This window comes from Marmota flaviventris, chromosome 4, assembly GCF_047511675.1.
Source record: "Marmota flaviventris isolate mMarFla1 chromosome 4, mMarFla1.hap1, whole genome shotgun sequence".
NCBI classification, from domain to species: domain Eukaryota; kingdom Metazoa; phylum Chordata; class Mammalia; order Rodentia; family Sciuridae; genus Marmota; species Marmota flaviventris.
Window position 1 is genome coordinate 72,723,703 of NC_092501.1, and position 72,089 is coordinate 72,795,791.

Consider the following 72,089-nt stretch of genomic DNA (forward strand, 5'->3'; position numbering starts at 1 on the left):
TTAAGGGAAAATTCATAAATATGTGTTTTGACCACAGTCTACCAATCCCCTTCCGCATAGGAGACTTCAGCTAATTTGTTGACTTAATTACTCAAGGCACAGGAAGGTTAAACAGAGTGATAATCTGATTTTCTCTGATTGCTGATCTCTGCAGAAAGTGGCTAGTAGGATGCAAAAATAAAGCTAGAACCTCAGGCTATTTTAAATGGAGAGGTGAGGCAATTATCCAGATCGTTCAGGCAAAGTTGACTGTTTACAGTAATCAAATTATCTGGATAAGTACTCAACCTACACTCTGAGTACCGGAACAGCAGCTTTAAACATATCATCTGGCCTAATTAAATTAATTATTCCTTATATTTGTATTTAGTGTGAACTATTTGCACTTAATAGTCAAATTCATAAGGAAAGACCTATTATAATATCCTATAAAAGTATCCTTCCAAAATGATAGGGATGACTAATAACATTTTGTCTAAATAAAGAATGAGTGCTTATTTTTAAATAATTGGAAAGCATGAGACCACAGAAAGAAAGTAATATATAGGGAAAAAAAGATGGACTGCAACTGCATTTAATATGAATGTCTGTATGAAAAGTGAGGTTAGAAGATTTGAAGCTTTTATCCTAAGCTGGCTCAATTTAAAATCTGTTTTGATGATTTCTGATTGTCACAAGTTATTCCCCATCTTGAAATAGAAGTAGGAAAATCGATTAATCCATTTTTCTTGCTTAGGAAAGTAATACTTCCTCATTTTAGAAAATACAGATTTAAGAAAACTAAAGTCATAATTCAGAGAAGACTACTCTGTCACTGTATGTGTTTTCTGGACTTTCATATCATACATGGTGCTAGAAATAAACTTTAAAATCCAAAAAGGTGTGAGTTTTCAAGTATTCAAATCAAAAAGCTGAAATTATATTGTACACATTGTTTTGAAGCTTGACTTTTTCGTGAGACTGTATCTTGGGAATCTTATTTTGTCAATCAGTGTGTAGATGTGGTAACATTTTTTAACTCATTTAAATGAACATTACATAAAGATAAAGTCTATTTTTAGACCATGAAGTTACATCCAGATTTATTATAAATAGCTCAGTGTTAGATATTCTTAAATATTCATTTTTATATACTTGCTTGAGACCCTGGGTTCGATCCCCAGCACCACATAAAAATAAGTAAAATAAAGGTATTGTGTGCAACTACAACTAAAAACTAAAGTATTTAAAAAAAATTCTGGGGCTGGGGATGTGGCTCAATCAGTAGTGTGCTCGCCTGGCATGCGTGCGGCCTGGGTTCGATTCTCAGCACCACATACAAACAAAGATGTTGTGTCCGCCAAAAAACAAAAAATAAATATTAAAACTCTCTCTCTCTCTCTCTCTCTCACTTTAAAAAAAAATTCTGGTTGATGTTTCTTTAAAAAAATCCTCTTGTTTTTACCATTTGATATACAAAAAGTCAAATATTTGCTCTTTGCATTTTTAAAAAATAAATCTTTCCATAAATTATTTTTAATTTCTATTTCTTATCAAGTAAATCACCTATTCAGGTAGTTGCATTTTTTTTTTTTACTTTTGGAGTATTTTTTCATGTTCCTTTAATCATAGTAAAAATATCAAAACTTTGTCTATGGCTATTTTGCCAATAATTTTCTGTTTCTCATTTTCTTAATAATATTCTAATTATATTTTTGTTCAATTTAAGCCCCTCAAATATATGAAATCAAATTTATCAATTTGTTTCTCTGTTGTTCTTCCCTTGCTTGGTCTGTGCTTATAGAGTCTTTCATTTCTGGAATCAGTTATATACATGGCTCTGTTTTATTCCAGTCCAATATTATTATTATTTTAAAATTTAAATCTTGCATGTATGAGGTCCTTGATTCAATTCCCAGCACCACAAACAAATAATAAATAAATAAATTTTTAATGCATTTGGAAGAAAGATCAATCACCAAGAAAATACCATTATACTTATGGTATTTTTATTATATCAGTTGTGCTTTTCTTATCCTGGTTCTTCAAAAGTTGATGATTTGGTACATTAAGAGTGTTTCCCCATGGTACATAGGCCTACCTAAAATAACATGGAAACTGCTTTGAGGAATTCAGGAGTGTTTTGCTCAAAGGATGAAATTCAGAGCACCTATAATAAAGATAAGGCCATAAATGAGTTCATAGAAAGAAAAAAAAAAGTGCAAACAATTAAGAATTAGCAAGACACAGTCATGTATGCCCTGGTCCAGCTAATTGGAAAGCTGAGGAAAGAGGATCACTTGAGCCCAGTTTGGGACAAGCCTAGACAACATGGTAAGACCTCATGTTAAAAAAAAAAAAATAGAAGCAGCATTCTTAGATTAATATGGCATTTTATAAGATACATAGAACAAAGCATTCTAACTTATGAGATAAAACAATTTCAACCTAGATTCCTTACCTGGCCAAACTAGCATTTGAGTGTGAGCACAGAATGAAATATTTGTTTAAATCTTGCATGTATGTGTATGAACAAATATTACATAAAAAGGAACTAAGTAATTTTGCATTTCAGAGAAATTTTCTTGAGAAGGTAACTTGAAATGTTTTGGCAGACTGAATGCATAAAGTATAATATATTTCCAAGAGGCAAAGTTTTTAACTGTGAAGAGCAGTTGATGGGACTGTCCAGGAAGATGGCAACAATGTGAGGTCAGCATTTCAGGTGAGGCAGGTGAAGGGAGATCTGTAGGAATGCAATGTAAGTAAAAGGACTTATCAACTGAATTACAGAAAAATGGAAAAAACAGTATATGACAAAGGCAAATACTGCAAGAAGTTAAATGAAGGAGACTAGAAACTATCCAAAACTTGTTTCAAACAAGAAGCAAACTCCAAAGAAGCATCATTTCAAGCATTTGATGAGATGAGATATAAAAAGAAAAGTTCATTTAACACTAAGGCTAGGAATAGTCTCTTTGATTTGCCCAACAGTTGTGGCAATGAAACATAACATATGAAAATAAAATTATCATTGGGCCCAATATATCATATTATTTACATAGTCTTACTAACATAAATCCTCTGATTTCCAACTTTTAAAGCTTACTTAAAGACTCTATAGAGTTGTCAGGATGAACTAAGTTGTAAACCATTTTGATAACTTACAAATAAAACTAGTTGACCAAAAAGGGAATAAAGAGAGAAAAGATAGAGAAAATGGTAGGGATGCTAATATCCTAATTTTACAGATAACAGAAGATATTCTGAAAAATTAATAGAATATAAATCAGAGATATACATATAATAAAGGTTATAAAAAAGCCAAATGTCATGGCACATGTCTGTAATCTCAGTGGCTCAGGAATCTGAAGCAGGAGGATCTTGAGTTCAAAGCCAGCCTCAGCAACTTAGTGAAGCCCTAAGCAACTCATGGATATCTTGTCTCAAAATAAAATATAAAAAGGGCTGGGGATGTGGCTCAGTGGTTAAGCACCTGGGTTTACTCCCAGTACTTAAAAAAAAAAGTTATAAAGATAACCAATAAAGAAGCTCACAATAAAACAAGTATAAGACATTAATATGACTGCGTAGATAGGGAATGGATACAGTAGGTGAGAAAATATTCATCTTCCATGTCAGAATATTGTCTAAATTAGTTAAAACAGGAAATAGAAGTTCAAGTATATATATATATATATGAAAGTAACAATTATAGAATTAAAAACTAAAATAGATTGCATGCTGTGGGCAAAGGGAGTGACTACTGCTTTTCATTATAAACTTTCTATAGAATTCAATCTATCTGCAGTTCTTCAATAAAACTAAAAATAAGGAAAGAAAAAGTGTCTCAGAAAATTATTGTAGTTATAAAAAATATATCATTAAATATGCAAAAACATTTTTGCATGTAAGATAGCAGACTGGTTATCTAAATAAAGTGAAGGGTGACTGAACCTTAATTGAGGAGTTGAACAGAAGGGTGGCTGCATTCTCTCATTTCTCTCATCAGTGGCTGAGAGTTAATCTTAATTTTAGCTAAGAATTTGGTTGCTAGAAGTAGAACTATTTCCCAGCCTCCTTTAGAGCCCCGTGATTAAGTAAGTAGGTCTGGGTGGTGGCTTGTGAGTGGGGCTGATGTGTGCACTAGTGGGCGTGTGCTCCCACTTCCCCTATTCTCCCTTTCAGCTCCCTGGAAAATGAACCTGTAATCAAACTACAGGAAAAGCAAGATTCAAAAGACAAAGTGTCTTACTCTAAGTCACCAGCAATGAGTAAAGCAGAACTGAAAGGAAAACACAGGTAGTCTGACAAAAATTCTCCACTAAGTACAACATTCAGAATATTATGTTGTGTTCTTTACTCCCTCGGTAATTTAACATTCTAAAACACTAATTTGCTAAAAGTAAATTGGTGAGTTAAAAACATTAACTAAAAATGTTCCTTTATCACTAGACCGTGGTTTATAGACTGAAGCACTCAAGACTATTTTAAAACTATTTAAATTATGATAAAGTCTTTAAAAACACTTTATAAAATCAAATTAACTTTCTAGATTCAGGTAAAAAATTTCTATTCTAAGTATGGTTATACTTACCTTAAATTTACATACACATGCAAAGCAATCTTGAAAGAACAACAAAAAAGACTCACATTTTCCAATTCCAGAGATTTCTACAAACTTATAGTAATCAAGACTGTATGGTACTGGCAAAAGAATAACCATATAAATCAATGGAATGGAATCTAGAGCCCAGAAATAAACCTGTACAGAGTAAAATAATTTTTGATAAGGGTGCCAGGACCATTTAATGGGAAAGGAATGGTGTTATTAACAACAGGTGCTAGGACACCCAAATATCCTCATGCAAAATGATTAAGTTGGATTATTTATTTTTTTAATATTGATTTTTTAGTAATAGATGGACACAGTGTCTTTATTTTACTTTATGTGGTGCTCAGAATCGAACCCAGTGACTCATTCATGCTAGGCAAGCACTCTACCTCTGAGAGACAACCCCAGCCCTTAATTTGGATTCTTAACCTCAAACCGTACTTAAAAATTAATTTAAAATGGAATAAAGACCTAGGTGGAAGAGCTAAAACTATTAAAGTCTTGGAAGAAAACACAGGGGTAAATTTGTCGCGACCCCTTGCCCGCAAGGAAGACGCAACTCAGGAATCTTCTTTCAGCAGTTTATTCAGGCCCTTGATATTTCTTCTTCTCTCTCTCGGATGCCCCTCCCAGCCTTAATAAAGCATCTCAAGCCCCAATGCAAAGCTGCCACGTGGAGCTTTCTCATAGGGTGATAAGGGATTACGTGCCAACTCTCCAAAAAAGGAGTTGTTTATCACAGGCCACAGTGGAAGCCGGCGCCATCTTCTAATGGCGGCCACGGTCTATAGAAACGGCTCACCACAGTTCCCCCTTCTGTTTTATAAAACAATGCAGGCGAAAGTAGAGGTCCTATCCCACTGTGCAGAAGTGGCTGCAATGTATGGTTCAGTCCTAAGGAGGCGCCTTCCCCAGACCTGATCCCATATCAGCCGACGCCTTTTTTCGTAGGGCGGGGCGTGGACGTCAAACCCGCATGCAATAGGACATGCTTTCCTTGAGGTCCGTTGAGGGATCACTCAAGTGCAGTGCCTTGCCTCGCATCCTGCATCGTGACGACGGTGAGAAGTAGGGTAATACAGGTAGCCTGGTAATGATGACAAAATTTAAGTTGGCAACACAATCCCTAAGCCCCAGAGGAAGGTAAAGAGTCTGTAGCCGAGAAGAAAGACCAGTCCTGAAACCCATCTGCGTGCAATGGTAACAAGACCTGCAGAGTGCAAGGGCTATTCAGCACTGAGAAAGCATAGGAAAGAGGGCACGCCAATCCCAGTGCAATGTGAAATTAACTTGGGGTGCAATGGCCATGCCCAGAAAATCACTGTTTAAGATGTGCAAGCCAGATTTGTGGAGAAATGCCATTTTCTAAGGCCGCAAAAGCCTGTACAATCATAGCCTTCTCTTGCGCATGGCGAGCTTTAAGGCGACAGAGAAGCCACAAACAAAGTACAACACCGAAGCAACACATAGCACCAAAAATGCCCACTCCCACCCATTCCTTAAAGAAGGAAAAAGCAGAGGATAGCCAACTGGTGAATTGACCCAAAGTCACTGGATCGACACGGGTACTGTTCAAGACAGCTATCTGGGTTAGTTGAGACTGGATCATGTCTTCCGCTGCCATGGACCAATTTCCGGCCAAATATTCGCCAATGATGCGGGAGGCATTCCTGGAATCATTAAATCTGACAGAGGTTATGCATAAATGTGCACGTTGGTCAACACAACCCAAATGTACTAGGTCAGACAATTCCTCAACTTGAGCTTGAAGCAGATCTATCCTTTGATTAGCAGCCAAAATCCCAGATAAAATATGTTGATTAATTGTATTTTGGGATTCAAGTATGGTGGAAGTTTGTTGAACAACTTGATTAATGGTGGCAGCAGTTTGTACTTGACTGGCCATGGCCACTCCGGCCGTAACCGCTGCAGCAGCAGACACTGCCACAGCTGTCACTATAGCTGCCGTAATTCCAAAATCTCTACGGGTTCTAATCAATTCAACAATAGGAAAGGATTCTGGATCTGCAGTAACCGGGATCGGGACAAAGGTTGGAATTTTCATAATCACTGCCATAGTCCAGGAGCCATTCCAACACTCAGACAAGTAGCAAGTAACATTAGAACAATTAAGCATCCCCTGTGATGTATCATTAGCCAAAAGAAACAGAAACGGAGATTGGAGACAGACTGCTGCGGAGGGTAATGTAGCATTAGATAATTGTGAATTATTTGCAAAAATTTTAAGCCTCCTACCTCGCTCCGAGTCTTGGGTAATGCCAGAAACATTAAACAGCCAACTTTGGACTCCTAATATTTCCCTGGGGAAACACAAGCGCGGACTAGACTAGCCCAATCTGAAGGAGTCATGCAAAATCTAGTAAGTCCCTCCACTTGAGTGAGAGTGAAAGCGGCATCTATGCCATAAGTGCGGACAGATTCTGCTAAGGTTTTAATTATCTTAAAGTCTAAAGGCTCATGATATCTTCCCCTATTATTGTCCTGAAACACCGGGTACGCAAGTCCCATATCTGTATTAACTGTCCTCCAAACTTGCGCATGAAAAGACCTCCCGGAACCTTGGCTCCCCCCCACATACGGGGGTGGGGCAACAGGCATCATATCTTCTTCTAAATTTTCAACCTCCTCCTCCTCAGAATTCTGTTGACCAATATTAGATCCCTCCCCCTTCTTACAGTAGGCATGCGCGCCTTGTGTCTCCTTTTTCTTCTTTTTCATTTTTATCTTATGTAGTTGTTGTAACAATATATCAAGGTCCTCAGAACTCTCTGAGTTGCTTGTGTTCTCAGGCGTTCTGAATTCGGTCAAGTCTGGGTAGAGCCTTCTCCTATTTTTATCTTCAGGCTCTTTTGCCTTCTCACTACTGTTACTTTTGATACTCTCTGCCACTTCACTATGTGATCCTTCAGATTTTTCCTCATGTAGTTGTTGAAGAACGGCCTGACTCTCACTCACAGCTTCTTGGCATTTACCATCTGTAAGGCAACTACGGACCATTTTCCAAAGGGGTATCACCCCACCCTCTAATATGCCCTGCTCAGATGCAAAGTCAAGATCTTTGCCTAATTTATCCCAACTAGGTACAGTAAGGCTGCCCGAAAATGCAAACCACGGTGCAGCGATATCTATCTTCTGTAAAAATCTCTGTAAAGTACTATGTTTCACTTCCAGGCCCTTGGAACGTAACAGGCCATCTAGGGCCAGGAGAAGCGGACTTGAAGATGCGGCACCCATGACACAACAACAAAAGAAGCACAAAAAACAAAAGCGAAAGTAGAAGCAAAAGTACACAGTGCAGCTGCAATAAAATGTAAGGCTCTCTCTGTGTTTACAGAGGAGCTGCCCCGCTTTGGTCGCGGATCCCACTTACTAGGGACTAACCCCGCTTTGGTCGCGCATCCCACTTACCTGGGACTAACCGGTGCACCACCCCTGACTGCTGAAAGTTCTGGTTCCCGGGTCTCGGCACCACTTGTCGCGACCCCTTGCCCGCAAGGAAGACGCAACTCAGGAATCTTCTTTCAGCAGTTTATTCAGGCCCTTGATATTTCTTCTTCTCTCTCTCGGATGCCCCTCCCAGCCTTAATAAAGCATCTCAAGCCCCAATGCAAAGCTGCCACGTGGAGCTTTCTCATAGGGTGATAAGGGATTACGTGCCAACTCTCCAAAAAAGGAGTTGTTTATCACAGGCCACAGTGGAAGCCGGCGCCATCTTCTAATGGCGGCCACGGTCTATAGGAACGGCTCACCACATAAATTTTTTTGCAGTTTAGGATTAGATAATTCTTTATTAGATGAATCACAAAAAGAATATGCAACAACAACAATAAAAATAGATAAATTGGGCAATAACACATCAAGAAAGAGAAAAGACAGCCAAGAGAATGGGGAAAATATTTGCAAACCATATATGTGCTAATGACTACCATTTGAAATCTATAAAGAAACTCTTAAAATTCAATGATGAAAAGAAAATCACCCAATTTAAAGATGAGCAAAGAACTTGAATTGATAGGTTTTCAATGGCCATTAAACACACGAAAAGATGCTCAACATAATTTTTCTAAGAAAAATGCAAATCAAAACTGAGATGTTACTTCACACTCACTAGGATGGCTATAATAAAAAATAATAACAAATGTTGGTGATGATATGTAGAGAATTTGGAACCCTCAGATTACTGATAGGAATGTAAAATGGTGTAGCCACTTTGGAAAATCATATTACTGTTTCCTCAAAAAGTTAAACATGGGATGACCATATAACCCAGCAATTTCACCTCGAGGTATATTCCCCAAAGTGCTGAAAATATATGCTCACACAAAAATATTGTATATTAATGTTTATGGTAAAAGTTTTCAAAATAGCAGAATGTAAAAACAATCCAACAAGTGTTAAGTGGAAACACATAATGCAGTGTATTCATACAATGAATGTTATTTAGTCATTAAGAAGAATGCAGTTCAGAAAATGCTACAATATGGATAAAACCTAAAAACATTGAAAGTGAAACAAGTCAATCACAAAAGGCCCATATATTGTTTGATTTTATTTACATGAAATGTTCAGAATAGGCAAATTCTTAGAGGCAGAAAGAGGAAAAGAATTTATCGAATTGGTGATAGGGGACAGCAGTGAATGGGAGTGACTGCTAAAATGTATATGGGGTTTCATAGGGTGATGACAGTGTCATAGAATTAGTGGTAATGACTACCCAACTTTGTGAATGTACTAAAAATGACTGAATTATAACTTTGAAAGGTGTATTTTATGGTACTTGAATTATGTCTAATAAACATATACTAAACATACACATATCAGGAAAGAGTTGTCATTTATTACTTTGGTGGTCATTTTATTTTTCCAACCATCACAAAGAAGTATTTAGAGAGGATTCCAGTAAATCAAACATTTACAGTTAACTATATTGCATTTGTTCATCTTCATCAGTATTTTTTCCTGGTTGTCCTTCACCTGCTCTTGTTCTTTTCTCTTTTTTTTCTTTTCATTCTAAACTTGAATGCAATTTGAGAATTAAAGGCTTATGTTAGCTTTAACTTCCAGGGGTGTAGACCTGCTGGCACCATTAACAAAAAGGGAGTATTCTAACACTCAAGGAAGATGCTCTTACTTCCCAGGTCCACAAAACGTCAAAGGCAAGCCCTATTATTAGAGCTAGTGAGACCAGATTCAACGTAAGATTAATCACCCAAGCACAGGCAAAAATTTAGCCTCAACTGCACCTACTGTGTGGGTCAGAGAGCTTTTTCAGAACTGGTTAAAGGTTCAAACCTGTAATTTTCCCCTTTTACAATAAACTTTCTTCTAATGTGCAGTAAAAAGAAGAAGTTGTTTGGATGACAATTTCTGTTGTAAGTAAGGTGATTGCCAAAATATAAGGCCAGGGAAATAGCAAGAAAACTTGATGTTGTTCTTCATCAGTACATCATTTTTTGAATTCCTCAACTAGGATAACAAAGGACAACTCTAAATGTTAGTTTTATCCTTTAGATCTTTGTCCTGTTACAACTCTTCTTCTCTCTGTTATCCTCTCTTTTTGTATACACATATCCATTCTTTCTCTCTCTCTCTCTCTCTCTCTCTCTCTCACACACACACACACACACACACAAACACACTGAGCGAGGGAGAGAGAAACTGTGGTATTGCAAGGCAAGGTTTTGGTTTAAAAATATCTTGCCTTTCCTCAAGTCTTTAAAAATATCTGTGATCAACTAAGCAACCAATTACTGTACATCCCAAATGCATGTTTTCACAGCTATTTTTAGGGGCAAAATTCAGTCACTACACATCCTGTCCACTCAAAACAACAGACATCCAGAGAGAGCAGCTAATGAGTAGGTAGCCAAATGACAATGTCTCTTCACTTTAGACTTTGCTTCCAAGGCCCAAGTGGCTGCCTGACCGTCTCCACTCTGGCGTCAAAGAGTCCCCCTGCAGTATGCAGACAATTTAAATTATTACAAGGCAATGTTACAAGTATGAACCCTGGCACAAAATAATTACATTCAATTAGCAGTCCCCAAAGTGATGGTCCAATACTGAGGGCTTTAGATGTTGTCTTTTGTTGACTTATAGAAGCCAGGTAATGAGTGAAACTTCAAAGTGTAAGGGCCTCAATTACTGCTTAATTAGTGGAAACTAGATCAGAAAACACAGCCAAAGAGAAGCACACCAACAATTTTCTTCTGTAGGAATTCAGAAAATATGCTCCATTTCCCAAATAACAAATTGAATAACTCAAAACAAAAATGTTCTGAAGAAACACTCACTAGAATGATGTAGTTATGTTTTCGTTAGAGGTGTTTTAGGGGAGAAATATATTTAATCCAGTGCCTTATCTATACTCCTAGTGATTTATCTTCTTTTAACAAAACTCAACTTTTATTGTTTTAAAATATAACAGATAAATAACTACTGATTCTCCCAATAATTTGCTTCTCTGGGGAATAATCCTTGTCTCAAATATAACCATAAAGATTTTGATCAGTGAAGAATTACAGGGAGGATTTAGCCCTGAGGATTTGCAAAAGCATTGTGTTTTATGATACATATTTATATTATAGATTAAATTATAGATAAATATAAATACATTTATATTCTAGATGTAAATTATTGTGTTTACTGGGGAATGTAGCATTGCCTCTTTGTAGAATAAAAATGGTTGTTTGATAAACAGATTGAGGCAAACAGTTCAATTGGTATTCATTTTTTCTCTCAAAATACATTTCAGGTGTAAAAAATAAAAAATTTTAAAAAACCTAAGAATTAACTGCTTTAAAAATTGCACCAATCTAGACCATACAGGTAAAAAGATGAATTTTATCCATTATAGCATTAAAATTTTAAATTATCTATGACAAAAATTAATAAAAATAAAATGATAAATGGAAAAATAAGAACATACTATTAAATGTAACACAGAACACTAAGTTTTTATTACATAAGTAATAACGACAAATAAATTAAACCATATAGAAGATAAAAAGAAAAAAGTATATAAATAGCAGAAAAAAGTTCATAAATACATAAAATTAATCTCATTTATATTTACAGAAATAAAAATATCTTCCTATTACTCTAATTAATCCTATTACTTTACTCTCACCCTTGTGTCTATGGATTTTATTCTTCAAATTCATGAGACCCAACCCAATACTCCATGCTACAGACTGAGTATTGATGTCACTACCATTTACTTTCCAAAATGTCCCAGTTTAGGTGATGAATTAGACAGCCTTTCTAGGAGTGTGGAAATGAAACAAAGAATTGCAACAGCTATTTCACCAGCATAAAAAAAAGCAGTGCTCCTTCAGTATAGGATAATGGTGGGGAAGAAAAGCAGGAAAAAGCAGAGATGGATATTATACTTTTAATAAATAATTCACCAGTTTCTTAGAATATTTACATTCTAATTAGATAATGTAAGCAGTTTAATCAGCAATGCATTCACTGCCTGCAGAGTTCAAACACTATTCAGTGTTTCATATCTAAAGATTTTGGAGGCATAGAATCATAGTGCAATTTATTAAATGGCCCAAGACATTGCAAAAGAGCATTTTATGATGAGAATATTTGTGCATGTTGAAATGTTATCATGAGTACTTCAATTAATGCATTAATGTGAATATGAAGTAAATAAACTTTTTATAATATTAAAAATGTAAATAGTGGAAGGTTTACCTCCAACCCTTCCTTTTTTCCCCCAAGAAAGCAGATTTCCTAAAAATGGAGGGATCCCAAGACCCACCCAGAGTGGCTATTGTGTAGAGGTTTATATAGGTTTAAGGAAGTCAGACCCTGGCCAGTCTGGGTAAGGCATTCAGTATATTCATGCAGCCTTTAGTCCAGTCAAAATATCACTAAGGAATTTTTCCTTCTTTGGAGAGTCATGGACCCCAGTCACATAGGTCCTGATTTAAAAAATGTCCTCTTTGTAAGTTTGTATCTGCTCAGCCTTATCTCTCCCTCCCAATATCAACTCTAGATAAAAAGCATGAACTGGAACCCTCTCAGGCACACTGGCTGCATTCTACTTGTCTCAACACCTGAAGAAAGAGAGATGACCTCTTCTCTGCACTTCTAATGTGCAGTAAAAAGAAGTTGTTTGGATGACAATTTCTGTTGTAAGGTGATTGCCAAAATATCAGGCCAGGGAAATAGCAAGAAAACTTGATGTTGTTCTTCATCAGTACATCATTTTTTGAATTCCTCAACTGGGATAACAAATGACAACTCTAAATTTTAGTTTTATCCTTTAGATCTTTGTTGTTACAACTCTTCTTCTTCTCTCTTTTATCCTCTCTTTTTGTATACACATCTCTGTTCTCTCTCTCTCTCTCTCTCTCACACACACACACACACACACACACACACACACACACTGAGCGAGGGAGAGAGAAACTGTGGTATTGCAAGGCAAGGTTTTGGTTTAATTGGCAAACCAAGAGAGATTTTACCTGAAGAGAGATTTTACCTTAAGAGATTCATTTCTCAGAAGCAATAAGAGAAGTTCTTTTCTAGATTCACTGGCCTGAATTTGAAAAATTTTGCCAAACCCTATGACAAGGAAAATACCAAATGGAGATTTTTTTGTTTGTTTTTTAGCCTCTCATTCATTGGATGTAGTAATGTATTACTTTGAACCAATAGTTTTGAAAGTGTAGTCGGGGGACATCTGGGGATCTCTGTGTATGGCCCCCAAACTTTGTTTTTGGTACCAGGGATTGAACCCAGGGGCCCTTAACCACTGAGTCACATCCCCACTCCTTTTTAAATTTTTTTAAAGAATTTTGAGACAGGGTCTTGCTAAGTTGCTTAGGGCCTTGCTAAGTTGCTAAGGCTGGCTTTGAACTTGAGATCCTTCTTCTTCAAGTCTCTCGAGCTTCTGGGGATACAGGCATGCACTAACTGTTGTCTCCCATTTTTTTTCATGTTATTTTTGTTAATGGAAGCTGGATTTATGATTGTTATCTTGAATAATAAACATTTTTTAAAATTTTGATTTAATCACTAGAGTAGTAAATATCAATATATATGACCCAAATAAAACAATTAAAATCTTCAATAATTCCAAGATGATTAAGAGGTACTGGGACAAATAAGTTTAGAAACTCTGCCTTGGACCAATCATGTGAACTGTCCAGGCTTGAGCTTCCTGTTGGGTAGGTGGGCTATGAGAAGGAACAATATGTAGCTACCTAAGGTCAATACTGTATAGGTCCAAGAGAGGATGCAGGATACATGACCAATACCCTACACCACAGGGGTACAGGGAAAGTTCAGGTCCAGCAGCTTATCCACATGCCCTTTCTTGTTAAATAGTATCAAGGGCAGGTGTCACATCTGTAGCTTTTGAAAATGGATACGATTGAAAGAACTTTAAAAACAATAATGCTGATTGGATTTGAATCATCAAAGAAAGATTCAGTTAACTTTAGTCTTTCATAGATGAAAAAGGTAGCCACAGAGAAATTATATAACTTGCCCAAGATAACACAGTTTGTAGATGGCAGAATTAGGATTTGACTTGACATCTGGTTCCAAAGTAAATACACTGTCAATATTTGAAACTTAGACTTCTTTTTGTGCTTAGTTTTGATATTTTTTGATTCCTCCCATGATCTCTGATTTCCTTTAGGAATGGAAATCATTCTTCAAGTGTGTCAAAATTCATTGCTTTCAAATTTGCGAAGCAGTTGACTGAAGACCACAGAGCAGATAAATTGTGTGATGAAAACTGAAGCATCGGTTATTCCATCTGTCAAAAATATCTCCTGAGTCCAGGCACAGGGCCCACTCCTGTAATCCCAGTGGCTCTGGAGGCTGAATCAGGAGGATCATGAATTCAAAGCCAGCCTCAGTAATTTAGCAAGGCCCTAAGCAACTTAGAGAGACCTCGTCTCTAAATTAAATACAGAAAAGGGCTGAGGATGTGGTTCAGTGGTGGAGAGACCCTAGGTTCAATCCCTGGGAACAACAACAACAACAACAACAAAACTCTCCTGAGTACCTCCCGTGACTCATATTCTGATTGGGGTGAAAAAAGTAGAGTAGTGAACAATCACAAAAATAGATCACATCTCTGCTGTCCTGGCCATTATGTTCCAAACAAACAGATGGGGGCAAGCACCCAAAGAAAAATAAAATAGGACAAGGAGACATGAAAATAAGAAAGTGGGGAGGGCTGTTTTAGACAGGTGTCAAGGGGATCAGAAAGAAGGGAGAGAACCAGTCATGTGGGTAGATATCTGGGGAGAACATTTCAGTGCAGTAGAAAATCTTCAGTATGAATGTGCTTGGAGAGTTCTGGAAGCAATGAGGAGGATGATATGGCTGTCGGAATACCACAATAAGGATCAGGAAAAAAGAATGAGAACAGAGGCTTCTGGAGACCAAGTCATGTATCACTTTGTAAGTCATGATAAGAGCTATTTTATTTCATTAAGATGGAAATAGAGCATGGAATAATTATACAAAGACACCATTCTGATGACCACAAGGGAAAGAAGAAGCTACGATGCAGCCAGGGTGGAAACAGGGAGGCCAGGAATGGTAGTTAGTCTATCACTAACTTGATACAGGTCAAAATCACACAGTTTATCTGCCAACTGCTTTGCAAATTTGAAAGCAATGAAATTTGACACACTAGAAGAATGATTTCCATTCCTAAAGGAAATCAGAGATCATGGGATGAATCAAAAAATATCAAAACTAAACTTCAATTCTGGATGAATTTTTAGGGTGGAGCTGACCAGGATCTTTGAAGACTTGAATGTGAAGAGAAGTCAATAATGACTAGAAATATTATGGGTACAGCAGCTAGAAGAAAATAAGTCTCATTTCCTAATGTTGGAAATACCAGAGGAGGAGCAGGTTTGAGGAAAAAGATAAAAAACAATGTTTTTTTAATTACATCCTACGTGACAGATAGTTTAAAATAATTTTCTTATTTAAAGTCAGTTAATAAGCAACTTTAATTCTACCTGCAATCTTAATTTCATTTTTTATGAACTGTAACAAACAGAGCTACTGACCTCTTAAAGCTTACCATCTTTTAGAGGAGGCAATTATTTAACCAATAATTGTGCTCGGGTGTATTGGTGAATTACAGAGCACCACATAACTGTGTTCTCTGCTCTCCTGTATTTTAGAGTTATCTTCATTGGCCTCATTACATTGAAAAGTAAATATATGTGTATATTCCAATTGTCCTCTAAAAACTATGAACTCCTTGATAGCAGGTATCTTATTTTTGTAACATTATCACCTAGCATAGTACCAGGTCCAGTGAGTGCTTAATCATGTTTTTGAATGACTAATTAACTATAAGTAGTCCTTAAGTAAGTAATTTTGAGTCCCAATTCTGTTATTGTCAGTGATTTATTATTTTTAAAGCAAAACTTTAATCATGTGGTTCTACTAATCAGCCTTAAAAATAATGCAGTTCATTTATTCTATCATTCAATAAATATTTTGTTCACTTAACATATACAAAAATACTAATTTATGTGAGTCAGGAAAGGACAGAAATAAATTAGAAGTTGAACTTACATTCAGGATTTGGAGTCCAGTGAAAAGGTAAAAAAAAAAAATTATGACAAAAAATATAGGTGACCATGAAAGAACTTAAAGTGTGCCTTGTGTATATACGTGCATATGTGTGTGTGTGTGTGTGAGAGAGAGAGAGAGAGAGAGAGAGAGTGAGTGAGTTTGTGCAATAAGTTCCACATCCGTCTTTGGGAAGAAATGGGAGAGTGATTTATTCAGGGTGGCCAGGCCTCCCTATCAGTCCTTTCTAAAGATCATCAAGATTTTCATATGAATCACCAGCCCCTGGAACAAAACCTGGTGTTGCAAAGATTTCTCAGGAAAAAGAAGACAAAAACTTGGTTCTGTGTGGGTAAGTGTTCAAATCCACTGGGATCCAGAACCTCTAATGTGGATGCTTCTGAGGAGGATGATTGCGTAGGTACCCAGATTCCTGAGGTGATACACCTGAACAAGGACAAGTCATGACTAAGCTGCAGTGAAAGAATGAAATCACACTCAGGGTCACTCTCCTGAAAAGACTAGGCCCATTTAGGCAAGTATGCTAGATTAAATAGGGAGAGGAGGGCCCTAACTGTGTAATAGTGGCCCTGTGTTCCAGGGGCAAAAAAAAGGATGCCAGAATTCTTCCCAAGCAGGAATTTCAGAGACTCAGAGCATTGAAGAGTTTAAGAAACTCTCATTCAATTTTCCTTAAATAGATCAGAGTCAACATAATACTGAATTATAAAGTGCTAGACTTATGTATACATTCCAAATTTAAAATACGTTCTTTCTATATTTTCTAATTTAAAAAATAAAGTGAACTCTGCTCATCTGGTTGATGTCCTGAGTTTGCTGGAAGTCTAAGCCTTTGCTCTCTTTCTGTGCATAAAGGGTGAGCACTGACCCTTTCTGTTTCTAGAAAGGAAGACTGAGGACCACTTTTCTGTGCTCAAATTTTTCTGAATTATCTTGTTGGTACACAGATTATCTTGTATGCCCTCAAGAATGTGATTCTGGATTTTCTGATAATCTTGACTTCTTCTATGCTTCTAGAATATCATTCTAATTAAATATGAAAAATACACAATGTAATCTTTTTCCTAACCTGAAAGTTGTGGAACAATAAGTATTTCCTGTAGTTAAAACATAAGGGAAAAGTCCCAAGAAGCCTATGAGGGAGTTTAGTATATTATTAAGAGAAATTAAGAAAACAGAGACAATTACTTTAGGAATCATAAAGGAATTTATGGGGGTATTTGCTTTGGGGCTTGAAGGGTAATAGAAGTGCAGGGCTAATTAGATGTAGGGAACAATTTCTAACTGCAGAAACCAAAGAGAGTTGTCCAAGGAAGAAACCCCCTGCCCTGCTCCAAGGTTGACATCTAGACTTCTGCCAAGTCTGATGGAGGCACGAGGTCTCCTTTTCTTAATCGGACAGTAAAGTTTTCTGAGTGCCACTGACGGTAACTATTAAGCTGGAAGCCATCAACTGGGGTGCCAGAGAGACTTGCTGAAAGCTGCCCACCAAGATGAACATAGTTATGCTGAAATACTCTTTTGGAGGGTGTGCACCACTCACACCAAAGATAGGGGAGCTTCCTGTCAGTAGGGAGGCTGCCTGCTGAAGAGAAAGACATCATTGGCAGCTGAGCTTTTGGAGCAAGATATATAGCACTTGAACAGGGATGAGATACCTCTTCCCCTCACAGATGTCAATCCCCTCCCCTTGCTTCTTTATCAACAGGACATTTTGTCTCCTAACAAAGAGAAACATTTACAAGGGCCTACTCCAGCTCAAAAGAGGGTGGCTTTGGATCTAAGAGGCAGCAAATTGGTAACTGTTATGATGGCTGTGTATATGTATACTTCTCCAAATGATTAAAAAATCTTCCATTTTTCACTTATCTTCAGACTATAAAGTATCAGAATAAAACTTGTCTATGTTGAACTGAAAACCAGTTTTCCAGTTATCATCAAGGCATTTATATCTATAGATTCTTTTGTTTCCTCAATAGCACATTTTTAGATTTTTGCCATAGGGCTTAGACAATTATACTTGATTGGTGTGGGGCAATGGAGTAGGAAATAAACTTCTTTCAGTTATAATTATAATTATACCCTGTCTGCCTAGACTATACCCTATATATTGCTCCTACCAACTTAAATCTGCTGTATACTTACCCACATTCCCTACATTATTAAGCTACTGGGTCTCAAGAAATAGTCTTTTTAACTGAATTGTATCCGAATGAAGCTTAAGTGATGAAAAACAGTTTGGGCGGTGGGAAAGACCTGAGTTCAAATTCTACATCTCTCATTTAGGTTTTGTGTAATTCTGAGTACATTATCTAATTTTTTTGGAAGCACAGATTTTCCATCCATAACAAGATTGTAAAATCTGTGACAATTTCTGTGAGGATTAAATGACTACCTATTAAATATTTAGCCCGGCACATAATAGGTCCTCAAAAAATGATAGGCATTATTAATGAAGGAAATTTCAAATTTATTGATTCCTAAAATGAATGAAAACATGATCGACTATTTGGATACAGTCTCCTAGCAGTCACCCCTAAAATAATATTTCAGAAAATGAAATGGCAAAGAGCAAAGTGTTAACTGGCACAGTGACTCTGTGTGTGTGTGTGTGTATGTATGTATGTGTATATATATATATATATATATATATATATATATATATATATACACACACACACACACACACACACAACACCAAGGAGAAGACTGACTTCTTGATGAATGACTACTAAAACTAGAAAACTCACTCCACAATGGTAATAAAAACAAGGAATTAAAAAATGAACAATCAGGTCCGGTTTGCATTTCATCAGACTGTGTTATAGACCAAATCTGTTTTACTGTCTCATTTATGTGACAGATGGTGTGACAACTTCTTGATCTGATAAATTGTTTTCAGTGAGTTAATCACAGTGCAATCATCTTACTGTATTCCTGCTCCCCTAATGTGAAACAGATTCAGCCCTATTTCTGATGCTTTCCTGTATGTGCAGTGCCAGTCGGCAGGCTGGGCTGAACCCTTGGACTGTTTGTCCATGCCAGACTGTTGGAGACAACAGCATGCTTATGTCACAAGCCACATCTGTCATGGCAGGATTTGTGTTTCTCCTCAGGTTAATAATATCTGATGGAGGCACCAGGTCTCCTTTTCTTAAAAGCAAGGAGTCTGAATACTAGTTTAGGAAGAGGTGCTTCAAAGATCAAAACAAGGCCTGTGACAGTGACATGTGGGTTCACGAATTGGGAATGGCAGTGTCAAATCTCTCCTAAACAAGGAAATGGCCCTTGGTGAGCAGAAAGGGAACATGGTGTATCACCAGCCTCCATTAGAAAAAGGCAGGTTTTGTAAGGTAACTTCTTTCACTAAAAGCTTTTTTTAAAAATGTAGTTCTGTATAGAATATTAGAAAAATAAAAAAGAATAGTCAAGATATGAATTTGTAAGTAGCTATGCAATTACAGAGACAAGAGCTCAAATATATAGCTTTTTCTCAGCTTAAAATTTCAAAGGAGACTTTTTTGCTCTGGGTAGCCTGGATATTTATAATTTCTGATTAGGATAACTAGTAAGACAGGAATTCAGAAATAAAATCAGGCTTAGTAAATGAAGAATTATAATAGATATTCTTATTTAAAACTTTAATAATTTTTTTGATCTTTGGTAATACAATATGATGTAACATTAGTACTTACATGTGCCATGCCATCATAAATATTAATCTAATTTAATACTTAAGAACAATAGTAGAACTTTTCACTATTTAATTATTTAATAATATAACACCAAATATTTATTTAGTACCTACTATACTTCTAATGCACAATCTCATTATATTAGTATAACACTAAGAGATCATTATCACTAAGTCTAATTATCAACTTACAGGTTCTCAAAGAGGCTAAATAATTCACAAGACCATGTAGCTGGTGCCTCAGAATATTTCCTTTAATCTTGGCTGCCTCTCAACCAATGGCTTCCAAGCCTTTGTTTTAGCCAGGTATTAAAAGGAAGCTTTTGGAAAGTTCTTGCCTCTCTTAGGCTCAGTCCCCTAATTTGTATAATCATCCTCATCTGTACCATAAGGTGTTGCTGTGAAGTTAAGTACATTAAATATAAAATTTCGTAGAACATAGACATTGTTTCTTCTTTTTTGGGACTTTCAGTCTACTGACAGAATATAATAACTTAATTATTCTTTTTCATCAGGATTTAAATAATGTATAATGTATTTCTTGAATTATTTTAATACAATGTTCTGTTTTCCTCTAGTGCTTCTCTTTTTCAAATAGTTCAAATCCTAGCAGATGCATGCAGAGAAATATAAAGGGTTACACCTAAAAAAATCTCAGGGCTTAGTGGTAAAGAATCAACTCCTTCTTAGAGAAGCTATTTATCCTACATTAAACCATTTGTCTATCCAGCAAGTGCTTGTTCAGGTAAGATCCCTGATTTCTTCTCTTTTGTTTCTTACCATCCAGGGAGGTTTCATAAAAGGAAAAGGTGAAATTAAAAACTAGTTGAATAGACTCTCAGTGGTTATGCATCCATAACAAAATACATGAGAAATTCTATCTCTTCTGAAAAACTTCAGTAGTGCTTATACGTTGAAACACTTTCTAATCCAATAGGTAAATAGAAAACTAGCATTACCAATCAACCTACTTTATATACAAACAGAGATATGGAAAAATTGTGGTATATATGTGTAATAAGAATTGTAATGCAAAAAAACAAAAAACAAAGTACACATATAATGACATGAATTGTTATAAACACACTTTATATACAAAGATATGAAAAATTGTGCTCTATACGTGTAATAAGAATTGTAATGCATTTCACTGTCGTGTATTTTAAAAAAATAAAATCTATTAAGTAAAAAAAAAAGTTTTTCCACCTAAAAGCAAAACAAAACAAACAAAAAATCCTGGTTTTTAACCCACTTGCTGTTTTTTCTTCTAAAGTATAAACTTTCTCAACTCGTGGTCTCAGCAATCATTTTCCTCTCTGTATTGAAGAATGGAGGGTACAGATGATAACCCAATAAAGAACACATTAAGGAAGTCTTGAGCTATTCCAATGTTAGAGTCATTTCCATTGTGACTGGGAACATTTTGTAATTTTATGTCTTCATCATGGCTGTACTTACAGAAAATCTTGTCTGGTTTAGTAAAACTAAAATGACATAATATTTATGATAATTTCATGCCTGTCATGTGAGCATATTTTATTGAAAAATCTGATTAAATTACCCATAATCTTTCTAAGTGATAATATCTATAGTTTAGATTGCAGTTTGTATAACAGTGAAAGTTGAATTAAAAGTACAATTAGTAAACTTTATTGATTTCTGCCACAACAAGGTCCACAAGAAAATTAATTCAACCTTCTCTTTTGCTAAACCCAGTTAAACTGTGTGAAATAGTATTGACATCTAATTTTCTCTCATTAAATAATGATCATTACTTTTGATTATATCTTATTTTGCTTTTAGAAAGAAAATGAAGTGGTATGTATATGTATTCTATTTAAAGATTGAAAAAAGGAAAAAATGAACTTATGAAGTAACATGAGTAATAAAGAACAAAAAGGAATAAAACATAATGTAAAACTTTCATTATGGTTAATACACAACCTCATACCATGAAGAACTGTGTAAGAACTAAAGATAGTTCACAAACTATCATTGAGTTTTCTAGTGACTACAGTAAAAGGAACATAGTAGCATTCATTTTTTTTCATTCAAGGGCATGTAATTAATCTGCTAGTATAGGCTAGATGACTTTGAAAGTATCAAAATCTTATAAAGAAAGGAGAAAATTTCTGGGTGTTGTAGCACATGCCTATAATCCCAGCAGCTTGGGAGGCTGAGGCAGGAGGATCATAAATTCAAAGCAAGCCTCAGCAACTTAGTGAGGCCCTAAGGAACTGGAGAGTCCCTTTCTCAAAATTTAAAAAAAAAAAAAAAAAAAGGCTCACTGGTTAAGCTCCCCTGAGTTCAGTCCCTGGTTAAAAAAAGGGGGTGGGGGACTAAATTATGTGCCCTAGTATTCAAATGCAAGAAGTTATTCAAGAGAAGCACACCTTTTCCTGACATTAAGAGCTGAGTAAAAGTGCTCTTGTGGATCTTCATAAAACAAGTCTAATTTGTTTCAATGGTGATGGCAAACAATCACAATGAACCAGTTAAGCAGTTGTTACAATGATATGACATACAGGATACGGAGAGAACCTAGGAGAGGAACACTGGGTTCAGCCTGAAGAAATGAGAAGTGTGGCCCATTAACATTTAGGTCGATCTTGAAAAATGGAAAAATTGCCTAGCAAAATCACCAGCATTCCAAGCAAGGGACAAAAGCAAGTGCAAATATATGTAGGCTGAGAAAGGAAGGAATGTTCAGGAATTCTACCTAGTTCAGCTTTGCAGTTATATAAATTTTGTGCAACAGATAAAATGAGTAAGTAGGAAGTCAGATCATAAAGAGCCTGAACGTCAAGAAAGAAAAAAAAAAAAGATTTACAGACTCTGGTACCATTGAAGAATGATTGTTAAATTGGCAAATTAGGAAGATAAAGAAAAATACTGGAAAAGCCATGGAAAGATAACTGTCTAGAAGAAAGGAAAGCCAGGGTGAGAGGAAATCACATAGAACACTTGACCTGTGGCAGTTACAACAGAACGAGAGACAAAAGCAGATCTGGGAAATGTTCAGGAGCTCCAATAGTCATGTCGTGCTTGATTGACAAGTCCAAGCTTATACTGATGAAAACATGGAACAGTTTTATCTTTCCCAAACTGATTCTAATTATAGACTCCTTCTGTCTTGGGAAACAGAATCTGTTTATAGAAGCTCAGTATAACGTTATAATGTCAGAATATTTTAGTCACTTTTGATTTTTAAAACAGTTCTTTCTTCTATTAAAAATTCTACTCCTTCAGCACAGACTAGACCTATGGGGAGGGCATACCTTCTGGTTCACCTCATCCCTCTCATCTCGTTTCCTCCCCCAAGACTGTATGGATCACTGGCAGAGTGTGGGGGAGTGGTGACATTTGCTTTCTTGAGCAACACAAGTGGCTGTTGGCAGACATGCTGTTCCCTTTCTCTTGACCACTGCCTCTCAGGGTAAAAATGCCTGGAGAAGTCAATGTCCAGTCACTTTGGGGGCTTATTTGTTTATCTGGAATCTGATATAAGACTGTCCCTTGCAATCTTCTGACTTAGGAGAGATGGCTATTCATGAAGCAGTTCCTCCTTCCCCTGGGCTTCCTCTTCTTCCTATTTTCCTACAAGAGATCCATTCACATCTTTTCCTGATGAAACCACTGATTGTTCATGGCCCTCAGTCAGGCGGTGGAGGAGAAACCAGAAAAAAAAATGCATTAAGCCTCAGTCTCTAGTCTAAAGGAGGGAAATTTAGATGCATGGGAACAAAGAGGGCCTCCTGGTATTCCCTGCTTTTGCTGCTCCTTTCTCTCTGGATCCTTTCAGTACACCCTGATAACTCGTATTTCACTGCCACTTTGATGGTTCAGCAACTTTTGGGCAAGTGTCCTTCACCAGTTCAAATTTAAAGTGTGTGGAGAGGGAAGATTTTAAACTTCTCATCTCATATAATATAGACAGAAAGGATGAATGTTCTTCTTTATAAGGAGAAATAGGAAGTAAATGGGGGGATTGCTTTTCTCCAAACTCTGCATATGCACTGTTTCTGTCTCCAAAACTTATATATGTTGAAATCCTAACCCCAGCATGATTATATGAGGAGATGGTACCTTTGGAAGGCAATCAGGTCTGAGGGTGGAGTCCTCACTAATACTCTCATATGAAGGACTATGGAGAGCTCTTCACAGTTCTTGCCTCCAGAGCTAATAAAGATCCATGTCTCTAAAAATAGCACTCAGTCCTTCTTCATCTAGCTTCTTTTTTTCCTCTAGCTGATGAAGACCATCAAGGTAGTCTCTCTTGAGTCTAGAGGAAAACAAAAGTTCTCACCTAAAGAAAACATGTGTCTTTGTTATAATGTCTTCTTCTACTGATAACTTCCAGGAGCAGGAAAGGACTTTACTGTCTCACATTGTTTGTTACATGACTTTAGAAAAAATTGAACGTAAAGAGCCATTTAAGTTGTCTTCGGATTTTGCTCTGAGGAATAGGTGTGGTTGCAACATACACAAGGATAAATGATATAAAAACCTGGGATGGTTCTAGATGGCAATAGCTTCCACCTTAGATGTGTTTTAGGTGCTGCTGGGGGAACTAGGTAGAGCTGTTCAGTGACTAGTTTGATTTAGGTTTCTGTTTCTATAGAGAGAAATTGGGTTTTTAGCAAATGGATTTCAGAGTCATTGGCTCATCGGTAAAGCTATAGATACTAACTTCAAAAATACAAGTTTCCTAAGCCAAAACAAAAACTATTTCTCTCCCAAATTTGAAAACTTTCATAGAATTATAAAACTTTATGAGAGATGTTTTAGATATCATCTATTTGGTCCTGCTGAATTTTTTTTTTTTTTTTTTTTTGAAGTACAGGGTACTTACCATGCTACTATAGTTCAATGTTAACATGAATTTTTAATTCTCTGAAGAAACTCTGAATAATATAATTGTGCATTTTACAAATTGATTTCCCCATAGAGATGTTCGTGTGGTAACAGAGATTCTATAAAGTTTGTATTCTGCGATCAAAGAAGTGATTTTTATCCTTTGATCCTAGTATCATTTTTTATGATTTGGGAACTTGGCAATTAAGACCATAGATTATTTTCTTAGTATCCATCAATATGATAAATCTTAGCTACATGAGTTCTTTAAAGGAAATAATAAATCTAGTATTTCTTAGTAATCATTTTAGGCTTTATTTATGTCCTGAAATAAAAAGCCTTCATTAAGCTTTCTTGAGAGTTCTTACAGAGTTAGAAATAGTTTTAAATGACATTTTCAAGTTTTATGTAACTCTTTACTGGGAAAGAGTCATGGACTTTTTTTTTTTTTATTTTACTGCATGAGATTAAATTACAACATGTTTCATTCTTACTGAATTTAATTTTTTCCCCTAATATTTCTTTAAAATTCCCCCAAGTAATCAATCTAACCAGAATTTTATAAGAATCCTTCCCACATTTAAAGGATATCAAAATTTTCCCAATTTTGCTATTACCTCAATTTATAGGCCTATTTAAAGCAATTCTTCCAGTAATAAAATTAAATTTCTAAACTACATGATTTTGGTTCAAATTTACACTTTTTATATTTGATATATAACATACAGGAAACTTACAAAGTGCTGAATTTAAAAACAAACACCGTGAACATATCTACAATCTATTTTAAATCAGATAAGATGGTTTCATATAAATTATTGAACTATTTATAGGTTTTAGAAAGGACTGAATTAAAGCTACTGTTCTCAGTATCATTGTGAGCTGTGTAGCTATTTCACTGGTAGGCAAACACTTTAGTTAGAGAATGACTGAGTTCTTGGTAGTACTATGGAGACACAGTTTACATTTATAAAGGTGACCTCATAATTAAGACTCTGGGACAAATAAAGAGATCACAATACTTATTCAGGAATTTAAAAGTCAATAGTTACCACAGGACAGGAGGTATTCATAAAGCACAGCCCCATAAGTTTATGGGAGTCACTATGTTAAGAATGAGTATAAGGTAGGTCAAATTTGAGTATATTATTCCACATTTTTAAATTTTGGTCAAAGCATAATAAGAGTTCAATCCATATAACCTGTGTCTTAGTTACTCAGTATTGCATTTAGTGACAGGTTTTGAAAAGAAGTTAAAATTCTACTCTATTATTTCAAAAATATTGATTATAGGGGCTGGGATTGTGGCTCAGCGGTAGAACGCTCACCTAGCACGGGCGGGGCCTGGGTTCAATCCTCAGCACCACATAAAAATAAAGGTACTGTGTAAAAAAATATATATTTTATATATATAAACATTATTATACTATAATTAATTATATTAATAAAAATTAATATAATTGTAATTAATATAATTAATTATAATTATATTAATTTTATATTATTATATAAAATTTATAAAATATATATTTTATAATATTTTATATATATATATAATATTATAAAATATACCCAATGCATAAAAGAATTGTGCTAGGTGAGCATCAGGTAAGCATGTACAGATGGTCTTTTATGTGTACCCCCATAGATAGGGTCTCTTTTACATTAAAAACAGACCATGTTTCTTTTGCTATTTCATTTTCTTTTCAAATGCCAAAACTTTCATTAGAATTTTTCTAGTTGCTACACTATGTTAGCTTTCCATTACTATGACAAAATACCTGAAGTAATCAACTTATGGGGAGGAAAGGTGTATTTTGTTTCATGGTTTAAGAGATTTCTGTCATGGTCACTTGGCTCAGTTGCTTGGGATGGAGGCAGCACAATATATCATAGTGGGAGACAAGGCAGAGGAGGCCTGTTCAATTCACAGTGGCCTGGAAATAAAAAGAGACAGGAAGGGTCTAGGTCTTAATATTCCTTTCAAGGGCATACTCTCAATGCCCTAACTTCCTTCCACTAGGCCTCAACTCTTAAAGATTCTGCCACCTTCCAATAGCACACTGAGGACCAAGACTTTTTTTTTTTTTTTTTTTAAGAGAAAATATGTACTTGTCCTTTCTGTTACTAAAATATGTCTTTAGTTGTTGGTGAACCTTTCTTTTCTTTTTTTTTTTTTTTTTTTTGTGTGTAGGGGGGATATGGTTCTGAGAATCGAACCCAGAGGCTCACACATGCTAGGCAAGTGCTGTACCACTGAGCCACAACCCCAATCACAGAACCAAGACACTGGGGTTTGGGTCAACATTCCAAATCCAAACTATGACATTAGATTTTCTTCTAGTTTTCGTACGTTAACACTGATCTTGCTCTCCCAAACTGATGTAGCCTAATACCATCAGTGACCACTAATTGAAATAGCAAAATATTATTTTTCAATATATCTTTAATCTCTTCCTTTTGCTCTGCCAAATGCTCTCTACTAGGCAGGTCTTATTGTTTAGTCAAAAACAACTCTGTGTATTTACAGAGAATAATCATAACTCATTTTATTACTACTAATAAGTTTACTGTGGACAAACAGAAATAGTAAAAATTGCATAAATATAAAAACATAATTTTTCAAATTAAAAAATTAATGTGATACACATTTTTATCTGTGTTTTTGAGTATGTGAGGTTTTTAATGTCAATAGTTAGCCCCCAGAAATGAAATAGAGAAGCATTATAAATATCAGAACACCTTTAATCTAGTTATAAAAATAAACTACATTCAGCTTTGACATTTTTGATATTTTGACATTCATTGAAACAAGGGATATTAGAGTCACACTACCCAGTACTTTATCTCCTGTATTTAGCATTGAACTTATAGTGCAAGATTAGACAGCTATAATTTTAAATTCGCATTGGGTTTCAAAGATTTAGCCTAGTAAAAAAGAGTATAAAGTATATATTTTTATTGATTACATATCAAAACAGTAATACTTTGCACATATTGTTTAAATACAATGCATTATTAATTTAATAGGACTTATTTCTTCTTAGTTTCCCAATGTGATTACTAGAAAATTAAAAATTACATATATGACACACATATTGTGTTGAATTGCCATCTTTTTTAGAGAATGAATTTTGTTAGGGCATGAGATTGAGTGAATTGAAAAAAAATGTGATGTCAAATAGGATTGGAAAGAATTAGTACATGCCAAATTATAAAATGATTATGGGAGAAGGGTAGTCTGGCAAAATTATGAATAAGTACATTTCAGTGTTTTGATAAATATAATGAATAATTTGTTAACATGTAAAACAATAGTATTAGCATCCCTGCATCCCTACCTTGTCTCCCATCTAATTCAGACAACTAGGACTGATTATCTTTAATCCCTGGGAAGTGATGAGCCTATAGAACCTAGAGAACAAAAGAGTAAGTGTTCATTTCTTATCTTCAAAAGCCTAGAACTTGGGGCATGAACAATGGATATGGAAGAATGCCCCAAACATTCAGAGTGAATTTCTCTTATCTTTAAAACTAAACAGAACTTTCACCAGCTGAAGAAGAGTAGGGAGGAAGAGAGAGAAAGAATGAGAGAGTTTAGGTAGCATCATGTTCCTGGGTAAGGGGCCTCTAGCCTGCATTTCACAGAGACCACCAACCTGAAAGTGGGAGAGGGAATAAAGTAATTCACACCCTGAAGACTTTGGTCTTACACAGCAAAATAGCAACATTCCAGGGTTCTGACCAACACAGCCTGGCACTCAGTCTGCAAAATACAAATGATCATTTGATGGTTTATGTGAGAACATGGTCTTAGTTAGCCCCAGTGCCAGAGGACTTCATGACAAAGAGGATCTGCATGTTTCCCAAGCTCTCAATAGGAATAAGGAAATAACTGAAAGAGAGCTCCATAGGGGGAGGCCTATCAACAGGGGTGAAAAATGTCCAAGTATCAACTGGTCCAGATGGAGAGCTGAGAAAAAGCTAGGATTATATATACCTCCATGAAGCCTAGAGGATCTACAGCCAGATTTACTTCTTCTGACTACTCTGGTCTAAATGATTGTGTCTCTTCAAAATATATAAGTTGAAGCCAAATCTCCCATGTGACAGTATTAAGAGACAGAGCCTTTGGGACATAATAAGGTCATAAGGGTGGAGCCCTCACAAATGATTTTAGTGTCCTTATCAAAGATATCCCACAGGCATTAACTAGCACTTTCCATGTGAGGACGTAGCAGGAAGGTGCTGTGAGAAATCAGGCCCTCACTAGACTTCAAATCAGAGGATGCCTTGATCTTGGACTTCCCAGCTTCCAAAACTGTAAGAAATACATCTCTGTTGTTTATAAGCTATCCAGTGTGAGGTATTTTCATATAGCTGCCTAAATGGACAAGGACAGATTCCAAGAGTTGTTATTTCAAGAAGTACTGGAAGATACATGCAACTTGGGGAGCAAAAGAAAAAATGATACTTGGAAATAGAAGTTAAATTATTTCTGAAGTATGAAGATTATATTTCTTGCAAACCTGAATTTAACCTTTGAGCTTCATATCTGTTACTTGATTGATAAGGTAACAAGGAACATCGACATACTTAAAATTCTGAAAGATTTGGGAAAGATTTTATTTAGTTTATTTTTAAAAAATATTTATTTTTTAGTTGAAGTTGGACACAATATCTTTATTTTATTTATTTATTATTTATGTGGTGCTGAGGATCGAACCCAGGGCCTCACACGTGCTAGGTATGCACTCTACCACTGAGCAAAACCCCAGTCCGCCCCTTTTAAAAAAATATTTATTTCTTAGTTGTAGTCAGTTGTTTAATTTATTTTATGAGTATACATCTTAAAAGTAAGGGGGAAAAGATTTCAATATCATTTTGGTCCAATCCTAGTAAAGCATTTAGCATCCTCTCTTTGTCCCCTTTTAACTGCTGTGTCGCAATACTGATGTATATCTTAGGCATTATATTGGAAGTATTTCATATTGCATCACATCAGAGCTGACCTAATGTCAAGTTTTACCACCATTTGATTCCTTGGTTAATGTGGGTATGACCAGGCCTCTCATTCTATAGACACATTTCCCCTTGACAGTGAGTGAGTCATCTGTGGGTTTAGCCTCTCCTGACTCCATCCATTCTTCCTTCCTTCTCCACTGTGGTTCCTGACCAGGTGCTTACCTCATAGTTTATCTACTTTAAGCTTCCTTTCTTAAAAGTCTACTTCAATAAAACATGGGATTGCTATAATAATTCAGTGACTTAATATGTGCAAAACAAGTTTGTAAATTGCACAGTGGTTACAATTGTAAGCCAAGTTTATTCCTAGAGCAGAAGTTTCAGATAGTGCTCTGAGAAGTCCAGTCATTCTGCGGATGCAGTGGCACTCTGGTACGTGCTTAAAAACTAGCTCAAAATGAACCCTGATTTTGAAATACCATCCACTTCTGCATTGTTAATACTCCCACCCTGGCTGATTTCAAGCTAGCAACATTATGCCAATTAGACTGAAAAATTCCAGAATTTTAGCAATCAGTTATTTCAGAGCATAAAGAAGAGAGCTCCAAGGGCTAGGGTTGTGGCTCCGTGGTGGAGCACTTGCTTAGCACATGTGAGGTACTGGGTTTGAACCTCAGCACCACATAAAAAAATAAATAAAATAAAGTTATTTTGGAGGAGGAGGGAGCTCCAGAATGAAAAGAGAGGCAAGGTTACCAAATTTTGCAAATAAATATTTGGAATATAGTTAAACAGCTAAAACTGAAACAGTAGGTCTATATGAATTTAGGTGGATATCCTGAATTTTATCTGACAGTTCTGTAGAGGACTGGTGTCTGTGTGTGTGTGTGTTTGTGTGTGTGTGTGTGTGTGTGTGTGTGTGTGTGTGTGTAGAAAGAGAGAGAGAGAGAGAGAGAGAGAGAGAGAGAGAGAGATAGGGGAGAAAGAGGGAGAGAGAAGGAATTTTTTCTAGTGTGTTGGGGGTATAAATGAGGGCTCTAAAAAGGTCTATATTTCCATATTCACTCTAGCCTCCACCAGGGAGCCTCTGCTTTCACTGGATTGATATATAGTTTCTTTTCTCCATTGTCTTTTGTTTGGACAGAGAAATGTTATGGGAAAATATTCCCAATTTTTTTACTTCATCTTAACACTAAGTCCTCTGGTCAAAAAGAGACTTTGACAAGCAGAATTGAAAAGTTAAAAGTAGCAAATGAAACTCTTTTGAAATTCTACATTATTTAAAGAGGATTTCTACCTTGATCAAACTCAGTTCCAACACTTTCAAAAGTTGAGTAAGAAAAATCCAGTAGTATTTTAAAAGATTTTAAAAGATTGGGAATTAGAATTTTATTTAGGTTTATTTATACTTTGGTTGTATGTAACTCCCTTAAAGAGGGCCTATATTTAGGTAAAGTAGTTCCCTTTAATGTGTAAAATAAGCTTACAACTGATTGCCTCTAATTGCTATATTCGGGTAGGATATACTCTGTCCATATATTTATATTAAATATTATATTAAAGATATTTACTTTTATAGTGGGAAGAACAGAAAGAAAAATCACTTTTGCCACATTGTTGTAGTTTGAGTGTGCTTGTTCTCCATAAGAAGAAAATATATGCATAAGACTGAATGATCTATTTATTTGTTTGTTTGTTTGCTTGTTTGTTTTGGTGGTGCTGGGGATTGAACCTAAGGCCTTGTGCATAAGACTGAATGATTTACCAAGGATACCTGTAAGTTGTCTAGGGCTGTCATAACAAATACTCCACAGTGTGACTTAACCGTCAGAAATTTATTTTCTCATGCTGTAGTCACTGGAAGTCCAAGACCAAGGCATTGGCAGCTTTGGAGTCTCCTGAGGCTTCCCTCTTTGGTGTGCAGATGGCTGCCTTCTGTCTATGTTTTCACCTGCCTTTCCTCTGTGTGTGCATCACCGGTGTTTCTTTGTTCCAATCTCTTCCTATAAAGACATCTGTCAACCCCAATGGCCTCGTTTTAATTTAACAAACCCTTTGAAAACCTTATATCCAAATACATTCACATACTGAAGTACTGGGGATTAGGACTTGAACATATGCATTTGGAGGGCACAATTCAGCAAATAACAGCGTCTTTCTTTATGAAAGTCTATTAAGTTGTAATATATATTTCTAATTCTTTCTCATCAGGAAAACCATCCATATTTGAATAATGCCAGTACACACAGAATCGGATCACCCACCCTTTTGTCAAAGCTTGCCACCCTCTTCTTCTCTTGTTTAAATGTACAAGCAGAAGTCTGTTTCTTCTCCGAATTCATCTACCACCTTTTACAACTTGATCTCTCTAGTCCAGTGTCCTGAACCGCTATGACAGGTTTCTTCATTAAATGTTTATATGCCTGCTGTCTCTCAGTTGGCAATATTCTTCTTACTACTGTCTCCCTTCCTTCAATTCTTCTTCAGTCAGATGTGACTTCTCATAACAACTTCCCTACAACTATCTAATTTATAGTCCTCTAACCTGATGTTCCTTGGCTTATTGTATTCTCTGTAGCATTTATTACTAATAAATTTTATACTTTATTTACTGATCTTGTTTATTATCTGTTTCCATCACAAGTATACATAATAGATATTTGTCTGCTTTGATGACTGATGTATTCTTTCTATTTAGAATATTGTCTGGAAAATTGCTGATGCTCAATAAGCACTATGAACAAAATGAATGAAAGAACACTGTGGTTCAATTTAGATTCATCTTCTTTCAAGTTCTCTTGTTTTTACTATGAAAAGAGGCAATGCAGTCCAGTGATCAAGAGCACAGGCCTTGGAGGCACAAAGAATTTGGCTGCTCTGCCTGCCAATGGCTGATCTTGTCTTTCCCATCCAAGGTTAACTCATTGAAACTGAAATTAATTACCTTCTTAAAAAGAGTAATGAGATTAACTGGGTTAAGTGGTTGGCAGGATGATAGATATGTTTTTATTCTAAACCCTGAAAGCTCAGAGAAAGGGCTTGGGTTGTGGCTCAGTGGTAGAACTCTTGCCTAGCATGTGTGAGGTATTGGGTTCGATTTTCAGCACCACATACAAATAAATAATAAATAAAAAAAGGACCCGTCAACAACTAAAAAATTTTTTTAAAAAGCTCAGAGAAAGATGGTTACAATTGATTAACCAGTTCTGCTCTGGAAAGGATGGAGGTGGGAGATATCATAAATGCCAAATGATACCCAGATTCAAATAATCAGTTCTTATGATCCTCAGGTCAAATTATGGGGTTTTTATTTCTAATTTTATTTATAGAGATTATCTTTGAAAGCTACAATATTATGACAATTTGTGTAGATTATTTTGGTTTCAAAACTGAAAAGTGAGTTAAAAATCAGTAATTTTGTTTCTTTTTAAATATTTTTTAGTTGTAGTCGGACACAATACCTTTATTTATTTATTTTTATGTGGTGCTGAGGATCGAACCCAGGGCCTCACACATGCTAGGCAAGCACTCTACCACTGAGCCACAACCCCAAGCCAGTAATCTTGGTTTTACTATCATTAATATCCTTTTTTGATGGTTAAATATTCTGTTGTCATTTCTTTGCCCATTTTTGTCTTGCATTTTCAAACATTTCTTAGAGCGTAGTATGAGTTGGAAGGGATCTCTAAAGTATTCTGTTTATATCCTTTTCTAAGGGAGGAAGGAAAAGTTCAGACTGAGACTTGCTACTAGAAGACCAGGAACAGATATGAAATGCAGAAGAAATTAACACATCTCACCCCAAGAGCTCCGGAAAGTGGATGCATTTCAGGAGATTGGCTGAATGAATATACCTTGTCTGCTGCAAGTTCATATTACTGAAAGGATCTTTGCCTGGAAACCCAGTTCTTCCCATTATACCACTCTGATTGTTCTCTTTACTAATGATGGATTACAATCTTTCTAATGCTAGACCTTGGTCTCCCACTGAGAAAGTGCCTTGGGGTGCTTAATCCTGTCCTGGTAACAGTATGGACTTAAATGGTGCTCTAAGATTCCTCCTGATTTAAATTGACTTGCATTTGTGAGACCACATTTGAATTTGTAACCTAACAAAGAGCCACTGACTATTTTGAAAGAACAGGACTTTCACATGATCAACCCCTCTCCTTGAAATGCTTACAAAATAATCTTTCTTCTAAGGTCTTTGTATTTCCTGAGACAAGCTTTCTTCCTCTTGCTTTTTCCTGAATGAGGAAGTACTTATAATCTCACCTCTTAAATTACATTTTAAGGCCTCACAAACCACAGTAAAGGAAGGGACAGAGTCAGCTCTAATTTCATAAACTATCTGTAAGAGAATTAATTGCAACCTGACTTATTTTTTTCTTTTCACAAAGAAGCTGTAAAGGAATCCCATAAATTTTGAAGGAGGAATAAATTCTCTCTTAAAGGAGTAAAACTGTAGTAAAATATTAAAATAGCACAAATTAAAGTTGACTGGAATCTCCTGTAAAATCAAACCAAGGAAAAGAGTAGTAAATATCACTCTGCAGAAAAATTAGTGTCTCTCCAGCAATAAAACCAACTAAAAGATTACATTTAAATATAAACTATATAAAGCCTTTTGATTCAAGATACACAAAAATGAATTCAGTCAAGTATATTTGTTAACCAAACATCTTTAGAAAACTGAATCTTCAAAGGTGATATTTATATCGTCTTATATCAAATTATTTGATATTAGTTGTTTGTCATTACTTAGGACACTATCCTCTCTACATTTTACATATAAGATTCAATTAAATCCTCATGAAACTTAATGACCTAATATTCACTAAAATATTCATATGGAGAACAATTCTTTTGAATCAAAGACCAGAATGTGAGTCTTCCCTCTGCCACTAATTGGCATGTTATTTGAATTTTCTGTATTCTGTATTCCAGCTTCCCCTGGATAGGAACAATATTTGTATTCATCCTTATAAGGATGGTGAAAAGATTATGAGTTAGTAGACATGAAGAATTTGGAGCAAGCTATGGTTTGAATACAGTTTATCCCTGCCAAAACATGGAGTATTATTCTCTAGCTGTAGCAATGTTGGGAAATGGAGCCTGGTGGCAAGTGCTAGCTTCTTGGGAATAGAGTCTTCCTGAATGGAACAATCTTTTCTCAAGGGAATGCCTTAGCTATTGCAAGAAATTGGCCCTCTTTCCTCTCTTTGCATAAACCATTTGCCCTTCTGCTTTTCCACCAAACATGGAGCAGCATGAGACTCTCACCAGAGGCCCAATAGAAGACGGTGCCATGCTGTTGGACTTTCGGAACCAGAATGCAAAATAAGCCTCTTCTCTTTATTAATTACCCACTCTCTCATGTACTCTGTTATAGCAGCAGAAATAAACTTTGAATAATAGAAAACTTTTTAAAAGTTAGTCGATATTTATTGTGACAGTAACTATGAATATTATTTTGACTTACTGAAATGTTTTATTTTTAATAAGTCAGTAATATCTTTTGACCTAAGCTGTCTCATCCATAAAATTATGATTATTGTGCTAAGTCATGATTTTATATTCTTTTCCAGTTCTAAAAATTAATAATTCTGGGGCTTTAATATAAACAATCTGAAGACTTATAAATTCTACTCAAATATTTGGGTAGTGCCCCCCCACCCCGTGCTACTAAAAAGTAACCACGATAGAAGTGATCTAAAATAATGGAAAGTATACTGAAGAATTTGGATAGGGGTGCAGTTATCTTTTAGACTCAACTCTAACAATGGCTACCTTTGTCTTTTGTAAAGATACATATCTATGACCTGTGAGTCTCTATAAAGTAAAGATCAAGCCTATCATTTTATACCCATGAAAAATGAAGAATATAATGATTTTAAAAGATCTCACAGTTTTCCCCCCATGGGATTTCACAAATCCTTGTATTCTACCAACTTCTGTATACTCTAGTAATTAGGTGCCATGGGTAGCACTTAAAATGTTACCAGTCAGGTTTAAAACACAAGATGTAATGTGAATTATATGCCATACCATGTTTCCCCAGAAAGCAAATTTTCTTCCAAATTAATAAAATGAGAGAAAGAGCAGAAAACCAGAGAATCTTTTAGCACTTGGGGAACAAAAATACAAGACAAGAGTTATATAACCTACAGCAAGTTTTTTGGCTAAGTTTGTAAATTTTAGTAACCTCTAATTTACATGTGCTTTCTTTGGAATTTTAAAAGTCTGCCCAATTTTGTCTGGTTTGGGAGCATCATCTCCAGAGGTCAAACAGTTCTTTTGACATATTGACAAGTTCCTCCAATCCAGTTTGATGGACTAGAGCTTCACTTTCAGACCTAACTTCATTTTTTAAACCAAATGTCCTACTGCAAACTGTAAAGATTTATGGTGAGTGATCTAGAGGTCTTCTTCCTCTGTTTAATTTGATCATAGATTTGAAAATACTAAGTGATGTGTCTCATGATATGGGTAAATTGACATCTGTAAAAAATAATTTCAGACCCTAAAAGCAGACTGAGTTTAGAACACTTAGTGAAAAAATTATTTGGCATTAATTAATTAAACATTTTTCTAATGTTTAATATTGTTTATTGTTGCCTGGTTTTTTTTGCATTTTATATTTTTGTGTTCTGCGATGAATTAAATAACTGCACATATTTTGTTTTTCTTGAGATTACCAAGGCGTGTGTATTAAATAGTTATTTTCTGTTCATTAGTTCACTGAAAGTGTTATTTTTTTTTTTCTGTGTGTATTCTGTTTTGGAAGAATTGATCAATGTAAGACCATTTCTTTGGAATATAAAATAAACCACATTTATTTTTGTTTAAATATACACAAAGAAAAAAACTGATCATTTCATTCCATATTAAGGAATATATTTTTCCCTTTCTAAAAGTGTTTCTAAAGTCATATAAAAATTAAAAAACTCCTTTGATAAATACACAAAACTGACACATTCTTATTTCCTTGTGCTGTACATTGTATTTAGAACACTTAAACATTTGGAAACTGAAATAAAACCTATTTTTATTAATTAGTCTATTTTAACTTTTCATAGACTCATATAACGACCCCAGTCATATAAACTTATCCAGTTAAAAATATATCTCTTTTTATAGTGAAAACTATTTATGAAGGGAGATATTTTTTTGATAGTTTTTCTAGGTCTGTGCATTGTTACTTAGAAACCTAAAAAAACTTTGGACATACTGGCAATAGTACTCTTTGCATCTTTTTCAAGTATATTATTAAAATCTTGGATTGAGGCTGTGGCTCAGTGGTAGAGTGCTTGCCTGGCACTTGTGAGGCAGTAGATTTGATCCTCAGCACCACATAAAAATAAAAATAAATATATTGTATACATCTACAACTAAAAAAAAACAAATTTTTTTCAGTAGGTTGATATTTATCTACCTTAATGAAGTAAAGCAAAATGAATTTAATTTATACAAATGTACTTCTAGCTTGAGAATGACAAAATATTTTATAAATACATTCTATACATGACATCCAAAATAAACTCATATTCTATATTCCCTTGTTTCATCTCTCAGAAGAAAATTATTTTGTCCTAGGTCTCATTTTCTTAGGCACCCATCCTTCTTAAGTAATTGTGATTGACTATGTTACGTTCATAAATAACATACGCATCCTTTGAGATTTCTGAAGTCCATGGCTTTATTTAGGAAGTAGGCATAAGTTTCAAACCCTTTTCAGATCTGTTAGAAACAGTTTTGAGCAAATAAGATGTTTATTATTTTAGGAATTATATTCTATTATGAAGCTACTTGCTATTTATTATGCATTGACCTGCTCCACAGAGAACTAATATAAATGCCTTAGAGTTAGAACACGGGATGGTTTTCCAGAGCTAGTTGGCAACTCTGCCTAGGTAATGGATGTCTGAATAACAGGAGACCCATGATCATTGGTTCATACACATCAGTTGAAAGGAGATTTGGACTTGGCCCATGTCTTTTGACTTGGCCAACAGAGAATTGGCCTGTTTCAGAGAGGAGAAGAATGATGTACACATAGCTGGTACTTTAAGAAAACCCAGACACTTGTACATTGCTGGTGGGACTGCAAATTGGTGCAGCCAATTTGGAAAGCTTTTTACTTTATTTTTAAGGCCAGTGTTCTAAAATAACTCTATGATCTCTTGAAATAGTTCTCATCACAGAGAGCTTATTGTCCAGATGAACTCCCTATTGTGAAAACATAAACAATCAAAATTGATAGGATTATTTTAGATCAGGGATCTTGAGTCTCTTCTTTATATACAATGAGCTCACCTTGGAAAAGAATGAATTCCCCCTTTCTAAAAGTGTTTCTTTAAATTTATAATAAATATTTAAACATTGCATTGGCTAATACACAAAATCCAACATTATTCTTTTTCCATTTTCAGTTTATATGATTCCTCCTCATTATCCATCCCACCAATCTTACGTTCTTGCTTATCAAATAGGCCTCTTTTCTTTCTCCAGATAAATCACATACTAATTTTTTTCTCATTCCCCTGTGTCCCACAGTCTAGCCCAAAGTCATAAAAGCTTTCTTAGCAATCATGCCTTTCAAAAAACCTTTTTATTCTAAATTTCTATGCTTTTATGATCCAACACAAGAATTTTGGTCCTGGCCAATAGACTTCTTTAAAATAATATAATAGCTACCGAATCGTGAGAGCTTTTCATATTGAAAGCATTGTTCAGATGCTAAGCAAACATTATTTAATCCTCCAGCAATCTTGAAGTGAATGTGACTGACACTAGAAGAGACAGAGACTGAGGTCCTCTGCAGGAATCTGAGATGAACCTTTGTTTTTCACTGTGGAAATCCCCATTCTCTATCACTGTTACATCATTCATGGTACCCAGCAGAAAATAGGGCGTGTGAGCATTCATTTAAAAATTAGTGACTGACTTGATATCAGTGTGAAATAACAATTATACCTGGATACAAATACTCTCATATTAATTCACAATAGCCTTGAAATCTGGAAGGAGATAAGAAAGAACAAACTGAAATTCTCTACATAATCGCATTTCCATGACATCTGAGGAATTGCCAAGCCAGTTAATATTTGGATTGCCTTGTATTTCTATTGTTAGCCTATATTTCAGATAAAACTTTTACACTAGTTTTGAACTCCACCTTTCATTGTTGGAAAGAATCCAGAGGAGTGCAAGTTGAGAGACAAAAACAGAAATGATGAGAAGATAATTGCATACTCAGTGACACCAGAACAATTCCTCCAAGACCTGATATAGTGAGAAGGATGGCATGAATCATAAGGTAAAAAACAGCTTCGGAGTTAAGCGGCTAACCACAGAAAAATGCGTGTAAGCCAAGTAGCCCATGAGTGAGACACCAAATCCACAAATGCACAGCATAAATTTTTTTTTAAACACTTACCTGTGAATGATAGATAGTAATTGCGAAAATGAGATCACATAAAGTCCTAACTCTGTGACCAGGCTGGCAAGATGCTCACTGTGCCAAGAGTAAAAAATAAATAAATAAATAAATAAAATAAAATAAAAGGAGTGGGCAATTACATATTCCAGATGAATATGCAATTTACTGACTAGCCCCCCAAAAATTTCCTTGCCCAATTTAAGTCCAGAGGTATTTTTCAGTACTATAATAGTAGAAAAACAAAGCAAAATAAAATACAATTTCTTGCTTTCATTCATTCTTTTCTCTCCTCCACCAATGCTGGGAGGGAATGTGAGCACGGCAGAGGTGTGCCCTGTCTGCAGAGGGAGGTGTTCTGTGAACCTGTTCTACATAAGCTTTTCCAGGTAGACTAAGACTTTCATGCAATGTAAGAAACTCAATCATTTGACTTTCTTTTATATTTCATCTGAAGCTTTGAGTTTATTTTAAAAAATGCATGAATAATGAAAGATTTATACTTTAATCAGAAAAAGAACACAACTTACTATCCTGATCAGCATAGCAACTGCTGTCATAGAATATCCCTCCCAAACTCCATCTTTACCAACCCAGCACCATTAAACAATGACATTTCCCCTCAAAAAATGTTTTAAAATATTGTTCAGTCACATTTTCTAAAGCTTTTGTTTTTTAGTTTGGTCAAAGTTTGTACTTGTAACAGGTAGTTTTATGTCATGTTAAAAATTGTACCAAAAGGGCATTCCAAAGTATTGGAAAGCTACTAATACTGGTTATATAGCTTTGTATGGTGAATTTAATAAAAAGGGAATTATTTTATTCAAAAGGAAAATGAGTCTGTGAATTTGCCAATATTACAATATACACACAGTATTGTAAGTGTAAATTGTCAGTTTAATTAAAACTGAACAAAACTTGCTTGAATAGTATTTGTCCCTGATAATGAATTTTCTTTAGCTACTCACTCTACACATAACAAAGATGACAAGAAATAGTAAATAAATACACATTATAATTAGTTCTAAACTACAGGTAATTTTCAGTTTTAATTCCACTTTTATGTAGACAATTTAGTTCTTTGATTTACAAATAATTCTGCATAAGGCAATTCTTTAGATACACTTTGCACCGAAAAGAATAACCAGTATGTGTGTTTTTGGAGAAAATTATATATGACATTTTGTGTAGAAAGACAAATCAGGTTTTATCAAATTCATTTTGAAAGATATAAAATATGTGCAACTAAAGTTTGGGGATTTTTTTAGTTTGAAATTAACATGAGAAGATTTTAAAGGCACATAATTTCTTGAGGAAATAAGTTCAAAATTACTAAGTTTCTAAAAATAATTTCTAGTATAAACATGAAAGTTTCTACTTCATATATAAATTATATTGATAAAGTTTATTTATAATAGTCTGAAAGTTGATGCATAAAAAATTGGAAAAGTATGCTAAATTTGATATTATTAGAACAAAAATCTAGAGAAAAGGAAGACTCTTAAATACCACTTTGTACTTATTTCTTGATTCATGAAATTATTAGTTATCCCATGTGGTAGTGGCTCAATAAATATTTTAACATTTATTTCAAGCTGATTGTTAAACAATCTGAAAAAAACAATATCTACACTGTAATTTTATTTGTGTGAATAAAGGTCAAAGCAAGGCTATATTTATTTTTATGCATAAATGAACAAGTGATGAAATAATAACCCTAAATAGTAACCCCTGGGTTTCTTTATAATTCTCTTACTTAAACCACCCCAAGGGCACTCTAATCCATAACAAAACAGAGTAGAAATTCAAAGACAACTGTTGACCAAAGTTCAACACAGAAAGATCTCAGTCCCTGCTTGAAAAGTCAATTCTGCCCACAGGGTCTAGTTAGATGGGTTTAGTCAGAAAGAGTGAGAAGACAAGAGTCTGCAAATATAAAGGAAGAAGACTTTCCTTGTGACCTAGAAGTGAAGTGGAAGAACTTGGGCTGCACTTCTGCTAGTGGCAAAAGAGACCCTTGCCATCCACTTCTTGGGGACATTTGTTAAACCCAGACCACATAGTCAGGAAACTGGAAGTCAGAGCGCAAATGACCAAAAATGAATTTTCCAGAATCAGCTGGGAATGTTCTAGAAATTTGAAGCAATGGACAAATTCATGGGAAAAGATCTAGGAGAAAATATGCCGAAGAGAAAGTCTTAAACTCTGAAGCAGTTAGTAGAGTTGAAGGAGGAGGAAGTCAAGACAAAATTTTGCATCATCTCTGTTTTAATGGTTTTTCAAGAAAGTATTCATTCATTGTTTACATAATGCAAAAAAATTGATTGTTGGTTTTACTTTTAAAGATGGAACAAAATATTTTAAAATGTTTTATGGACAGCTGATGATCTTTAAAAAATTTTTTGTTAAAGGATGAATGATTTCTACTGAGATTCTCAATGAATTTTCTGGGTATTTCCAAGAGATTTACAAATTGTATTGATCATATTTAATTTCATATCAAAACATGACAACTTATTTTTCTTTGATACAATCATTTCTTTAATCAGTTATACTAATAATAGCAAACTTACCAGGCATTATTTGAATTGGTTTGAAAGGAATAAAAAAATATCCAAAATTGAGAGAGAAAAGGGGGTCATAATCAAATGGATTTGTGTACATATAGCAGCTATCATTTATTGACATTTATTGAGAATATTTTGTATGTAAATCACTAATTTTTAACTCTGCACATGAATTATATTATTCATTCTTCAAAACAACTTTATGAGGTAAGTGTTATTATTATCATTTTATAAATGAAGAAAATGACTCTCAAGAGTAATTTATCCAAAGCCACACAACTGGGAAGTTATGAAAAAAGTTGTTCTTAGAAAGTTTAACTCTAGAGTTATACTCTTAGTCACTCCACTATCCTTCCTTCACATGTATGTAATGAAAATAACTGTGGCCAGATAAGAAACACAGAGATGAGTGAAATGAATAAATGGTACAGAGGAAAGTCAAATTTGTATCAGACAGTTCCTGGAACTACCACGAGGTGGCAGTGGTGGCTTAGAACACTTTATGGTCTGCAGCAAGAGGGTTAAAGAATTAGCCTCAGAAATTGTGTATATTTCTATTCAAATAAATGGGATACTTACAAGTCACGTGTAACTCTTTAAAGTTACCTTTGTTATTGTAGCTAAGGACAAGAGTGAAAAATCATGTATTAACATCCTCATTAATGTCTTCTATATAACCTCAAAATTCATCAGTGTAATTAATATCATCATTAGCTTGATAAGGATATAGCCCTCTGCCAGGTATCACCTATTTGTCTGTTTATAAAAAGACTCCATCACTTTTCTTCATAGCTATGTAAAAAAGTGATAATGTGACATAAGATAATTGTGGCATTAGACTATAATCAGATGATGTTTAGTTAAGGGATCTAGGATTACTGTGTCCTGTCTGCCTAACCACTCTGAATGGAACTCACAACAGGCAAACACATATGGAACTAAGTCCCACCGCTTTCCTTGGGAACTTACTAGCTGCCGCTTACGCTAGATCTGGAGCTTGCTGGGAAACAGGACATCCAACAACTATTTGGGCTCAAGTACTAAATGGACTCTGCCTTCATGTAAACTCCTATTCTTACTGCCAGTTGGTTCCCATGATAAAAGACATTAGTTTGTACAAAAGTCTAAATGCATTTTTCTTGGGGTGATCAAAGCAAAAAAAAAAAAAAAAAGGTGCTTTCTTTATTTGTGTGAAATGGTTTTTAAAGATAGTAGATAATATTTAGCAAACCCAAGTTCACAAACACTGACAAATTTAGCCACGCAGAGTCAGAATTTCATGTCCACCAAAAAATGTTAAAATAATATTTTCAATGGGATCTGTACTCAATAAGCTATAAAAATCTTGGATTTTGTTCAAACAAGAAAATTGCTTTTCAATAAATGGTAGAAAAAAATTATTGTTTGGATCTGATGCTATTTAGAGGAAAATCAAATATGAGCCAGTTTTGCCAATGTGGATATGAATATTAATAGAAAATGATTTTGTTGTTGTTGTTACTTGCTTCAGTTAACGTAAAAGATTCAAGCATGCTTGGGAAAACGTAGGCATGTGAATCTGTGTTTTTAGTGATGAATTTTATGAGCTCTAAGTACTGATCACACATTTCTAGAGAAAATTTAGTTCCCACACAGTATGTGCTATAGACTGTAAGTGTAGTAGACAACACATCAGGTACAATAACCTAACAAGTAACATCTTATTAACATTCAAATGCAGATTACTTGCTTAAGTGATATTATTAATCTATTGGATTAAAGCATATAGTAAAATTAATTTCACCTGTTTCTCTTTTTTTGTAGTTACTACAAAATTTAAAATTACCTGGCTCACATTATATTCACATTGAGCAACACTAAGCTATGTTCAGAATTTCTTGGGGAGTTACACTGAATTCTGAAGAATTTTGGAATCTTATTTTGATCTAACACTCCGTACAATGTTTAGCTCTGGAGCACAGAATGAAAGAAAATGTAATATATGTTTTCCCTTTTAGGAGAATGCTTTTCTGGGTTTTTGCACTTAGGCTCCTTACACATAATTCCCCTGACAAACACTTGATGTACACTGTCCATTTTAATACCAAAGATCTTCCTTGAATTTGTAACTACACAGTTTTATGACCTTCCACATAAAGCCTGAACCCTAGCATTCTCCTTCTCCAAGAATTTTTTCTTTAAGTCCTTAAAAAGCTACTATTGCCCTCTTTCCTTTCACCTTCTCCACCACATACACATCTGCTAACACTAATTGGCTTTCTTTCAGGTTTCCTAGAGGAAATCAGGCATTCTAATCAGCAGAGAGATTATCATTTCCTTCATCTACTTCTGCAAACTGTAAGAAGTTATCTACTTAATTAAAGACATGTCCTCTCATCTTTGTATAAGCTTATAAAGGGAAAAACAAATCCAGTGGGTTCATGCTTTTCTTTCCTTCAATTTGTGCCTCAGGAAAAAGAATCACAATTATTATAGAACACATGTCAAAAAGCTAAACTGAATAGACATATTTGTCAGTCAAGAACCAATTTAGAAAGTGTTTTTGAAGATTAGTCTGCAGAGAAAGACAAACTTTAATATAAAATACATACTCTGTAAGACTGAAGTGTTATGTAACAAATTGAGTTTGAAATTAGTATAATTGATGCATACATGTGGAAACAATAGAAATCTACCACCTAGAAAATACAGCTGTCCAATCCTGAATCCTCTCAGGCAATTCATGATTTATTTTATATTAGAATCCTAAGCAAGAGAATATTATAGATCTTTAGTAAGAGAAAATTTATCCTATAATTAATTTCTCTATTATTTTTCCCATAGACCTAGCAGAAATAAAAAATATTTTTTGCAGTAGTTTTAATGAAAATATTCATATCTATGTTGTGCATTGAGGGAAGTCACTCCACTTTCTGATTTTTTTAAATCAGAAAACCTGTAAGTCTAATAACTAGCACTGAGAAATATATATCTTTGTCTTATATCTAGATTGATGACATAATGACATATATAAGTCTCCAAATATTTCTACTCAATTTTCTCTTCTACATTTAGGGGTCATGATAGTGTCTCCCTCAATGGATTAATGTAAGGGCTAAATGAGATAATATGCTTGACACAGAGACATGCAAATGCTGCTATTGTTACCATCATTGTCATTGTCACCATCTGGTCACTTTCCTTTTATTTTTTAAGATTTTTGTGCACAATACCTTAATTTTATTTATTTATTCTTATGTGGTACTGAGGATCGGACCCAGCACCTCACATGTGCTAGGCAAGCGCTCTGCCACTGAGCCACAGCTACAGCCCCACCATCTGGTCACTTTCAGCATATTTGTATCACTTTACTTTTCAGTAATATTTATTGGAACATTTTCCTGCACTTTGGTGGAGACACATCGTAAGTACATTTAACCTAGGGAAACTCCGTATTCTATGGAAAAGAGAAATTAAAATTTATTGGTCCCATTAATCTCTCTCAGACGTATTTTTCATACAACGTACCTTCTACTTCAGGAATAAAAATTCTATGGGACTAAATAAAAGATATTTTTGGACTCTTCCATTGAGCAAAATGTACTTTACAGACGACTTAAGTAATTGTCAAAGATAATTTTTATAAAATCAGTTTTTGCCTTAAGCGCTAATTTCAGAACCTAACTTTTGATATTATGTGGGACTACAGGTTGATAAAAATCTGCCTCTGCCTCTTGGCAATTTCTCTTCCATTTCTGTGAATCTCAGCTCAAAAGTCCAGAGTCTGTTCCTGTACTTGACTGCCCTGACAGAAAAGCCTGGAAGGCAGGTGAGGGACACGTGGAGGCCTTTAGCACCTTGTCAAAAAGCATCATTGAAGATTGAGAGTTTTCAAAGAACATCATTGATAAAATTCTAAGATAGTTTAGTTTCAAGCCACTGAACCAAACTAAAAGTTTTAACATTAAAAACTTTTCTCCAAATTTTGTTACCTCATAATTCAATCTAAAGAATAAATCGCTTATATTGCTTCAGTGGGTACAACAGAGAATGAAATAAATAATCTGAAATTTCAAGTTCCCTTTTTAAAAAAAAATTCTGAGAAAGACAGTATCTCTAAGTCATGGCTTTCTGGAAAAAATAAAAGAGTATATTAGTTAACTTTTCATTGTTGTGAACATACTGCCTGAAAAAAAATTAGAAGAGGAAAATTTTATTTTGGCTCATTTGTTTTAGGGGTCTAGCTCATGGTCAGCTGATTCCATTGCTCTGGGCCTGATTTGAGGCAGAACCTCATGGTGGAAAGATGTGGCAGAGTACAGCTGCTCAGTCCATGGCAGTAAGGAAGCAGAAACAGAGAGAAATCAGGGAGAAGATGAACCCTTCCAGAGCACAGCCCAGTGACTTACTTCCTCCAACTAGGTTCCACCTCCCAAATGTACATCTAGACATCAACGGAATAATCCACTTATAAAATGAGAGCCCTAGGATCTGATCATTGACTAAAAGCCCCACCTGTGAACCCTGCTGTGTTGGGGATCAAGCTTTCAACACATGCACTTTCTCATCCAAACTATAACAAGAAGGGGAAGAGTTCTAAATCCAAAAGCTTCCTTTTGTATTAAGATGGAACTTGGAATTTGAGGCATAGAGTTTTGCTATCAGAATCTTTGAAAAAAAGATATAATAGAAGATACTTACTTTCAGATAGAAAAATTCAAACAAATTTCTTCAATCTCTGTGGTGAGAAAGTGAGACTTTTTTTTTTTTTTTTTTTTTTTAAGTGATTTGGGTTTAGATGCAATTGCTGCCTATGGTCTCTTAGTCAGAGTTTAGAGAGAAGGAGAGTCCTACAACTGAAGGTCTGGTCTGGATTCCAGGTTGAATGAGGAAAAATCTAGGAAGATTCCAGATTCTGCTCTGTTTCCTTCTGCGTGTACAAACTGGAGATATCATCCTAGGGCCATACAGGCAGAAGAAACGTCAACATTTGTAACCTTGGGTCAGCAAGGCTACAGCCAGTGCACAGTGTGGATAAGTTCCCACTGTACCAGCAAGACTGTGTGAAGGAAGAAGTAGGTGGCTAAAATGAAAAGTAAGAGTAACTATATAAAACTAGACAAAACTACCAAGTGGTTGTTTTGCCTTGGTCTGTGGAAACCACTGCAGGTCAAAAGCCCTAAGGAAAGGCCAGGGAGTCTCAGAAAATCAACCCTGCCCCCAAAATTGAGAATTCAAAGCCTTTCTGCCATAAAGAGCTTGCTGAGCTTCATGACAGGAGTTGCCAGCTCTGCTTTCCCGAGGGCACAGACCTTGAGTGCCACAATCTAGATATTTGGGAATATGTATTCTGCAAGGGCAGTATAAATGCCTTGAACTGTCAATTATTCCTCAGACAGAGTTAGTAGGGCTAATGAAGGACCAACTGGGTCAAAACTCCCTTTTGTGTGTGCTCATGAGATTATATATCCCTAGATAGAATACTAACAGCATAGAAGAGATTTAAAAAATCCAAACTCATTTATTCTTTACCCTTAAGAGAGTTAACCTGAGAGCCTAAAACCACAAGTTATTATTCATCATCAAGTTTTAGTGTCTTGTCTTGGCTTGGGAATATTTTTTTAATCAGATGAATAGATCAAGAGCAAAGCAAAGTCAAATATAGAATGTAACAAATCCATATTTTCCCCCAACTTATTTAGAGTGTATGAATGTTAAATTACTGTAGAAACATCTGTGGGCTGTCCAGTCCTCCTCTTCCCTATACAAGCCCTCTCATGAACACAGTATGGAATATAGACTTTCTATTCTATAGCAAATACACTATACTAATCCCTGCTGGTAGAAAAGATCAGACTATGAGCAGAAAACTAGCAAATATGAGTCAAATACAATAAAAATGTTACTTAGAATGTAGAGTGAGAAATAGAAAGTTTTAACAAATAAATCAAGTAAGAGTGAAAAAGGAAATTTTATTCTCTCAGAAAAACTATCATTATTGGATGGTGGTAAATTGGCATGGTTTATTTTGACTACCATCCTACAAGTATTTAACGAATGAGGCAAGCCCCTTGGCTTGTTTCAATAACACCCACCCTGGTAGTTAGACATCATCCCCAAACATTATGCCAGCTTGAGAGGATGATTGGTAATACCACACACTGTGATCCTTTATAACCCCAGGGTGTTATTTTGAGATTTATTTTTAGTTATTTGATGACACATTTCTCCTGATCCACAATATTTTGCTCTCTTTCTCCTGCATTCACATCTGACCAAAACCACAAAATGAGCGCTCGATAAATCATTTCATACTCTTGCCACTTAAAAATCTTTTCCGCTTATTTTTCTAAAATCTCCACTGGGTTGCCATTCAGATGTGCCTTTTATTTTGAGCTAAAGAGGCAAAAAGTTTTTAATTGCCCTGAAAATATTTATATCCTATACATCCTGTGATTAGGGCAATTACATTTATCAGTTTTCCACCCCCTGCTAAAGTAACCACCACATTATCACGAGGAAGCCATAAAAAAAAAAAAAAAAAAAAAAAAAAAACCTGCAGCACACTCATTCAACTCTGAATATAATGGAAGAAGAAATGCCATCATTCACAAACTTGAACTGCAAAATTATTTTCCACCCTCAGAGCAATTGGTCTTTTCCCACCACTGATAGGCCACCCCTGTGGCAGGAGTTAATTGTTAGCTCCCAAACACCAGAAAGATGGTTCTATTATGATGTTTTGTCTTATAAATGCTCAAGTTATACCTGTAATTGCCTTGAAATGCATACCTTACTGTGCTTGCCTGTGTCTAAGAGCAGTTTAGAAGATCAGACTTGGAGTTTTAATAGCCCTGATTACTGGTTGTTACTTAGTTAATAAAGTGAGTGGGAGAAGAAAAAATAGTTAAATGTTGTGTCTCATTTACCAAAAAAAAATTCTTCTGGAACTCTTCACCGAATGATGATGTGATACAATCTGATTCAGATTTTGTGTTTTTGTTTCATAAAATATATTTGTTTCATAAATATATATACAGAATTTCTTGCTCACAAACAGATCTTGCTAGTTAGTTTGAATATAGGATGAAACTATATAAACTCTGTCTCAGAGGTTTCATGGCCTTTGCCCTGGACTCCAATTCTTGGGACAGATTGGATTTCAAATCTGAAAATAGCAACAGCAGTGCCAGGTTGGTTGGGGAGTTTAATGTGGTTCGTTCTGCCAAAGTACATGATGAGCTGTTTTCTAAGGAAGTGGGCCATGTCTGAAACTCACTAAGGAAGAGGCACACTTATGTTCTGTTTGCATGGAACAACAGTGACATCCAGTGCTAACACTGTTAAAAAGCCCAAAATGATGACATCACATGATTTCTTGGTAAATGAGCAAATATGATGACAAGGGAAACATGGCTTAGACAAGTGTCTTCACTAATAGCTGCTAATGACAGGGGCAGATGATGCTCAGGGATAGAGAGAACATCCGTGTAGCACACACTCCCAGAGAGCAGTGTGCAGGCTTATGTCTTATGTCAGTCTCACTTTTGAGAATCACTGGCAGGGCACAGGGACCCACAGCACCCTCTCAGTTAATCTCTGCACCCTTGCTTCTGTTGTGCTTGGGTTAGATAGTAATGGGTCCTTGCACTCTCAACACTCTCTTAGCACCCTCTAAGTTTATCTCTCAGTACCCTCTAAGTTGATCAGGAAAATGGAGATGGTGATACCATTCTACCATTTCATCCCAAATACCTCAAGCTCAGTATAAATTGTTCTGGAGTTATCATTTCTTCAGGTGGAAGATGAATAATTAGAGACATCACTAAAGACATAGAAAAGTCCAACTCAATTAGTATTATTTGATAATATTATAGGTTGTTTCCAGAGAAGGAGTCACTCCTTGGTGCTCTTTCTATCATTGAGAAAGCTACATTGAGTCTGTCTAGTTCTTCATATGCTGTGGGCATTGCTAGATTGCCCTGTGTTAGGGAAGAACAACCTACTGATGATATAATACAAAGCCTTTCTGTATTTGCTTGACTTTAGTAACAATAACTCCCCTCAATTACTAGCCCTTAATCAATACAGCATTCATCTTATGCCTATTACAGAAGTCGTAGTGCCAGGCCTTGCTAACATACTACCTTTGATCCACATAAGACAGGTTTTGCCTCCATTTTACATATGAGGGAAACAAAGCTTGGAAAGGTTTAATAGCTTGCTTACATTCACAGACTGTTAACTGAGAACTGTAGGATAGAATCCAAACATCTGTCACCACTATGCCTTCTATTGGTAAATACCCTAGGTCTTGTTTTACATCAGTTAATACATTAACATGTATGTTATAGATGAAATACATGAGTTTGCAGTTAAATTTTCATCTTTTTACCACAATGCATTATCAAGGGGAGCACAGCTTTGGATACACAGGAAGTCCTTCCCTTATATTAGTTTTAAATGGAAAGATGAACCCAATATAGCCTTCTTCTAAAATTCAGATCCCTTTCATTTCCTATCAGATGCTTTAAAAAGACTGGTGGAATGATGTTTTCTAAGAAAGTAAAGTTATGTGGGAACTTTGGATGCTGTATAATTTGGGGTTCTATGGAAGGCAGAGATCAAGTCTTTTGGATCTTTGCTTATAATATCTAATTGAATTAGAGATCAGAAATGCTCAATGAAAGCTGAATGTGAAAACATATTGGATTTTCTTCTCTTAAATTTAGCTAGTAAGGAAAACATTTTAATGCCAGGAAGCAGAAAGAAGAACCTTTATTTATGCATTATCTCTATTACCATTTTCTCAGATCAATTAGGCCTTGTACTCTGAAGGTATGTAAATTTGTAGAGATTTTATCAAAAATGTTTGGAGAAAAAATAGTTACATTTTGCATCACTATTGTTATTTCTTGTTTCCAAAAATAGTCTATATTAAATTGTGATAAGGGATAGAGATGGAGAGGTCAAATTGGAATGTATTCATAATTCAATGTTGATGCATTAGAGCTGGTGAAAGCCAGGACAGTTGGCAAATTTATTATTATCAATAATTGAAAGCCTCTTATTCATCATCATTCCCATGATTGCTTTTTTCCCCATAATTTGTTTATTCAGCATCATTGAGTGTCTGCCAACTTTGTTTGATCTTAAAATCTTGGGGCAAATGCATACATTAGTGTTGCCTCTTATTTTTAAAGCCTTATCAGTTAATTTCCAATTATTTCCCTAGGTTTACTTCATGTTTCATGATTAGAATGACATACTTTTTTTTGTTAACCCCTGACTAGAATTATCTTTGCATTGCTTGCTGAATTGTTAACCTACTCTCAACTCCAGATTAAGTATCTTTCTCAAAGAAAATGCCTGATATGATTTAGTATGCCTTTATCCTAATGCTGCAGTTTTTTCTTTGTTCCTTTTTCTAATACATGTTGAGAATATTCTCTTCTTTGAATCATAAAGTAGGTAAATACAGACACGTGAGGTCTGGTTTCAAATTTATTACTCATGTGTGATTTGGGTACATTATTTAACTTTTCTGATCTCAAATTCCATATCTTTAAAATTAGGATAAAAATAGTACTTGCTTTGAAGAATTACGAGGATTATATAAATTAATATTAATATTAATAATTTCTTAAGTGCTTTCAACAGTGCTCAGCTCTCAGTATTAATAATATTTTAAATAAATAAGGAAATTTAGCTAAGCTTGCCTTTTTACCTATCAATGTCTTCAAAACATTTGTTTGTTTTTTGCTGCATACCCATTCATATTTTACTGCTTTTGATTTTTTGAAACAGATTTTTATAAAAATCTGTAATATCCCCTTCTTTATTTTTGGATCAGACATTTAGAGTTCTCTTTCTAGGACTGTCCATCTTTTAGGCTGAATAATAAAGTAAATCATGATGTTAAAGATTGGTAACATTCTTCGAGCATTTATTTATAAACCATAAATGATACTAAAAACTTAACCTAGAATGCCTTTAATACTCACAAAACGGGATGGGGTTGTGGCTCAGCAGTAAAACCCTTACCTAGCATGTGTGAGGCCCTGGGTTCGATCTTCAGCACCACATATAAATAAATGAAATAAAGGTATTTTGTCCAACTACAACTAAAAAATAAAAAAAAAAAAGAAAATGAAAAAAATCACCACAAAAACCTCTAAATAAGGGTAACTGTTATACCCATGTCAAATATATAACCAGAGAGATGAAACCACTTTCCCAAGGTCACAAAAGCAGTGCCACCACTTTTATTTTTCACTCTGCTTAGTGCATAGGCAGATCAAACACTTGGTTTATTTTGCATTAGTTACTTCCCAGTGAGATGCAACTTTTGTTGATAATGACAGTAATATTAAGAAAGTAACCATAAACAGCCAATCCTTTCCAAGAGTGTTGACTTCATGTAACTCTGCCAACGGTTTTATTTGCTGATATTTTTATTTCCATTTTACAGGTGTGGAAGTTGAGAAAAATAACTTCTGGCTCCAAATTTGCACAGCTAGCAAGGAGCAGAGGCAGAATTTAGTACATAGACCTGTCTTTCTTTAAGCCTGTCTGCCAGGTTGCTTCACCAGGTATTGTTCAGGTTAATATGGATTTTTCAAAATGAATATTTCTATTGAAGGTATGTTTGTGTATATGTGTATATAAGTCTGGATTTAAGGGAATAATAATAAAAGATGATCTTTTCTGATTGAATGGTTTATCGATGGAATGACAAATCATGCTACAAGGGTTACTCTACTGTGCTTTTTCCATTAATGACTACAGAAGTCTAGGAGACAAAGAGTCCAACTGCAGGAGGCCAATTGTAGCTGTTACAGTGAGGGGGTGGTGGTGGTGAAAGCCTATAGATCTAGTTTATTGTTTTCTTAAAGCGTTAGTATTCATCCTTTACTGCCAGGAATGCCTGTGAAGCTCTGTCACTCTAATTTAAAAAATGCTTCTGAAGAGGGCTCCACACTGTCTGCTCTGAAATGGAACCTTGCTATTCTTATTTGTAAACTGTCAGCATGAGGCAGGAACTAACCATCAGTAAGATTTGCTTTTACAAAAATATAAAGTGATTGGAAACCTCCAAACATCTATAAGTCTAACATCTTTCATTCCTTCCAGCTCTCTCTTTCTTGTGCCCTGTGAAAAGAGCATAGCAATCCCCAGGGGATAATCATTCATTGTTTGGTTGACTTTTAATTCTCAGATGATTTATTCAACTGCTGTGCTTGCAGAATCAGTTCATGACTATAGGTTCTAAAGAACCAAATAGCATTGCAAAATATTTTTCTCCCCCTCTTAGAAGTTTCCATATTTGAAATGAGAGCCTTCTGCCTCCTCTACCCCCCCATTTCAATACTCTAGAGAGCCAGAAGATGAAATCAATGTTACAGTAAATAAGGATTGGATACAATGATCTGTCTTGCAAATCCTTTGGTATCTCCATTTAATGTGTGGTCTCCTCAGTATTTACAAATGCTGGATAACTTTCCTGGTCTCTTAGAATGAGAAGTGCTCATTTGGTGACTCTACCCACAAAGTAGAGAGAAAACACTAAGCAATGAGTTTTAGAAATGAAAGAAAGAAAAATAAATAAATAAAACCCTCTAGTGAGTTCAATCTTGGTAATTAAAGAGCATCACTGAAACTTGGATCCACAAGGCCTATCTTGAGTCACTTTAAATGTCTATTAGGCCAGATGTGTATTGTCTGTGAGAACTTACATTTCAGGAAGAATAGCCTTTGAATTGGCTGTGTGCTTCCATCCCTCCTCCACCAGATGATCTGTTGAAAAATGAATGCCTTTGAAACATTTCTCAGGTACAGAAAGGGAGAAGCAGGGTAACACAGGAAGGTGGGCATTTACCCTTCTTCCTGCACAGAAAGGTCACAGCAACAGCCTTTAGCAAACGTCCAGCTTTAATGCAATTTCAGCCTGCAGGAATCATTGTTTCTGAGAATAAAGTATGCACAACTACCTTACCTTTTGTCCATGAAGACTTTACAGATTTCTCTTCATCTTCCATGTCTTTTTCTGACAAGATATTGTACAGATTCTTTTTGCAGATCAACTGTCACACTGGTCTACAACTGCTGATTTCCCAGTGTGTTTCCCAGTATCAGTTCTTAGAGGGCAGGGATTGGTCTTTTCTCTAATCCCATAGATAGATAATACCCAGAAAATGTAGGTATTTGTTAAATAAATGAATGAATAAACACATGAACATAAATAAATAGAAACAATATTTAACTGACATCAGTATACAATTATTTGCTTAGATAAGCAATAAAAATCATTTAAAATGGTTTAAGATATGAATTATCTTTGAGAAGTTAGAGTTTCTAAGTTGGGAAAGAAAGTACAGATTGCTGCCAAATTTTTAAATAGGAAACTGAGAAATGTCTTAGAAATCTCTGGAGGCTTTTATGTTAATCATCAGAGAAAAAAACATGGTATTTCATCATTGAAAAAGGTGATAAATACTTGGAGCTTTGCAAAATAATTTAGCTAAATTTAGTTTATGTAGTTTTATCTGATTGGCTTTTATAAATTATGAAGAGTAGCTTTGGGAGTGGGAAGAAGTAAAAAAATGTAGTAATACTTCATGTATATCTTTAGGAAGCTTAAGATTTAGCGTGGGTCAGGACATAAAAACCTCTAGAAACATTTAGATAAATGCTAAGTTATAAGATTGATTGATTCTTGGGGGGATCACAAAATCTTCATAGAGGGAAAGCATGGAAGAGTGGCTTAAAAGAAGAACACTATAAACAGATTTCTGGGTTCAAATTTGAATGTTCCCCTTACTAGCTTAGCATCCTTGTGCAAGTTACAAATCTCTTTTTCTCATTCACATCCTCATCTATTATGTGGGGTTTCGATAATAACAGCAACTACCTTAGAGGATTAGGAAAGTCCATGTGTACCAGGTGTGCCAAATGATGTCTGGAGTATAGTAAGAAAAATTTGCAACTCTTTCTGATCAGAGTAAATAGATATTTGCCTGAGGCATAAAATGGGGAAGGGCAGTGAAGAAGTTTAACATTTGCAAGGTTCAGAAATTAAAAACATGGGATGTTTGAAGCACTATAGAAGTTCAAGGAAGTTGGAGCACGTGGTTCACATGTCTGGCCTGAGGCTTTGGCTGTAATGGCAGACAGCTGATAGATGGAGTCTTAACCTTTGAGCCCACCCCTGTGAATTCTTCCCATGGAGTAACCCCACACAGGGAACTTGCCAACTTTTGTTATTATAAAAGCTTCTACTTGCCTTAACCCTCTTTTTAAATTTTAAACTGTAACAGATTTTTAAAATATTTAACCTACTTTAACTCTGTGTACTCATTCAGTTTTAGTTCCTTTTAACTCAAGTTTTATTTACTTTACAGTGATATTCATAAGCTTTTAAATAAGGAGTGTACAAAGGGTGAAAGATGAGTTGGGGGCAACTTCAACCCAAGGAAGTTAGATGCACTTTGCTCCAGTTCAGAAGGACACTTCAGGCTCTAGTGGCTCCTTTGACCCAAACCTTTGTCCTTCAAAACAAGGAATAGTACCTGTGCAGAGACAAGTAAACTGACATTTTTCCTAAGAAAACGTCTGATTTCTCAATGGAAACTCAAGCATGTCTTCAGAATAGTTGTGATTTCTTGCTTCAGGCCTGCCTGTAAGGAAGCCTATTAAATAAAATCCACAGTTTCTAGCACCATCAGCCTCCCATTTAGTTGATGGCAGGAATCTGACTATGCTGGGAAGAAGCCTCTTCATCTCTTTAATTTTAAAGCAAGGGTTTCCCACCTCTCACAAATAGACTCTTTTCTCTGGTTTTGGGGGAGATGAGAAAAAAAAATACAGGACAATTTTCACAAAGCTGTTTTCAATTTAAAAGATTCTTGACTCTGAAATTATCTTTCTTTTTTTTTCTTTAAATCTCAGTCTTGTAATGAGTTGATGGTAACAAATAATATACAAATAAATAGTACCCAAATAAGATGATAGCATTACTGTGCTCCCTGATCTTTAAAATTCTTACTTGTAAATTCCAGATGTTTTTTTTCTAGAGAAAGATAAAATACTCCTAAAGTTTTCATGAGATTTCTTAAAGGAAGGCTTAATCTAGCCTATTAAATTGAGTTACTAAAATTATGTTTATATGTTCTTGCTTCCAACTGTCCTGTTTGCAATAACATTCTTAAAATTCATGATACACACTCAACACACATAGCAAAGACACAATCTCTTTTTCTTTAAAAAAAAATCTACAAATCCTAGATTTAAATCTCTGCTTCAAATATCTATGAAAGTAAAAAATGCCTCCCTCCTTCACCTGAAAGCCCACATGTCCTAGAATGCTAACTGAAATGCTTCACTTTTATGAAAAGCCATAAATTGTTTCCTCCTCCTTCTTCTGAAACTTTGGGATATTGTTAAATGGTTTAGATATTAGGTGCCCCCAAAAGCTCAGGTGTGAGACAATTCAAATACATTCAAGGTAAAATGATTGATTATAAGAACTTTAATTCAATTAGTGGATTAATCACCTGGTGGGGATTAACTGAGTGGTAAACGAGGGCAGGTAGGGTGTGGCTAGAGGAGGCAGGCATTGAGGGTGAGCCTTCGAGGTATGTATTTTGTATCTGGGAAGTAGAGCCTCTCTCTCTGCTTCTTGGAGCCATGCTTCCTGCTGCTTTCCTCAGTCACACTTTTCCGCAATCCCCCCAGGGAATGTGGACTGTCTGTGGACTGAAACCTCTGAAATCATGAGCCCCAAATACACTTTTCCTCCTCTAAAATTGTCCTTGTCGGGTTTTTTACTCACAGCAGTGAAAAAGCTGACTGAAACAGATGTTGATCATATTACATTTAGTATTCATAGGAGAGATGAGGACAAACATGGCACTCTTGGGCAGCAGTGGGGAGTTATATTGGTTTTCTAGGATTATATTAACAAAATATCCAAAACCATGTGGATCAAGACAACAGAAATTATTGTCTCAAAAGTCTTTAGGTAAGAAAAATTAAGCTACTTATAAGGCCATGCTATCTCCAAAGACACTAGGGAGAAACTATTCTATATTTTTCTCCTACTTTCTAGTAGCCTCAGGCATCCTTAGCCTTAGAGAAGTAGCATTCCAATGTTGGGCCCCAAAATGACTCCTTCCTACCATCTTTCCTCAATGTATGTATCTTTGTGTCCCAATTTCCTCTTTTTTAAAAGATATTTAATTAGGGATCACTCTGATGACTTCATTTTAAGCTTAACTCTATTTACCAAGTAAGGCCACAGTCTGAGGTTCTAGGAGCTAGGATTTCAGGTCACAATTCAATTCAACAATAATCCAGAATGATTAGTCCATTAGGATCCTAGGTATGAGATACAAGAAATAAAGTAGGAATATATCTTAAAGGCACCTCTTACTAAATAAAGAAATTAGATATGATCTAATTTGAAAAGACTGGGAGATACTTAGAACAGGAGTGATATGATCATATGTAAGTTTTAGGAAATTTATTCATTCATATCTTTGTTTTACTTTCTCAATATTTAAAGTCCAAGGGGATTTGAAGGGTTAAATGCTATCTCCTGGCTTCTTAGGGCAGATAGAAGAAGACTATGTTTCACCAAGACCACACTTGATAGCAGTTTTGCCCCCAAAGTAAAAGTGGTGTGATTTAGAAAAAGAGACTGGATGCTAAACAAAAGCAAAACCAAACACAATGAAAGAAAACAAACAAACAAACAAAAGAATCCAAAACAGAAATGATGTTTTTTAATTAAAAACTGATTATTTAAAAAGTTCATATGAATTCCAATGAAATCTAATCATTTGTACAAGAATGTATCAATGTAATGGGGTATGCATGTTTTAGTTATTTACTGCTGCTCACAAAATACATACAAAGCTTATCAACTTGGAAGATAGCCATCATTTAATTTTATCTCATGATTTGGGGCAGGGTTCAGCTGTGTGCTGTCTCTGCTCTTGATGGCATCAACTAAGTTTTATGTAGCTGGTATCAGGCTGATCTGGAGCACCCAAGATGGCATATCACATTCTGTTCACTTGAGGGGAACGATTGGAAGATCAGAATCATCTGGGACTATTGTCAATTGGAATATTGACCAGTGGTGTCTTCTGCACAGTCATCTCAGATCAGTGTTATCAGAAGTTTTCAAGACGCCAGAGAAAGTTGTAAGCCTACTCATGTGTCCTCAAGATCAGAATGTAACATTTTATTGATTAAACACTTACCAAGGTTATTCTAGACTCAAGGTGAGAGGAGTTAGTTTTCACTTTTCAATGGGAACCATAGCAAAGACTTTGCAGTCATCTTTAATTTATGAAAGTTAAATATGACGATAAATGTTACTAAAAATCCTACAGGTACTTTGGGAGATTGTTACAAAAGTAGGTAAACATTCAAAATCTAAAGAATTACTTAGCAATAGCTATATCTTTATAGTGTTGTACAGAGATGTTGTCGAAATAAAACTAAATCTGTGTTCTGGAAAACATTACAGCTAAAGACTACGGCAATTTTGAATTGATAATGCTGACTTAGTTAAATTACCAGCTTAATGTCTCCAAAATATCTTCTACTACCATATATCCAATATAGTGAAACTAAAATAATATGAGGAAACAACAAAAGAACACTATCCACTTAGAAAAGGATTAAGTCTTAAATATGCCTAGGCTGATTGCAGTCAACATCTCAATTTGTTTCTCTTTAGAAATATACTGTATTTTAAAAAGATACTGTATTTTAAAACTTTGGAGGTTTTCCCGTAACTAGTTGAGAACAAAAGTTCAGACTTTGGGGGATATTTAAGAACTCAATTCTTGTGTACTCTGCTCTTTTCTTAGCTTTACATAGTTCCATAAAACACAAATAGCAGTTTTATTGTTGTTTTTCTATTGTTTTACAAGCTTACTGTTGGGAACCATGGTCATGATGCTGTCAGCATTTTTAGACTGGCACACACGAAAACATTCGATCCGAGAAGAGAGGCTCAGCTTCACTGATATCCTGTAGTGTTTTGTTTTGGGAAATGCCATGTTGGTGATTATAAAGGATGAAGTCATACATTTTTACCAACCACATCCTTCCATTATGGCAATTCTAATTGCAATGAGCTGTGGAATCGATGGAAGAAGGAAAGAAAATCCGTCCAATAAAATAAAAAGTGAACAAAATAAAACTTCCAAGGTTTGGCAAACTTTTGATAGGCACACTTTTGTTTAATTATATAATATTACCAAAAAACATGGTATATTATGGTTCTGGAAGAATAAAGAAATAATAGAAATGTATTCGTTTTCATTTGGGGATTTTGAATCCATACAAATATATTACTATTATTATTATCAACATCATTCTATTGTGTAAAGTTATTTTCTTAATGAACTTATTGGACTCACTGATAACAATTAGTCTCACAAATCATTCTGCCTTTCAATAATTACACTGCTATTAACTACTTCTTTACAAATTCTTCTGCCCACTATTTTTACTTTTTTCTTACTGCTGAAACAACAAAATTAAATTTGAAAAATAAAGTCAGAACCTTTCCAGTATTCATCGTTGTAGTATAGGCAATAGTTTTCAAATGTTGGGTTCAATAAGAGGACAGATATTTGCTTTATCATGATGTGATTTTGCATATTAGTATATTTCACAAAATAAAGTCATTTAACAAAGAGAACTTTTCCTTCCTTCTTCCTCAGGCCCATGACAAAAAAAGAAAAGTATCAGGCTCATTCATTCAATATTTTGTGAATGTTGGTATGTGAAGCTCAAAAGATGAGCAAGAAATATCTGTGATTCAAGGGATTTACAGGAATGACAAAGATGAACACATGTGTGTACTAATATTGGAAACAATGATTGCATTTTTTGAATTTGCTCAGGTGAGACTTTTTTGAGAGAGAGAGAGAGAGAGAGAGAGAGAGAGAGAGAGAGAGAGAGAGAATTTTTAAATATTTATTTATTGTTTTTTAGTTTTCGGCGGACACAACATCCCTGTTTGTATGTGGTGCTGAGGATCTAACCGCGGGCTGCACGCATGCCAGGAGAGCACGCTACCGCTTGAGCACACCCCAGCCCCTCAGGTGAGACTTTAAAAGATTGTTCTTCAGTTTTAAAAATAGTTATTTGACCTATTCTTTCAAAATTTACTATATTGTGGAATAAATTTGAACTTCATTTCATCAAGTTGGGATTCAATTTGGGTTATTTAATTTAGCCATAGATTCTAATGAAGTGGAATTTAGACATTCAATTTAGCCACAATTCCAGTGTAGTATTATTTTTTTACTTTAAAATTCTATTCACTCTCCTCCTTTGAGGATAAACTAGTTGCAATTCAGATTATATATTTAATTCATGTTAAACTTTTGACCATATATTGAGCTGAATTAAACTTATAGACTATTATAAATTCAGGACACCTACAAGATTAGGGGCTTAAAGTGGTTGGTACTAATGCATCTGAATATATACTATACAGAAATGCTTAATGGTATCATGAAGAAAGCTATTAATGCCATGATAAAAAGAATCTAGTTTCAAGTCTCACTTTTCCCTGCAAAAGAGAATAAATATATCCCCCTCCTTTGTTACCTTTGAGAAACTTTAGATCATTGTATCCAATCACAGAAAGAACTAAAATTTATATCTTACAATGGTAAAAACCACTTCATCATGATTTCTTTAATTTGGAGAAAATAAAAATTGTTTCAGATTCTTTAATAAACACACACATACACACACACACTCAAATATCTATATTTTATCCAATAGAATGTAGTGGATTGCACCTTCCAGAGGTCTTTCCTTTGGTGCCAGAGTCACAGGTTAGCAGATTTGGGGAGAGGCATCTGTAAGGTCCTTGCTTAGCATCTGGGTGGCCATGTTAAGGGACAGCTGCCATTTTCCCTCCCAAGGATCTTTTCAGGAAAGGCTCACCACTCCCTCATACCATCCCCACCCTTAAACTGCCTGCATTAGGACCCACCTGGCTCTGATCCCTTTATGATCCCATAAAAGCCCCCAAATCCAAGCCTGTTATGCCTCTTTCTCCTATTGAGAGATGTGCCTTTATTTGTCAGAGTGACAAACTTTTTTGTGTATTTCTGCTGGGTATCCGACTCATTCTTCACTGGCCTGTCTCCTACTTTATTACTTTCCTTTCAGCATCAAAGCATGAAAATAGAGTCACAAAGATGTTGGACACATTTTGAATTGGTAATGAGACTCTTTTTAAAAGAACCAACCAAATTTTGTAAGAATAAATATATAAGATCCTTTTCTTCAATAGATATTTTTGATGAAAATCAGAATAGTGGAACTAAGGCAGCATATGCAGAATCAGGGGTGAAAAATTATAATGAAGAAAAACACAGGTATTTAGAGCAAGTTTGGGGAAGGCTCTGGATTTGGGGATGGGAGAGCCAGACAAACATGCACAGATATCTCATTCCACAGTTTGGATTCTATCATTCTCAACAGATTCCTAAGTTTCTAAATAGTATCTGAGTGAAGGAACCTCATATTAGGTGGGTACAACCAATTCTAGTGCCCAGAGTAAGCAACCCACTAGGTAGAGAGAAACTGATGTGACTCTATTTTTGAGAAACCAGCCTCGACCTCAGAGCAAAGCCCGTCCAAGGAAGGGGGAAAGACCTTGTCCTTGGAAAGACCCACAGAGCACTTCTAGGCACATACCCACCCTGCTGAGTTGTTTGTCTACAAATAACAGAAGATATCTGTGAAGCCAGGTGTCCCTGACTCAGTTAGGCTAGGTGAGGACTCATAGCAACCCCCTAGCAACCTCCAATCAGCATGAAACAGGGAAAACACCTAGGATGACAGATGACCCTCCCAGTAGTTTATGGTGGTTGATAACATTTTGGGAAACCATGTAGTTCAGCATGTACTCCCCTCGTGGCTTAAACCAATCAGTTCAAACAAATCCCCCTCTTATACTAACCAATCACCCCTACCCAACTTGTTCCCGCCACTGAATGTGCTAATCATGTTTTAGCGTTGTTTTATGATTTTTCTATGGTGTGTGATGATTAGCTAAGAGATGCTATGATGTACGTGAAGTCCCTGCCTTCCCCAAAGAATGCATAAAACTGCTGCAAACCCTAGGCTTGGAGCCTCTCGGTGTCACCAGTTGTTGTGTGCTCGCAGAGGACCTAGCTAGCTTGTAATAAACACCTCTTTGCTGCTTACATCGATCTTGGTCTCTGGTGGTCTTTTGGGGGTCTGGAACTCGAGCATATCAGATAGTAATGAGAGAGAAAAGGATAGGGAGTGGGGAGTAGGTAAAGGACAGTAAAGATTGACATGAGGGCAAGCATTAGGACAGCCATTTGAACATCCCCTGACATGTTATAAAACACTTCCTGTTTCTCAGAAAAGACATAAATTTCTGTTCAGAAAGCAACATCATAATCTATAATCTAGCTGCACCCACTGCAGGACAATTGAAATATCAAAAACCAATCAAGAGGAGTTTATCAACTTCTGCTTATATGCCTTTAAAAGAGGAAGTGAAATTATTTAAATGGGGATATTTACATTTCAAAATTTTGTTTATGTTGCCTGGATAAACAGCCTTATGCAAAGTCTGGCATTTGGCATTTTCCCTCTTTGCGCTTTTCACCTTAACCCTATCCCAGAAGATATTTCTATCCTGCTTCTTTTTCCTTGTGTAAAGGAATATAACAAAAAATAGCAAGATGACATAGGGATAGATTTAAAATTATTTCAATAGACATAGATACTACTAGTGTAGATGCTACTAATGGTAGATACTCTTTCCCCCCAAATTCAGGGAGATTCTATAGGGGCTCCATTGAGATTAAACAGTACTCATCTTTAACTGCTTTAAATCTTCAAGATCTAGTATCACTTTTTATACAAAAAAAAGTACTCCACCCTTGTTCAGGCACTGCTTAGTATTGGATTATATGGGATACTTCTTAAATATTTTAGTAAATATGAATCATTAAGTGTTTGAGGAAGTGTGATTTAACAAAAAAGATAAAAATGTAGGACTTTTATATCAATCAATCATCAAAGTTCCTTTCCCCTGTAAAGGAGAGTTCCTCTCCTTTAGTCAGACCCCATGTTCCCTCCCTTAAGGTAAACAAGATGGGAGATAAAGAAAGGGCATTCCAAGAACATGCCTTTCTGAACATAATCAACTACTAAAAATATAAGTAACTATTTAAATAATATATAAAACTAATATGGTAGCAGTTTCTTTCTATTCACTGAAACTAATGTAGTTTGTAAAAACTATTTTCTATGTGGAAGTATTTTCAGTTGTATTTTTTTATTCAGAAGTTTGATTTGGGAGTGTTTCATATGCAAAAATTATGGAATCAGATGATATCAGATTATAACCTCAGAAGAGCAAAACTCTAGTGTTTTATGCAAAGTGCAGTAACACCAGCAATAACATTTTTAAAGTAGGAAAAGTGACTCTATGACTGACATTTGGACCAATCAGGTGGCAGTAGAGCCTCTAATCACATGGCCCCCAAGCTCTTAGTGCTTGGTAACCAAATGGGGTAGTAACTGATATAGTTCACTGTAAACAACAAAGTGTGAATTACCTGTAGTTAATAACAAATAATAAAATAATTAGCAGATATCTATCACAGAATTGTTTTTGAGTGGACAAAAAACACAAAATGACTGAAAATTTAAACTAGGTTACAGTGAATACTAAAGTGGGAAATTTTGGAAGCATGCTTCCCTACTTCTGAAGAAACATCTTCATAGCCTGAATTTTGGTTCAGAATAATTGGGAAGCAATTAAGCCTGTGCATAGGGTCACATCTGGAACTGTGCTGCAGAGCTACCATCTACATAAAGTATGACCTGATCCGTGCTTTACTGAGTTGGGCAGAGATTGCCTCCTGCCTGGATGGTTCACACCAGAGGCCTGGCCACTTACAAGCTACATAAACTTGGGAAAAGTCTCTGAATTTCTGGGCCACGGTGTTTTCATCTCTAGAATAGAAATAAAATAGAAAAATTCTTTTTGAACCAAAATACATGGAGCTATAGAAATGTCAGTAGCCATAATACCATTGTTTTTTGTGCTTAATTTTTGTGAAACTTGAGTGTATGTAGTTCTGTGACATCAAATTTAGTAGCCACTACTTACCTGTAGCTACAAAGAACTTTAGATTTACTTAGTCCAAACAGAGTCTTAGTGTACGTATAAAACACACTCCCGATTTTGAATATTTTAGCATGAAAAAAGAATGCCAAATATCTCAATATATTTAATTCTCTTTCAAAATGATAATAATTTTATTATATTGATTTAAATAAAATATCTTGGGCTGGGGGCGGCCTAGCTCAGGTCCTGGGTTTAATCTCCAGTGTTTGTGTGTGTGTACCTATATACACAAATATTGACAGTTAAAATTAATCTCATCTATTTCTTCTTTCTTTTAGAAATTTAAAATTGCATATATGCTTCACATTTGTAGCTCACAATGTATTTCTATTGACCAAACTGCCTATGCAGATGATTGTAGTAGATAAAAGGTAGATAGATATAAGAAAAGTATTTACTTAGAGTGTCAGATTTTATGTTTTTTAGGATTAAGAACCTTAATATACTAGTAAATATAATTAATGAGAAAAGTAAGCTGTAAGAGAAAGAAAGCTTAAAAGGTTAATTCTATACTATTTTTTATTATGTAAATCTAACAATGTGGTCACCTATTGTGAAAGCATTATTTGTAAGATCAGAAAAAAATTTAAAGATTATTAAGAAAAAATTAGAAACTAATCCAGAAAAAAATATAATTAGGCATGCATTCAATTGATGTGATGAGGAATTCAAAACTTTCATTTGCGCTAATTTTAAGGCATTTTAGAATTTAATAAGCCATAAAATGCAATTAATTCACATAATATTATGCTCTCATATTTAAAATTAGATATCTTCTGTCTAAAATGACTCTTATAAAACCATATAGTGCATGGGGTAGAAACAATAATATGCCATCCCCAAAAGATACTCACATACCAATACCTAGAATTTATAAATATTTCATCTTCTATGCAAAGGAAATTTTGCCTACGTAATTAAATTGTGGATTTGAAATGCTAAGGTTATCCTGTATTATCTTAGTGGTCAAAATGTGTTCATTTATAGGGAGGCAAGAGGATCCAAGTAAAAGACAGATGTGATAACAGATGCAGAGGTTAAAAAGATATACCCCGAAGATGGAAAATGAGGCTGTAAGTCAAGAAATGCAGGTGAACGCTATGACCCAGAAAAGGCAAGAAAATGGGTTCTTTTCTAGTCTCCAGAAGACATGCAGCCCTTTCTATCAGATACATTTTGCCTCATAAGACCCATTTTAGACTCAGACCTTCAGAACGGTAAGAAAATAAATGTGTGTTGCTTTAAGCCACTGCTAGTGATAAATTGTTACGGCAGCAATTAGAAATAACAGTATAATAACTGTTACTAGCTGATTTGAAAATTATAATTATTTGCACATATATAATGTCTTTCTCATATTGAAGATACTTCCTATCTTCTTCATAAGGTCAGTGTGAATATATCATAAGATAAAATGTCTTTCTCATATTGAAGATACTTCCTATCTTCTTCATAAGGTCAGTGTGAATATATCATAAGATAAAATATCGTGAATGCTTTAAAAGTATAACACATTATACAAATACATAATATTGTCAATGTTTTAAACATAGCCTTGTTCTATAGGTATGATATTAATATAGTTTCATAGTTGGGATTGCTTAGAACTTATCTACTAAGAAAGAATGCATGAATATATATGGGTTAATTTGGGTTCACTCTGACAAAGATTTGTGTACTAGAGTTCATTTGGGAGATCATTCCCTAGAAATTTGCAAGGACTAGAAAGTGACAGACAAAAAAAGACAGGCATTAGAGGGTTAAAATTTTTTACCCAGGAATTTGCTATTGTGGTAACTGAAACTTTATTCCTCTGTGTAAACCTAAGAACCAACTTAGAGCACAGTGCTTCAAATGATTACTCTTCTAGAGTCAGGAAACTGAAGTATTTGTACACCAGCATCTGTCAGTCATTTGTTGATAGCTATTCCCAGAAGCTGTTAATTCTTTTTTTTTAACATTTATTTTTTAGTTGTAGTTGGACATAATACCTTTATTTCACTTATTTATTTTTATGTGGTGCTGAGGATCAAACTCAGGGTCTCACAGGTACGTGGTAAGGGCTCTACCGCTGAGCCACAACCCCAGCCCCAGAAGCTATTAATTCTCTTGCACCTCTGGCCTGCTCTAGGGACAGATGACAATAATCCTCTTCTTGGCCAAAACTTAGTCAGGACTATTGCTCTTCCTCTTGACTAGGCTTCAGCCTTGACCTGTTGTAGCAAGAGTCTTGCTAAGCCAGTTTAGTGAGAATATCCTTCACCTTGATATCTATTCAAGTTCCTCTTGTGCCAAACTGATACTTGACCAAGTTCTTCTTTGTAATTTTATCCACTGACTCCCTCATACTGCCCTTTGGTCACAAATCTCAAAATGTGTTTATTGAGTTTAGAGCTGAGTTCAATCAGTTATTATAATAGCTTTGACCCCTGTTACAATAGATTGAATAAAGTCTTCCTTGCCTGTTTAACTCTGCCCTGTGAAAATTTTCTTGGATACAGGCATATGAGTCTCAGGCTTCTAAGAGAAGCTCTCAGTCAGAGAATTACAGGTGTTGGCAATGGGAAGTTGGGCCGTTTGAATTGGTAAGTGAGGGGACATAGATAAGGAACTAACACACTATTCTCAGTGACCTATTGACTTTAAGGATAGCATTCCTTTCTCTAAATTAATAATTTTTATAAACTTCAGTTTCTTCTTATGTAAAATGAAGATAATAGCCAGTGGAACATGCCTGTAATCTCAGTTGCTCAGGAGATTGAGGCAGGAGAATCACAAGTTCAATGACAGCCTCAGCAACTTAGGGAGACATATCTTAAAATATAAATAAATAAATAAATAGGGCTGGGGTTGTGGCTCTGAGGGTAAGTGCCCCTGTTAAATACCTGGTACAAAAAACAAACAAATTAAAAAAGACAAAATAATAATTTCAACTGTACAATATTACTGAGCATAATAAATTGAAATTGCATGTAAATGCTAATCATTTAAAGGTATTCCAGAATGCTTAAATAGGTAAGTTTATTTTGAATCAAACAAAGGATTGGAAAGCCAAATGATGTACATCAATCAGAGATCTTACTTATATTAAGTTTTACTAATAATTTCATGGAAATATGCAATTACAAGGCAGAGGAGAAGCAGGTAAAGTCTGGTGCACGTGTGTGCTTACTCAGGTCCCTCTTGGTGAACCTGTGTGCCTACTCCGGTCCTTCTTGTATTAAACACATGTTCTCTAACTCAGAGTTCTGAATAAAGTACCTAAATAATGTGTGGGTTGCTCACACACCAGGGAGCATTCTAGAATGCTTTAATATATTATGAAATATTTCTCTTTTACATGCTAGAGAGTTGGAGTGATCACATGATTTTATCTTGGAAGCCTTAAGCAATCCCAAGCCAGTAACATTATTAAAATAATTCCACAGATAAGGATATGCCTTCTAGTATATGTTATTGAACTATTTGCCCAGATATACAGTTGATCTATTTCTAAGGAGGCAAGATTGGTCATTTGGAGGTAAATAGATCACAATCTACCTGCTTTAATTCCTTCCTTCTCAATTCAAACAGAAAAACCTCCTCCTTTGCCTTATTTTATCTTATTATGTTTCATTCATTAATCTGGTTGCCTAGGATTAGAAGTCAATGTACTAAGTGTTTACTATATGTAGGGCTCTTTTTCAAGAGTTTTACCTCTGTTGGCACCTTTAATTCTCATGACAACCTATGAGGTAAATATTACTTTCATCTATCCAAATGGGGAAACAGAAGCACAGAGAGATTGTGTAATATACTTAAGGACTTCTATAAATAGTAAAAACCAAATTCAATCCAGGTAGTTTGGACCTAGAACCTGAGCTCTTTCTTAATCACTATTATGCCACCTTACTAGATAAAGGAATACAGAAGGAGCAACACAGTTTGTTCAATAATTCAGACCCTGGACATGTGTCAATTTTCTCAATAAGCTTCCAAGTGAATAGAACATGCTACTTATAAGAATTCAACCTAAGGTACTATGTGAGACATCTTAAAAATATATGTTTAAAATTTTATTATTCTCATTAATCATCAAAAATTACTATATTAATTGGGAAATATATTTAGATGAGACAGGAATATAGAAATTCTTACCATAATAAATGTGTCAAATTGAAAATTGATTTTTCAGTATGTCCAATATCTATTTGTCTAATTCCTAGACATTTTATTACTATTGACCTAGCCCTAATTTATCTCATCCTCATTATTCTTACAATAATATTATCAGAATAAAGGATAAAGAATAGAAAAATAGAATTAATGTTTTATACACTGAAACATGCTGAAGCATTTTTAATAATTAGTATAACCAGCATAAAAAATATAGGGAATTCTAATTACAATGTTTTATATTTTTAGGAAGAGGTTTATTAATCTATTTGTTCATGTAACAAATATTTACTGAATCTCTATGTACCAGACATTATTTTTTAAGTGTTCAAAATATACTTTTTTATTGATTTTTTTAAATAAATAAATGATGGCAGAATGCATTACAATTCTTATTACATGTACACGGCACAGTTTTTCATATCTCTGGTTGTATATAAAGTATGTTAACACCAATTCGTGTCTTCATATATGTACTTTGGATAATGATGTCTGTCACATTCTACCATCCTTGCTAATCCCCTGTCCCCTCCCTTTCCCTCCCACCTCTCGCCTTATCTAGAGTTCATCTGTTCCTCCTATGCTCCCTGTCCCTACCCCACTATGAGTCAGCCTCTTTATATCAGAAGAAACATTTGGCATTTGTTTTTTGGGGGGGATTGGCTAGCTTCATTTAGCATTATCTTTTCCAACACCATCCATTTACCTGCAAATGCCATGATTTTATTCTATTTTATTGCTGAGTAAAATTCCAAGACATTATTTAGATGTCAGAATAAGTACAGAACAAAGAAGCCTGTTCTAATGCAATATATATTTTGGGGAAGTGTGGCCACTGATACAGACAAAACACAACCCAGTGGAAAGAAAAATATAGTACAGAGTACTAGGAAAAAATTAATTTAGGATGTTGTGATAGTGAATTACTGGTAGCTTCCTTAGAACAGGTGGTTAGAGAAGAGCTCTCTGGAGTGGTGTCAAGAAGCTAAAATTCGAATGACAAAGAGGACCCAGCCAATCACAGAAGCATAGAACCTAGAGCATACTGGGCAATAGGTGGTTTGAAGATCTCAAAGAATGTGCTTGGCATGTTCTAGAAACAGAAAGAAGGCTGCAGGGTAGGAGGCACATAAGTCAGGCAAAATGCAATTCACATTGAGCTTGGTAAGCCTAGGAGATTGCAGATTTCTTTTTCACTGTGTTGGGAAGCACTGTAGTAGGGGCTAGCTTTTTAAATGTTGCACATTTTAAAAGATCACTCAGTTGGGATGTGAAGAATATGGATTGTTGGAAGTGTCAGTTAAGGACTGAGTTTAGCTGCATGGAATTAAAAAAACCTAATAACAGTAACTTATTTATATAAGACAGTTTTCTTTTCCTCACATAACATAATATCCAAAGGCATCCAGTCTGAATTGCTGAAACTATGGTCAATTCCTTGAATCTTTTTCTTCAAGGTCAGTAATAGCTCCAGATATCTGATCTTCTAAAACTTTCAGTAAAAAGAAAAAGGGAAACCCACAGAATAGGAGAAACTTCTGTCAACTCTCTTGTGATGTTTTTGAGCAGTTTATTCAAGACATCTTACCTAAAATTTTCTTTCACAACTCAGGGTTTAGTACTGTGTATACTGCCATTGCTATAGAGAAAAAAAAGACTATTTTTGGAATGATATTGGCCAAATTATACTGTTATATTGTATGTTATGTTGTTTCTAGAGGTGTAAAATATATTCCATTTTTAGGTTACTAACATGTAACAACAAATCCCACCATTATGTACAACTGTAATGCACCAATAAAACTTTTGGGGAAAGAAAATACTATTTTGAGTTTTGAGATACACACTGATTCTTCAATAAGAATCATGGTTAGTTATTCATCTCTCTAAGTTTCTGTTTTCTTGGGTATAAAATAGTAAGAATAAAAATAATAATAGTGGTAACTAGATATCCTATTACTTTTCAAGTTTAAATGACATGATCCTAGAAGAACGTTTAGTGTAATTCTTGGTATGCAGTAAATAATCAGTAATTGTGATTTATTAGAATGTAAGCTTCATGAAGGTGGGAATCAAGTCTGTCTCAAGCAAAAGCTCAATAAATATTTTTGGGAATGTTGAATAAATAAATAAAAGCAGTAAATTCTCATGAAGTTTAGAGGGTATAACTGTGGTTGCACCACAGCAGGTAGAGTATATGCATTTGTGTTAAAAATAAATACACGAGGAAAAGAGCACCAGCAGAGTGCTTCACAAACATATAATTAACAGAGCCCAGATTAAACTCGCATTGCATTCTCTGGATTTTTGGAAGAAAACTCATTGCTGGTAATGTTGTCCCTGGAGTATCGCCAAGATTTGAAAGTCCAAATTTGCTTCAAATGATATTCTGTGAAGACAGGAAATTGTCAGAGAAGAAATAAGTTAACTCTTAAAACTCAAGGGTTTTGAGTTAGTTCAAAAACAGAAACTATGTACAATTTTAGAAGTTTTTCACTTTGGGGGAATGATTTATAATCAGTTTAGGAAAAACACTTATAATGAACAAACTGTTACTAATCCTTTTGAAAGTGGGGACTACATTATAGAGTGATAATTTTTTTTCTTAAGAAACATCAATGGTTCTTTAATTATCAAATCATTTATGAGGTCTTAGAACTTTTTTTCTTTTCAATAACTGCACAGGAAGGACTGTCTGCCATCTGCTAATTCTTTTTTATCTATGTCCAAATTTCAAGCTCTATTATTTTAGTCCCACTTCTAAAAGGAATTTCATGTCATTACAAATTAATTGTACAGAAATAAAATAAACGAACAATTTTATATGAGCAATTTCCAAACAATTAACTCTGAGGAGGAACTCAGATTGTACCACTGAGTTACATCACCAGTTTTTTTGTTTTGTTTTTGACACAGGGTCTTGCTAAGTTGCGTAGATTGGCTTCAAGCTTGTGATCCTCCTGCCTCAGCCTCCCAAGTTGTTAGGAATACAGACATGTGCCAACAATCTGGACAAAAGAATAAACTTTCTAAAGCGCTATGACTATGCATGAGTTTCTGAAGCAGAGGAGAAAAAAATATAAGCATATCTCTTTTTGGTAGGAGCCAGAAAGTAAGTCAAGTATTTTATGAGAAAGTTCTTGAAGGTCATGCAAATGAATTTAGATACTAATTGATGACCACAAGGAGCCATTGAATAGTTTCTAGAGGGGTAAAATATATTCCATTTTTAGGTTAGAAATATAATTCTTCCTGCAGATTGTAATGGATTTAGGGAGTCATGTGTTTAGAAAGGTAAGTAAGAAGTTATTGAGCTGGTCAAGAATAATGCAGGGCATTTCTTGTAGAAATGGATAAAGCAATCATGAAATTCATATGGAAGAATAAAAGACCCAGAATAGCAAAAGCAATTCTAAGTAGGAAGTGCGAATCAGGCGGTATAGCGATACCAGACTTAAAACTATATTACAGAGCAATAGTAACAAAAACAGCATGGTACTGGTACCAAAACAGGAGGGTGGACCAATGGTACAGAATAGAGGACACAGAGACTAATCCACAAAGCTACAACTATCTTATATTTGATAAAGGAGCTAAAAGCATGCAATGGAGGGAGGATAGCATCTTCAACAAATGGTGCTGGGAAAACTGGAAATCCATATGCAACAAAATGAAACTGAATCCCCTCCTCTCGCCATGCACAAAAGTTAACTCAAAGTGGATCAAGGAGCTAGATATCAAATCAGAGACTCTGCGTCTGATAGAAGAAAAAGTTGGCTACGATCTACATATTGTAGGGTCGGGCTCCAAATTCCTTAATAGGACACCCATAGCACAAAAGTTGATAACAAAAATCAACAAATGGGACTTACTTAAACTGAAAAGTTTTCTCTCAGCAAGAGAAACAATAAAAGAGGTAAATAGGGAGCCTACATCATGGGAACAAATTTTTACTCCTCACACTTCAGATAGAGCCCTAATATCCAGAGTATACAAAGAACTCAAAAAAT